This window comes from Papaver somniferum, unplaced genomic scaffold (assembly GCF_003573695.1).
Source record: "Papaver somniferum cultivar HN1 unplaced genomic scaffold, ASM357369v1 unplaced-scaffold_128, whole genome shotgun sequence".
Taxonomy (NCBI): Eukaryota; Viridiplantae; Streptophyta; class Magnoliopsida; order Ranunculales; family Papaveraceae; genus Papaver; species Papaver somniferum.
Genome location: NW_020621936.1, coordinates 9,747,697 through 9,819,785, shown reverse-complemented (window position 1 = coordinate 9,819,785; position 72,089 = coordinate 9,747,697). Strand labels below are relative to the sequence as shown.

Genomic DNA, 72,089 nt, shown 5'->3' with positions numbered 1-72,089 from the left:
AGAGTTGTTTCTTCAGAACGGCAGAGAGAAAATACAGAATGCACAATGACTTCGAGTGATTCTCATTCATTTAGACCCATATTGCCATGGATAAATGGTGATGGAACAACTAACCATATTGTCTACAAGGGACTTATACGGCGGGTCCTTGGAATAGTGATGCAAAATCCTGGTATTCTAGAGGTATGTAATGTGTCATATTTAATTCAATATTTACCAAAACACAGAACCAGATTAATTAGGCTGCTCGTCACTCACTGTTGTAATTATCTATGCATATAGTTTCTTATGCATGTTAATTCAGATAGATGGTAAAAGTCTTCAGTAGATTTTTTTTTTTTGATTGATAAAGTTTACAGTAATAAATATTTAACTTCCATGTAGAATTAAGATACAATAAATCAAGCACGGTTTACTTTTCTTCTTTGGTTCTTATTCCTCTGCTCTCTTAGTTAACATCATAATTAGCCTTGGCTTTTATTTAAATCAGATTTTAGGATTACCTAGTTAAATAAGGAGTTTTTTTGTAGTATTTTGCTGTTTTTTGTTCTGCGGGGCCTGCAACATTTCAATATTCTGCAATTTTGCCAACATATAACTTAAGAAAATCCTCTGGATTCTGTTGAAATTACAAATCTAATGCCACCATCACACTGTGTAGTTGTCTTAGTCAAGGAGAGTGGGGCTTCTTTTTTAGAAGGATGGATGGTAAATTTAGTATTAGTTGGCGGTTGGATTTTAATGTTTGCTTTATAATTGTGGCAGTATGACGTTATCCAGCAGATGAACACATTGAATCCTCAGGTATGTTATATATACATGAGATCTATTCGCCTTTCTGCCTTCGACTCCTGGTATATAACCAAAAACTAACACACGTACTTGACTTTGAAATCATTGACAGAACTGTAGAAAGCTGTTGGGGCTGATGGTTCTTGATAACCACCTTATTGTGAAGAAAATGTACCAAACTACTTCGGCTGGGCCTCCTGGATTACTGAGCCTCTTCTGTAAGAGTTTCAAGAAATCGGAGTCGATATATAGAGAGCATTACTTTGCAAATCCCATGAGTTCCTCCCTCTTATAGGAAATGCTCTTTCCATGTATCTGAATTTATGTTTCTATTCAAAAAGAATCTTTCGGCTGTTCATATTAGTTTCTGTGCCATCATAGTTTCGTAAAATCTTTTGTTCTTGTGCATCATGATTAAAACTCGCTGCTTCGAATAGTTGCTGGTTAAGTGTAAGTTGCACAACTGGAACTCTGCTTCGTAATGTTGTACTTATACATGAAGGTCAACCTTGTAGTATGCTCAAGGAGCAAAAGTGCACCCCATTCTTTAGATATCAACGAAGGAGAGTCGGGCTTTAAGACTAACTTTTACATCTTATGAAGGCTTGGATAGTCGTGACTTTCCTCCCTTGCAGAGAAGTGAGTGAAGTTGTTTTTTCTTCCTAGGGGTTTCCAGTTTGGTATTTGATGAAAGTAAATAGAATCAAATGTTAGCGAAAAGTTGGCACTCAAGCATGCCTAAAACCAAATTAAATTCGACACGAAATTGGTTTTACAGTAAACTCAAACAGATTTTCTGTCTCAAATCAAAATTGGTTGATGATCGAATTCCTTGTATTTGTTTAGTTTCTAAATGGAAGTAGATCGAGTGAGTTTGGCATCTTGTTTCGTAAAGTTACCTGAACATTTTATGCATCAGCTATCAAATATCCTGGATAGGAGAGCTATCAAATATCCAGGAGAAAAATACCTGCGGTGACCCTATTGCTTTCCAGGCTTCTAAAATTTAAACCCACTTGTGGATGCTAGAATTTCTACCTGGTTCTGTATGTTGTCACATGCTTCTAGAACTACTAATATAGAACAATAAAGAAAGAATGTAATACGAAGATTGCTAGGGATGGGAAAAGCAGAAAGAGATGCGAACAGACGATAATAGTCAAGAGAAAGAAAATATAAAAAAGAATTCGTATTAAACGAATAATAGTAAGATTGATAATAATGTATTTGATAAAAGATTGCATCTAGAGATAATCTCTATGCCTGTTTATATAGAATTCTACTAGATACCTAATATACTAGGATTCTAAATACATGAAATACTAAACAAGGAAATAATAATAATTCTAAATATATGTTAGATGTCATACATCAGAAAAACTCGTCCTCGAGTTATCATCACAGAACAAAAGTTTGTTTCCTTCATAGAACGTGTAGATTCCATGTTCAACGACTGACCACGATCAAACACAAAAGTCATAACTCTAGAGATAATAAACCGAAGTAGCCAAGAAATGTTGCTCAAAGCATTATGAGTTATGTTTTTAAATTCCCTTCAATCAAACACAAAATTCACGTCATTAGTGGTGGTAGTGTAAAGCACGCCAGCAACGACCACCACTAGTACAACATGTGTATCTTTTAAATTCTGAATTACACTTTTGAATGTGCATTCAAATGATTCATCCTTCGGCTGATGCAAGAGTTGAAGTAGCCCGTTGAGTTCAGTATCTACATTTCTGATTTGGAACAAAATCCACCAACCAAGTCTTTGATTTTCGACGTAACGTCTTGTTTCAATTGTGTTATTTCCTAATATCCCAATAAATAATGTAGCAGCAGGCAGTGCAAAGATTATCGTATTAAAAATGTCATTGAACTTTTTGCCGCATGTATTAAATTGGCTAAAACCACTTATATTGTATCCATCAGTCTCTGAAACACAGTTGAGAACAAGATAATTTGGTAGTTCGGGTCTTGAAAGACCAAACTCATCAATCGTAGCAAATCTTCCGAAGGCACCAATTATAAAATCATAAGTGACAACATAAAAATTTGGTTGTAAAACAATCAACCGAAGACACAACAAATTCCACCAGGTTTGACACCTTAAGAACAAAATAGAGGAAGGTATCCTCCTTATCGTTTTTGGCGAAGGTCGATAGGTGTATTGCATCTCTAAAAAGATTTACATTATCTAAAAGGTTGATGTTCTCATTTTGGTGGCTGCCAATGAATCCTTTAGGAGAAGATATAAGAGTTGAAGTCTGGTGCAACTTGTTGACGTGCAACATGAGTCCTCTTTCTTTTCATAAAGTGGTGAGAGTAGCTCTTTCAAAATAAGTCTCGAGGCTCGCATCATGATAAGCATCGAGGTTGGAGATAGTTGTAGCTTCCTTATTGTTAGTGTTACTTAGAACCTCAACTTCTGCAAAACATGTCTTTGGAAGCAGAGGTTGCATGGTTGTAGACATGATGAATGAATTTCTCAGTTGAATAAAGTCTTGACAAAATCATAGTGACAACAATGTGGATCGACTAGCGCCTTACTAAATTCAGTATCTTTGAGACAAGTAGTGGTGATAAGTCCCCAATCACATGTTTTGTTGCTTTTACCATCTGAGCAGGTTCAAGTTGTATTCTATTTCCATTTGGAAAAATCATTTTCCTCTTGACATAACACAGTTAAAAGAGATGAGGATAACTTTGCATCGTGCCTTTGAGAAGTAGGGAAGTTCTTATATGCGAACGAATTAATTGACATGTTGTGAAAATATGATGAAGCTACAGACATAGAGAGAGTCCATGTGCACCCCTTAAGTCCCCATGTGAAATCTCCTCTAGCAATTCAACTACGTCTTCCATGAGAGAGGAAATTTTGAAAGCGTCTCTCTTGTTGACGTTGTTGTCGTCAAGCCAAGTATGGTGTAGCTTAGACGTGGTTTTCTCATTGCGGCAGTCGCGCTTGTGGTAATGGAATTGAAGCTGGCGGGTTTGGACGCGCATGGTATTGCATCTCTGAGACGATGGCTTTCCTTTTGTTCTTTCAGTGAAACTGCTTACAGAAGGTCGAAGGTTGTATTTCTTGGTTATCCTTTGATGAAAAATGATCAACGATATGCAGAATAAGAGCTTTGAAGGTTCCGGGATAATAAGTTGATTATTGAAGCATTTTGGCTTGCTGTTTTGGGCATTGCTCGGTCAGAGGATTGCAAAAATTGAGTAACTACGGTGACTATACCTCATTGATTCTTAAAAAGGATCTTTTGCATCAGATCGGCTATGGTAGGGATTGTTTCTGGCTTCTTCATCATCGTGTCCAGAGGGAGGTGAATTGATAGCATCAGGTTCTAGTGTTGGCCTCAGTGCTGAAAGGGGTATCACCTACATTGTTGGTATTGGCATCATTGTTGATAGAAGAATTGATACCTGAAGTACCAATGTTGGAGAAAGTAGCAGCGGCATCAGGAGTACCACCGTTGTTGATTTTGAGATTAGGGTTGGTAGCTAACCTAACCTAAGACAGACCACTTTATGAAATTGGGAAATTGAAAAGATTTGGGAATTAATTTTGAAACCGAGAGATTAATCTCCCACTGTGGTCGCCAATTTGTAGTAGGGTAAAAACTGATTCTATAGAAAAGGCTAAAAGTGGGTAGTTTGATGAGAAACGAGTCTAGACCCTAAACAAATGTACTACACAAGAGTATTTTAGATTCGAGAGATCAATATGTACAATTCTGGCCTAAACCAAATAACGACCGTTCCAGTCTTGCTTCGGTCAAAAAATGAATGAGAAGGGTTGATCTTAGGGAGGGAAGCAGAGAAGGTGTTGAGATCAGAGAGACATGCTCTATAAAGTGTAGTTGTTTTATGACTTGTATCAGAATATGGAACTTGCTTGTAAAATATAAGTTGAGTGTTCTTTGTATTCTCTGGATACTTGCATAAATCCCTGATTGAATAGATCGAAAATCTATTTATATCAAGTCATAGTCGAACACCCTGATCTCATAGAAAGTGGAAGTATTTGAGTGGTGAAGAGGTGGAGATCGTGTAAAAGTGGTAAGAACCATTTCCCTATTGTAAAGGGAAGACTGGTCGGTTTTACATCCACTACTCCTCTACTTTTATCAACTGTCCGCCTTTCTTGAAACTTTCTCATAATGGGCGTGTTGCACGCCTGGTAGGTTTTTAAGAAAGCCTACAAGTACACCTGCAAGTATACAGGGTCGAATGTAGCTAGTGATGGGAAGAAAGGGAAAGTACTCAGGGACTTGGAGGGTGCAAATGTTGTTTCTACTTTTCTAGTGACAGTGGGAATGAATTTTGTGTTGTGTTGAAACACAACTGAGCTGTTTTGGTATGTGACTGAAATAGTGACAGAAAGTAAAGGTAACAGTGGCAGGGTACTAAGGCTTCAAATCCACCATTTTACCTATGCTAAGGCAATCTCAGTTCAATACTGCTCTTGTCCCTTGTTAGTTATCAGTCAGCTTCTAGGCTTTCTGACTAACTAGATGGCAGTGGAGGTTCTATGCCTGCTGCTCATCAAAGGGTTGGGTTAGAAAGGAGGCTAAAGGCACTAAAATAATTCTAAACCTTGTGATAGTTGGGGCTCTCACACTGCAACTACCCGCAGAGAAGCCACTTAGGTGTTTTAACAACCTAAAGGATGTTCTTTGATTAAGACTATCCTAAACATTTCAGCACAACAAGCACAATATCTAGCTTGGGTTGAATTAGCAGAAGCATCATGATTTCATCTCCCCCTTAGCAATTAAACTAGAACATGATGAATTGAACAACTGAAATTTAAAATGAACTGATATTGAAAACAAAATTAACAGTTGAGGTCCTGGCTATTCCAGGCCTCTTGGTGGTGCTCTGGCTAGTCCAGGCATGATTTCTAACACACACCCATCATCCCTATTTATACAACAATCAAAAACCCCAAAAATTCCAAATTCAATGAAATTAGGGTTTGCATAGCAAAATGAAATTAGCTTTTACCTAATCACTGATAGCACTCAATAGCTTCGACCCAATCTTCCTTGTCATCTTCTCTTGCTTCCCATACCTCCAATTTGTGTCTAGCTCGACCCCCAAAAATCCCCAATTCATAAAACTAGGGTTTCGAATAAAGTGAAATTAGGTTTACCTAATCTCTGAAAACGAATGATAACTCTCACCTATGCTTCCAATTCTTCTCCTAATGCTTCCCACGCCTCCAATTGCTCTCATAACTCACCTAATTTACCAATTTTTCACACGTTAGGGTTTTGAGAAAAACGTGTATAAAAATGGGAAATTAGGTGGCTAGATAGGTTGTAATGATGGTAGTGGAGATGGGTTATGGTGTTTGGTTGATTTGAGAGGAGATGGTGGTGGTTGAGGTGGTGGTTGAGCGGGGCAGTGGAGTTGGTGGCGCTGGACATGGAGTTGCAGAGGGATGTGGGAGAAGATGGAGTAGAAGGTGGTCGATGGAAAATTGGGTAAGGTCTGTTTGGCTGACGGGTATAGGTGTTAGGTGCTCGGGTGTTGATCGGGGACAACAAGTTGGATGTACAGCGAGGATGAGACGTTGGATGTGGAGGTGATGGATCGATCTAACGGCGAGATGGAAGGAAGCGGTAAGCGACCGTTGGATGCCCGATACAACGAAACTGACGGCGCAAGATGGAGTTAGGTGCTGTAGTGTTTGACAAGAGCTTCAGACTTCGATGCACGACGATGAAGCGACCGTAGGATGCTGAGATGATCCAATCTGACGGCTAGAAAGGGAAACGGGTATGGATATAGGAATTGGATTTGGGTGAGGGTTTTGGGCCTTGGGTATGCCAATCCCATATCTTCTTTAAGAATAATTCTTCCTCTTCAAGCCCACTTCTAGTTTATCCGGCTCTTGAAAACATCATTCTTCGCTGCCTTCCTGCGGGAGTCTTGACCGTTTCTTTGCTCTTTTTGCTCAACAATTCATCAAAGCTTTATTTAGTACCTAAAAATACAAAATTAATTAATAAAAATATTTATTCTTGAAAACAATGAAAATACAGAATATGGGATAAAATGTAGAATTAATGCACAAAAGATGAGTTAAATGCCAAGAAAAATATATAGAAATATGCACTTTTTAGCACTCATCAAATACCCCCAAAGCTGAATTTTACTTGTCCTCAAGTAAAACAAAACTAAGGAAATCCTACCTATACCACTGTCGCTGGTCTCTCGAATGCATTTAGCGTATGCACTAAGCCTTTTAAACCACTAAGTGTCCCTAGTGGACGAGTGAAGTCTCGTGAAGGTTTGCTTAGAACGTACCTACAAAGTTCTAGGTCAAAATATAAGCTCAGATTCCATCAAATGTGACATGTGCAAGTCAGTTTAAGCTCACAGCAAAATGGAGATGTCAATCTAGCTATCAAAGGCACAATCCTAGCACTGATAACAAATAAAGACATGTGATAAGAGTGTAAAGTGTATCTACACATGTGTAAAGAAAGATCGGATGTTATGACTACTAATCACCAAGAGATAGTTTCTCAGGCTAAGAACCAAGGTCGAAATCTAGCTAGCTGTCCGGACTTTACGAGAATTGTGAATGAGTAGGAGGTATTTCACAATTACTCGCGTTGTACATCAATGGCATGCACCCTTCCTTGCTTATTACAAAAAAAACACAAAAGTTACATTGACTACTCTCTTTTATTTTTGGAACAAGAGAGGATGGAATTGATAAATACTTGATATTTTTTTTTTTTTTTTTTTTTTCTGAATATATACATCGTTTTTTTTTTTTTTTTTTTTTTTTTTTTTTTTAACACTTGGAACACTTTTGATACATAACAAAAGAAAAAAAAATTACATGACACTTTGCAAGAGGTAGCCCTTTTTGATGCACCCAGTTAAATTCGATGGTTGTTTTTCTTAATGTAACCTCCACCTTCTATCCCAACCAACCAAAGAACAAGCTAGTCAAGTTTCGTTCAGTATTCTAAAGTGATTGGCAACTAAAACTTCCGATAGAACACCTCAAGGATGAGGCTATACATGTATTGGTAGATCGTGCGCGTGCAAGTTTCTTATCACTATGTGAATTGTGCTAGAATCAGGGTGCCTAAATATCTAGACTAAGACTCCTAATAATTACATATTTGCACAAGAGTCAACATTTCAAGGTAAATGAGCTCCATTTTTATGTTTTTTTAATTTTTAATTTTTTTTGATTTTTAATTTTTTCAAAAAGAAGAGTTCTTTTTTCAATTATGGCATATTATCAAATATCTACTTTACCCCCAAACCTAAACTAAACATTGTCCTCAATGTTTCAAAATATGAAAAATTATAATACAACATATGAAGAGGATCATGCTGAGTAGAGAAAAAGGAAAGAGAATACCCGATTTCGGCGAAAGCAAGATTAGAACTCCGTTATTCAAGGCAAGAATCCAACATATGTCAGCCGAGATCATATTGGATTAGCAAAATATATACAAAAGGAACAAAAGTTTTTTTTTTTTTTTTTTTTTTTTTTAAAATTTATCTACTGGATTATGTACAAAAAATTCACCATACACCAATAATCTAAAGAGTTGAGGATCAACCCAAAAGACGAAGTGTAGAGGTTTCAACAGCTTCACACAAATATAACAGGAAAGAAACGCAAGTGAAACTGTGAAACAAAATGAGCTACCCCCAAACCTGGATTTTTCAACGGAAAATTTTGGAAAAAAATCTCGCAGTTTTGGGGGTTCATCATGCACAAGGTCTACTAGTGAATCTGTGCTAGGGACGGGCAAACATGCTAATTCCAACTGTGGCTCAAAGTATTATACTTAGAGCAAAATAGTCCAAAGGACTTGGGAAGCACACAGTTCCAAACCTAGATTAGGGACTCTCAGAAAAGTCGGTTTGACAATATGGGTACAAACCAAATCTAGGTTGGGTGGAAGGCCATCAGATTGTGACTTATGTAGGACGATAGGCACATCATTATTAATCACATCAACATCTCCTAAGTCTTCTACACGTGTCACAACATGCTCACAATCATCAAACAAATTGGCAAGATCACAATCAGAGTCATCAACATCATCAACAGATTTATTCTCATGCATCGGCAAATCAGGAGAAATATCACAATGTGACCTAGGGTAGAGAATCAGACACATCAAATATATTTTCATGCATATTAACATTAGTGTCTATAGAAGATTCAACTATTCCTATGTCATGCTCATCTTCACAGAATAATTGTACGAATCCCATGTCAATATCAAAATCATATGAATTACAATGAGTATTAGAAAGAACAACATTCATGAAGGTCGAGGGCGAGAAGCCATATGTTTTTGAACCAACAGGTTCCACAATATTTTCATGTTCTTCTAACATATCATCATAATCATCATAATGGTAGCATGCATATTGGTCCTCATTAACAGTGGTGGTGTCATTAGTCGATTCATGTTCCTCTAAATTAGGTTCATATTCAACATCATTTACAGAATGGGACTAGACACTTCATTAGGGACAACATACATTTCCTCATGAATTTCCTCCTTTTGTAGGTGAAGCAAAATCTGATCTAAACATGCCTGAATTCGTGATGTAGATCTATCAAAGTTTTGCTCACTGAGTCTGAAAGCTTCTGTGGTGGAGTCTAAATTCATGGGAGTACAAAATTCTTCATGTTCAAATTGTGGTGAATGGTACATGTGTGCATGGTCATTAGGGTTTACAAAATATTGATCGCAACCCTCAAAGGATTGATTATGGTCCCAATGACTACCATTCTCACAATTTATGGGCATTTCATACCTTGGATTTTCTCTAGATTGCCTAAAATTATGCAAAATATGACAATTCTCAACAGGGTGGTCTAAACTACCACATGCGGGACATGCATAGATTTCAGGTTGCCTAAGAAAATTAGATGTGACAGATTCCTCATGTGATTGCATTTCTAAAGCTGCGATTCGAGCTTCTAATTGATCGATCAGTGATGATTGTGTGAGTGAGGCACTAGCAAAATGTTCATTTTCACGTTGTGATGAATGATGCATGTGTGAATAGTTATTAGGGTTCATGGATTGAGGCTCGGGACTTTGAAAATGTCCATAATAATTCCTATAACTATTGACATCATGGTCTATGGGAGGTTCATAACGTGGAGTATGTCCATACGCAAGTTCTCTAAGGGATTTGTTGTATTCCCCAACTGTAGACCAAGATCTAGACATGATTTGCTCAAAAGCTAAGTAACTATGTTACAAAGCCCAAAATTTGGTTTTTAATGGGTTTGGATTTTTGGGAAAAATTTGGTTTTTTTAATTGGGAGCAAAAATTTTGGTTTTAGTATTGGGAGCAAGCCCACATTGGTGGGAGAAATTGCTTTGCCAAGGGAAGGTGAACAAGCCCACAATGTGTATGCAAACTGAAGCCCAATGTAGATTTTGAGATAGCCCAATTGTTGCTTGTTTGGTCTGCGGCCCAGTTGGGCTTTTAAAAGTTCAGTTTTTCTAATTTAAAATTACAGGCCCAAATCAATCTAACACCACAAGCCCACAAGCAATTAAACAAACAAGCCCACAAGAAATTAATTACAAACCCAACAGAAAAATGGAAAAAATTATTACAAGCCCACAAATTAAAAATGGAAGCCCACAGGTTGGGTTCTCTTAATTGGTTTAGGCTTACTTGCTTAAGCACAGCCCAGCTGCTCAGTTTGGTTGCAAAAGCCCAGTTGGGCTTTGGATCATCCTTCTTCAACTCCTTAACAGAGGCCCAGTTGGGGTCACAACTTCTACTCCAACAGCACCAGCCCAGCCCAGCTCAACAGATCAGCAGCTCATCAAGGCAGGTTCAGGCTTCAGGCAACAGTTCTGGCACCAACAGTGTTTTGTTTAACTCAAGCCCACAGAACTGACTGTGTATCAACTTCAACAGCTGCAGTCTTTGGTTCTCAGTGCTGCTAGCAACAGCTTCTCAAGTCCATTAACAGCTCCTCAGGTACCTGCAACAGATAGAGTTAATTAGTTCTTGCAACAACTCAAAATTGGCTCAACAGAGATAGCCAACATAGCACAGAAACAATGGTTCAGTGCACAACAATGGGAATGAACATAGAAATTGCAGAGATTGCAGTTCTTAGGAACCAATTTGAACTGGTGCAAAGTGACTATTGCATAGCCATGAAGAACAAGATTCAGGTGCAGTGCAGCTACGTTACACTATGATACAATCTGAGTTGTAACTGAGATGCTGCTGTAAGCAAGAAAAGAAATGGAGAACAGGACAAGATGCAGTGATGCAGTGATGAAAAGTATGCAAGTTATGCAGTGAGAGCAATGAACAAGAGGATGACAATAATGCTTATGACAGTTAGGTAACAGTAATGCAAACTAAGCTAAGATGAAGTACAATAAACTAGCAAACTAACAACAATTAATGATAATGCAGTTACAGCTACAGGCTTACACTAAGTTACACCAAGAATGCAAGATGCAATGATGCTATGAATATGCAGTATATGCAAGAAGATGCACTAGCTAACAATGCAATATATGCAAGATGACAGTGCAAGAAGGGAATGATGGTTATGGACAGCAAGCAAGAATGCAAGAAAAACAAAGAGACAACACAGCGCCGCTACCGAGTCCCCGGCAGCGGCGCCAAAAACTTGGTAGGTTTTTAAGAAAGCCTACAACTACACCTGCAAGTATACAGGGTCGAATGTAGCTAGTGATGGGAAGAAAGGGAAAGTCCTCAGGGACTTGGAGGGTGCAAATGTTGTTTCTACTTTTCTAGTGACAGTGGGAATGAATTTTGTGTTGTGTTGAAACACAACTGAGCTGTTTTGGTATGTGACTGAAATAGTGACAGAAATTAAAGGTAACAGTGGCAGGGTACTAAGGCTTCAAATCCACCATTTTACCTATGCTAAGGCAATCTCAGTTCAATACTGCTCTTGTCCCTTGTTAGTTATCAGTCAGCTTCTAGGCTTTCTGACTAACTAGATGGCAGTGGAGGTTCTATGCCTGCTGCTCATCAAAGGGTTGGGTTAGAAAGGAGGCTAAAGGCACTAAGATAATTCTAAACCTTGTGATAGTTGGGGCTCTCACACTGCAACTACCCGCAGAGAAGCCACTTAGGTGTTTTAACAACCTAAAGGATGTTCTTTGATTAAGACTATCCTAAACATTTCAGCACAACAAGCACAATATCTAGCTTGGGTTGAATTAGCAGAAGCATCATGATTTCATCTCCCCCTTAGCAATTAAACTAGAACATGATGAATTGAACAACTGAAATTTAAAATGAACTGATATTGAAAACAAAATTAACAGTTGAGGTCCTGGCTATTCCAGGCCTCTTGGTGGTGCTCTGGCTAGTCCAGGCATGATTTCTAACACACACCCATCATCCCTATTTATACAACAATCAAAAACCCCAAAAATTCCAAATTCAATGAAATTAGGGTTTGCATAGCAAAATGAAATTAGGTTTTACCTAATCACTGATAGCACTCAATAGCTTCGACCCAATCTTCCTTGTCATCTTCTCTTGCTTCCCATACCTCCAATTTGTGTCTAGCTCGACCCCCAAAAATCCCCAATTCATAAAACTAGGGTTTCGAATAAAGTGAAATTAGGTTTACCTAATCTCTGAAAACGAATGATAACTCTCACCCATGCTTCCAATTCTTCTCCTAATGCTTCCCACGCCTCCAATTTCTCTCATAACTCACCTAATTTACCAATTTTTCACACGTTAGGGTTTTGAGAAAAACGTGTATAAAAATGGGAAATTAGGTGGCTAGATAGGTTGTAATGATGGTAGTGGAGATGGGTTATGGTGTTTGGTTGATTTGAGAGGAGATGGTGGTGGTTGAGGTGGTGGTTGAGCGGGGCAGTGGAGTTGGTGGCGCTGGACATGGAGTTGCAGAGGGATGGGGGAGAAGATGGAGAAGAAGGTGGTCGATGGAAAATTGGGTAAGGTCTGTTTGGCTGACGGGTATAGGTGTTAGGTGCTCGGGTGTTGATCGGGGACAACAATTTGGATGTACAGCGAGGATGAGACGTTGGATGTGGAGGTGATGGATCGATCTAACGGCGAGATGGAAGGAAGCGGTAAGCGACCGTTGGATGCCCGATACAACGAAACTGACGGCTCAAGATGGAGTTAGGTGCTGTAGTGTTTGACAGGAGCTTCAGACTTCGATGCACGACGATGAAGCGACCGTAGGATGCTGAGATGATCCAATCTGACGGCTAGAAAGGGAAACGGGTATGGATATAGGAATTGGATTTGGGTGAGGGTTTTGGGCCTTGGGTATGCCAAGCCCATATCTTCTTTAAGAATAATTCTTCCTCTTCAAGCCCACTTCTAGTTTATCCGGCTCTTGAAAACATCATTCTTCGCTGCCTTCCTGCGGGAGTCTTGACCGTTTCTTTGCTATTTTCGCTCAACAATTCATCCAAGCTTTATTTAGTACCTAAAAATATAAAATTAATTAATAAAAATATTTATTCTTGAAAACAATGAAAATACAGAATATGGGATAAAATGTAGAATTAATGCACAAAAGATGAGTTAAATGCCAAGAAAAATATATAGAAATATGCACTTTTTAGCACTCATCAACGCCGCACGCTGTAAACCGTGATAGGGCACTGCTCGGTCGAACTCGCAAGCGTTGCTATCTTAAGATTGTTTGTCAAGTTTAGTAGCCAAAACTATAAGTCTTGATTTCTAGTATACTTATAGCTAAGTCTCGGATTAGGATAGTAAGTGTAGTTGAGCATTAGACTTCACGACGTTCATCGATTGAAGACGAAGAACTACTAAGGGGAGCTTGTGGAACTTCATCAACAAAAGGTATGTGGAGACTTGAACTCATCTATCACTGAAAAGTCTATCTACTCTATCTCCTATTTGAGACAAAACTCGTATAGCTATATAGACTTCAATTATACACATTTGATATTTTGAGCTGAGTTTTACTCGCTTACATATTTCTCGAAATATGTGTTGGTATGCATTCGCTTTAACCAAGTTCATCTTATATTCTTGATGAAAGTCAAAAGATGATCATGTGAAAATCGCCTTGTAACATCTTACATGATTTGTATGAGACAATCATTTGATGTAGACTCTGAATGTTTCGTATTTGATCATTCAATCACTTGAAAATTGCTTTGAAGCTAATAGTTTGTGTAAGACAGCTATTGTCGTCTTCTAAGAATGTTTCAATGATTTTAATGGGAGTTTAGAACAATTAACCATGATTGGATATAACATAGTATGCATACTTGTATGCTAAACTGTTGCATGATATTCCAAGTCCTGAAACCATATTATGCATACCCGTATGCGCACTGATTGGTTAATGAAAGTCCGGGAACTTAGTATGCATACCGGTATGCCTACTGGCGTGAGTTTCAAGTTCCGGAAATTCAACTGAGTTTGGACGATATGCGTACCCGTTCGCATACTGGCGAACCCAAACTTAGTCCGGCCACTTAGGTACGCGTACCCGTTTGCATACTTGAGTAGGTTATGTTCTAAAATTGATTTGTTCATGAACTAATACATTTATATAATAAGGAATGCAATCTTTTGCAAACCGTGGCTATAATGTTCATGAATTGATTCGAGTGAATCGAAATCGATTTTGCTTCAATTGTGTCTTGTATACTTCTATGAGAATATAAACAATTGAACAACTCTAGAACTAGTTTCATTTGAGTCATTTGAACTAGTTGTGGTTAAGATGAATAAACATTGATACGAAAGCGTTCATATGGCTAACTTCTGTTAACTATTGTTGAGCCAACAAGGTGCACACGTTTAGGTACGGTTACTCATATCTAAATGAAGTCACTTTTCATTTGTGTGTAACAAGATAAGTTCGATCTAACGGTTGAAAGATATTAACTTGAGTCTAATCAGGTTTTCATCTAACGGTGAATATTGAATGCTTTGTTACCAAGGTAGCATTGATTGCAAACCCTGATTTAAAGACTATATAAGGGAGAACTCTAGCAACTGGGAAACCCAATCCCCACACTTCCTCTGTGATACTAGTTGCGACTAGAGTCGATTCTCCTTTAACCTTAGGTTTTTCCAAAACCCTGTATGTTAACGACTTGAAGACTTCATTGGGATTGTGAAGCCAGGACCAACTATTTTCTATGTAGTTGCGTGTTACGATCTTGTTGTTTTCTATCGTGATTGAGTACTATCTTCTCTAAGATTTGCTCGAGATTTAATCTCCGATAGGCAAGATAAAAAGTAGTCACAAACATCTTCGTCTCATCATTTGTGATTCCACAATGTCTTGTTTCACTACTGTTTTGGGGTAAAAAATGATTCTGCTATTTTTGGTAATTTGGGGTGTGTTGATGAGAAACGAGTTCAAACCCTAAACAAATGCACTGCACAAGAATGCTTTTAGGTTCGAGAAATCAATCTGTAAGACTCTGTCCTAAACCAAGAAATGGTCGTTCCAGATTCAATTCGGTCACAAGGTGAAGGAGAAAGGTTGATCTTAGGGAGGGAAGCGCAGAAGGTGTTTGAAATCAGAGTGTTGAAGGTGTGGCTGTTTATGACTTGCGTATCAGAAAATGGTTTCTGGATACTTGTGTTGATAACACTTGTGCTCTTCTCTTCGAAGTAGATTGAAAATCTATTTATACAAGTCATTGAACCGCACCCTGATCTCTTAGGAAGTGGAGGAAGTGAAGTAATGGAGAAGTGGATTCGAGAAGAAGGTAGTGATCATCGTGTTTCTGTTATGAGGGAAGACTGATCACACGTTCTCCCACCACTTTCATCACTATTAACCGCCCGTCTTTCCTGACATGTTCTCGTAATGGACGCGTTGTACACCGCACGCTGTAAACCGCCAGACCAATACCCCAATAAGTATCCCCCAGTTTGTGACATGTTTGATGTCTCGAATGAGTGGGTCAAGTCATGGGACTTTCCGCGGAGAATAGCACATGATGTTATTAGGTGAAACAACTAAGTTGTTTATGAGGCCGACATAAAATATCGTATGTATTTGATGCATGTGAAGCATCACATTTAAGCAGCTCAATTTAATCGATGTGTACGAAGCATCATTGTTTTAGAGCCTGATTGAATAAGTCACGGATAATCGTCTTAAAAGGATAGCGGGGTCGACCACTTTGGGTGACCGTTCGAGTGTATTATGGGCAAACTACCAGCTGGTCGATCACTCCCTGTGGTGGAGTGATAGCCGGTGTTCACAACGCCACTTTGTAAATTTTCTGAGAATAAATCTACACCGTCCGACTAAGCTGGAGAAGTTGGATGGTCGTGATTGATTTGCGACAGTTGTTCAATGCCGTTGACGCGATTTTAGGGTTTGGAGGCCGATCGACCAACTCCCCTTTGAGCGAGCGATTCGAGGTGTTGCGTTTGGGTTTGAGTAGGTCGATCGACCATGTACAAAGGTGGGTTGCCAGCGTTCTGAGTCACCTAAAATTAAATCTAAGCCACTCGATTCGGATGGCGAAGTTGGATGGTTGTGATCGATTTGCGGCAGTAGTGTGTTGCCGCAAACATAATTTAGGGTTTCTAAAGCAGCGCGTTCACCCTACTTTGGGCGAACGATTCTATACGTTATCGGCTTGCCATGAGCAAGTCGATAAACCATGGGTGTAGCTGGGTAGCTGGTGGATACACCAACACATTTTTGATCGCTCAAGATGCTATCTAAGCTGTCCAACTAGGCTGGCTAAGTTGGACGGACGTGATGCGTTTTGAGACCATCTTTGCCGGTCTCAATTCGTTTGAGCTATTTCACGCAAAGTGAACGTCCATGTTTGGGTAAGAGATTGAGCATTCTATAGGTTTACCGCATGCAAGTCGATCGACTAGGGCACTAGTGGGCTCGCTGATGATCATGCTTGCGCTTCCTTAACTGTTCGTAGGAGGATCCAAACCGTCCAACCAGACCGGAAAAGTTGGACGTTCGTGATGCTTCTAAGACCGTTTTGAACAGTCTAGCTCGTTTGAACTTTCTTTCGATAGCGTGATCATTCACGCTCGGGGTTGGCTTTTGACAACGCTGGGATGCGTTTATGCATGGTCCGATCGGTTGGAGAGTTGGTGGGCCCGCAAACGGTCATCATAATAGTTTCCTATTTCCATCAGGGCTTGGCTAGGCTTGTTGAATTGCGCGGCCAAATTGCGTGGCCGTGATCGTTTCTGAGACTGGTATGAACAGTCTAGATTTTCATTTAAGGAATAAATATGTGTTCGATCACGCTAACTTTAAAGTGCGCTGATACAAGACTCTCTTTGTCAGAGAGTGATGTAGCCCGTGTGGGTATTTTCATGCAGATCTCAATAGCGGCATTTCGGGAGATTCATGCTACTCTGCTGAGAGTGAACACTTCATCGTCATGTCATGTTAATAATGAGAGTTCGGCTGAGAACATAGCATAAGAAAATATCAGTCAGGTCAATGCATTAGTAACTAATGCGATATGTTGAATTTTATAGAATATCTGGGATTGATGCACCATTCTAATAAAATTTCATAAATATGTCGAATTACTCGATACATATATAAGTAAAGAGGTTTGAACACTCATCACTTTTAAATAGCTTTTATTCCTTTGCAGGATGACAACGCATTAAATACAGGGTTTTATAATTTTGACCCTGCACTAAAAACCACCATCAACAGCTACCATACGATTAAGATTACTGTGAGGTGATTGATTTTATTAGGCTGTTCTTCGGGAATATAAGTCCGGCTTATCAATTGGTTCTTGTTCACCCTGATTTATCAAAAGACGGAACAAAACTCATATGTATATCTGTGGGAGACAAATTTATCTATTCAATAGACTTTTCTGTGTGAGACGGATTGGTTTATCAAGTCTTCGACTTTGGGTTGTAGCAACTCTTAGTTTTGGGTGAGATCAGCTAAGGGAATCAAGTGCGCAGAATCCGACGTGGTTCTAGAGGCGTAAGGAACACGACTGTACCTTGATCAGTGTGATATTGGTTAGAGCTCAATTACATTCCAGTCCGAAGTTAACTTGGAGTAGGCTAGTGTCTGTAGGGGCTTAATACAGTGTGGTGTTCAAATCTGGACTAGGTCACGGGAAAATTTCCGGTGTCTGTGTTATTTCTTTTCCGCATTATGTTTTTTATATAATTGAAATATCACAGGTTGTGCGAAAGTTCAATCAATTGTGAATTCAACCTTTGGTTGTTGATTAAATTGATTGACACTTGGATATTGGTTTTTGATGCCGTCCAAGTTATTTCTTATATTCAATTGGGCTCGTAAATTCCTATTTGTTTGATTGCAGATTGAATTGAAAAATTGAGATATAACTCTTAGATATACTTTTCATAAGATTGAGTCTGACTGTCTAGTTGATTCTCTTGAAAGTATATTGAAGTTGGTCCATACAGATTTCTAAGCGAAATATTGGGTGTGGTTGTTAGACCCCTGCTTTTCAAACCTCCAAACCAATACCCTGATGAACATCTCCCAGTTTGTGACATGTTTGATGTATCGAGTATTTTGGTAGGAAATGCTACCTTAGTTGTGACTTGCTTAGTAAAATCCACATGATATGAAGCAAGTTACACACAACTAATAAAAAGTGGACCAAGTCTTGTACGGTAGTTACTGAATGGACCCACCAATATGACATGTGAGGTGGTCATGAATATATCATTATTCCAGCAACTAATCATATATCATGGTCTTGTTTGTAAAACCTAAACATTTCGACCAATCACGCGCAAGCTAGGCAACAAGTGGCTAAAAATCGCAAGCTAAGTCATGAAACTGAGACTTGCGCGTGAGTAGTACTCGAGAATAGCATATGATGCTTTTAGGTTAAATAATTAAATTATTTATGAAATCGATATTCTAAAAATATCATTTGTAAACGATGCATGTAAAACATCGTTTTCAAGCAAGCAACTCAAAAATAATTGATGCATGTAAAGCATCGTTGTATAGAGCCTACTCGAGTTAGTCGCTGATTTTGCGGTTTTGGAAGGAACGTGACCAACTATCTTTGAGCATCTGCTGGGGATGTACAGGAAAGTTGGGGAATGAGGTGATCAGTCCATCGAGGAGAGGGATGACCGGTAGTACTCATGGCACCTCGTTGGTTGGCTCAAATCAAATCTAAGCCAGTCAAATCAGCTAGCCAAGTTGGATGGTTGAGATGATTTGCGACAATTTTTGATTATCGTTTAACCTAATTAAGACCCTTATGGGTAGCGTGACTATCATACTTTGGGAGATGATTCAGAGCAAAGCAGGTAGGCTAAGAGCGACCTGATTGGATGAAATAGCAGAGGGCCCGTAGATAGCTGTCATGGAGCTTGCTCGATGTTAGAGCATAGCTCGGTTGAACTCACCAAGCTTTGGTATGTCAAGTTTAGTTGTCATATTTTAGTTTGTCAAAACTCATCTAAAATCGCTTGATTATATACTAGAGTCAACTTCGTTTAGGTTAGACTGGAAAATCTAGGAATATTGAGACATACAAGTATTACTCCGAAGACCTGAAGAATGTGAAGAAGAAGCGAACTACAACGACGACATCATCCTTCCTCTTAAGGTTAGTAATATTGACCTGAACTGTTTCATTCCTAACGTATCTTTCAAGTCGTGTTATATTGAAAACATAATTGCAAAGATGTATATACTGTACATATTGTATAATACTCTAGTGATGTGACATGGTCATATTTGTATGATCATAGTATTAGGGAATTGAAATATAGTTTTAATTAAATCCTCTCTCTTCTCTGCATAACCGCATTTTCCAAATAATTCTCTGAAACTTCTTTTCTTCCATCTTCTCCATCTCCAAACCTAGATTTGCTCGGATTTATCTGAGGTATCATATTTCCGAGTAGATTTGGGTTTGTGTAATTAGTTTTTAATGTTTTTCAATAAAAAAAATCACGTTATTTGTGATTTTAGGTTTTAGGGTTTGTTTTATTTTTTTAGTTTTACTGTTGATATCTCATGGATGTTCAATGTCATGCAGTACTCGCTATTAATGCGATTTCCTATAGCCTTCGGGCATTTCAATTGGAACCCGATGATATATTCAAGTATATTTTCGAAGAAATCAGTTTCGATGTGACAATGATCAAAATTCAATCAAACGAGATCAATGGCTACTGAAATTGGTTATGGTAATGATGTTTATTGCAAAGTACCCTTTTTACAAAGGATTTTCTCTTAATGAAGAAGAAGGATTTTCCAAATGGAGGATGCAGAATCAAAACACCATCCCTCCGATTACATCGATTACTTCTATGATCAACAATTATGTACTTTTGTTATATTACAATTCCAATGTTGTTGTAGTATTTTGATTTTGTACTTTTTTGCTGTATCTATTCGATGTACTTGGATTAGCCTGTTCATGGCTTCCAATTAATATAATCTAAAGAGGTTCTTCCTTTTTTTCCTTCAAAAAAAGTATTAGGGAATTAGACTATGAAGTATAACGCTTATCTTTTGAACTTTGTAGATATGACATTGACATATTCCTGTATATATTGTTATGATTATGTGAATGGGTTACAGTGAAGATTTCATTCTAGGAAACAATGTGTTACATTCGTTTAAAGAAAGTACATTCATGAACTTGTTTTATGAATCGAAAGGGAAATCATCAGGCTTATTGGTAAGGGTATTCATTACAAACATTTGGATTACCAATATGTGTGAGATTGTAGAACCGATCGTGACTTTGTTATGTATCTTGGTATAACTAATTACAATGCCTTCTTATGATTTGGTATGACTAGTTTTTATTAATTGGTGTAACCGGTCCTAAGTAATCACCATGAGATGGTATGACCGATATTTGTAATTGGTGTGACCGATCCTAGTAATTGGTGTAACCGATCCTAGTAATTAGTGTGACCGATCACAGAGTATTGTGTAATCGATCCTTGTAATTGGTAACCGGTCCTGGTAATTGGTATAACCGATCATGGTAACTGGTGTGACCGATCACAAACAATACCATGAGAATATGGTAACCGGTCCTGGTAACTTGTGTGATCGATCACAAGTAGATACCATATATAGATGTAACCGATCCTACCTAATTATTTTTATAAGGTAGTATTGGTCCCTACCTGATTACTTTTATAAGGTAATTGGTGTAACCGGTCCTGGTAACTGGTGTAACCGGTCCTGATAACTGGTATGACCGATCATAAGAGGGCGTGTGACTGATCCTTGTAATTGGTATTAATCGATCCTACCTGATTATTTTTATTTGGTTATATCAAATCCTACCTGATTACTTTTGTAAGGTAGAACCGATACCCTTAAACTTCAAGATGTCAACATACTACGAACATGAGTATTAATTCTTATCATTTATTGTTAAAAGATATTCCTTAGTACTCAAGGAGATCCTGTGCCGAAATAAATTGAGAATCTTTTAATTAAGGTTTTTGGTTTTATATGCTTTAATTACCAACAATGCATATCTCTAGAGAATAAAAATTAGTAATGTGCATTTACTAATTGGAGATTTTCTATTGAGAGATTTCGGAAATTTTGGACAAGCATTTATTGGAATTAGGAAAAGCGAATTTTGCTATTCATTGCATATCTTGAGAATATTTTCGGTTTTGGAAATTCCTTGGTGTCCAAACATCCTTGGTCTATAAATACCTAAGTTTGCATTTCTAGCAAACTATCCTAAGAGCCAGGCAAGCTTCAATTTTTGTTGTTTCTAGTGGAGCCGTCTATTCGGAGAGTAAAGTATCCTAATTAGGTGAAATCTCTTACGACCGCTCTTTTAAAGACTTTTGTGGGATCAAGAAGCTCTACGAGTACCGTTGGTGGGAAACTAGATAATTGCAGTATTATTCATTTTCGATTGATTTGATTGACTAACGGTTGTTGAAACTTTAATTGCACCTAGTTTGTTTATTCTTGAGAATCCTCTCTTCTAATATAAGATTCACTCAAACTAGATCGAAATATCAACGGGATCTTTAGAACTGTTTGTAGATCTAAAGACATCTTGTGATAATTTATTATTAATAAACTCCATTCTGTGTGTGATTGATCACAAGAGATTCAAATGGTGTTGTGCAGGTGTTTATTGAAGATTAAACACGATTTGAAGACGAAGAAGAATTCATATTAGTTCTCATATCTTTGTGTGTGCACAAACCTTGATCGGCTGGGATCCAACTAGAATCAGATTTATTCGATTGATTAGTTGCGTGAGATCGGTATCACTTTATATCTTCTCGTTGAGATCTATACTGATTGATTGCATATCTAAACTTAACTACTTTTTTAGTTATTGGATAGATTGATCTAACCAGGCAAAGGAGTTTATTAGATTAAACGGAAGAGACTTTGCGTATGACTTGAGATATCTTTATCTTGAAAGAACCAATAGAGTTGTTATCAAACAGATTTGTTGCTCCTTTACTGTTTGGAAAGCGATCCAATGGAATTGTACCAGTGCGTGACCTTCGAAGTTGGAAGCGCAGGGATACTGAGGAAACTAAGTGAACTAGGGGTAATTGCTTGGTCTCAACTATACGAAGTTGGTTTAGAATTTGTATAACGGCTTAATTCTGAGAGTATTCAATTCTGGACTAGGTCGTGAGGTTTTTCTGCACTTGCAGTATTCCTCATTAACAAAATCTTGTTGTGTGATTTACTTTTGTTTTCTGCAATTATATTTGATGAAATATTTTAAAGTAAATTACACAAACGTTAACTCCGATGTACTTAATAGTGATCCGATAATGTTTGGTTAAGTCCGAACCTATTATCAAGTATCGCACTTTGGTTGTCATATTGTCTCGATCTCGTATCCATAGACAATCACACAAAGTGTGAATACCGATTTTTTGTATTGTATCGACTCTGTCCATAGACGACCACTTTCGGTAAGAGGACTTATAGGTTGAAAACAAAAAGATTGTGGTGTATTTGAGTACGCTCATCTTTTCACTCGATCATGCTAGGAGAGGGCCAGGATTGTTAAATTGACCGGCCAAGTCGTGTGGTTGTGATCATTTCGCGACTGGTCAACAGTTTGGAGTGGAGCAGGTAGGCTAGGAGCTTGGAGATTGGTCGAGGAAATATATGGGTGTCCGGTCATCATAACGACACCTTATTTGCCGAGTTTGCAAGAGTTACAGTTAGCTAATTGAGACGGCCAAGTTTTGTGGTCGTGATCAATTTGCGACTGACTTGGGCAGCCAAGATCTGTTTTCTATTAAACGCGCCGTCCAACCTATTTCCATCTTCAATTAAAATTGGAGCTTGTAGATTCTAAGAAATATGATTGGCCGAGAGGAAAGAGGAGTGCGTGGGGCAAACATGGAGAAAGTCCGGTCGTCCGTTGGTGGCGCGAGCTAGGGAAATCCGGCCATCCATGTGGCGCGGTCATGCCCCATTTGTGACTGACCTAATCAGTCATAGGCTCCCCTTTTGTTTATTCTTCCAATTTCCGTTAGGATTTTAATCCTACTAGATCCATGATGGGCCAATTTCCTAGCTTGCCTAGGTTTAATCTCGACCAATAATAGGGATCAAGATATCGTGTAGGCTCCGCATTAGTGAATAATGCAACTAGGAGCTTAACTGCGCAGCGGGCTCCGCATTAGTGAATAATGCAACTAGGAGCTTAAATGCGCAGCAGGATCTGCATTAGTGAATAATGCAACTAGGAGCTTAATTGTGCAGCAGGCTCCGCATTAGTGAATAATGCAACTAGGAGCTTAATCGCGCAACATACTCCGCAAGTCATTTTAACATTTTAGTAAAATGACCATTTTTCCCCTGGTGCAAAACTTGATGAATATGACTTTTTAGTTCGAATTACAAAATAACCATTTTGCCTCTGGTATGTAAAATTACTATTTTACCACTGGTTTGAAAATTCACCCAAAATGACTTTTTTGCCCTTTGTCAAAAATCCACCATCAACATTAAGTCCCCTGCTTAGCGTGGAACAGTAACATTGTTGCGTGGTAAGCAGCATTAGGTGGTGATTTTATAAATAGGAGCAAGGCAAGTAATTTTAACTTAGTCGTGAGATTTATACCAGAGGCCTTGTAGTTGACTTGCCTTGATACTCTCGGCGTAGTGATGTCAAGTAGTCGTCCAAGGAGCAATGATCGGTAGACAAAGACGAGAAAAACATCGTCTGAAGAGCATGAATCAGGATAACTGTCGGGACAACAATGCGTGAGAACACTAGAGTGAGTGTTGAGGCGATTGTACTGTGACAAGTGTTGAGGAAGTAGTACGTCTCAACGTTGGGATGATGTGTTAAGGCAGTCAAGCTTGACAATACATGTGATGCATGTTGAGGCAGTTGGTCCGTTAATACCATGATGTATGTTGAGGCAGTGGAGTCTGACCATGAGTGTTGAGGAAGTTGAGTCGTCAACAATATGATGATGTGTTGAGGCAGTCAAGACTGAAAACACATGTGAGTGTTGAGGAGGTTGTGCGTCTCAAACTGATGAACATGTGTTGGGGAAGTAAAGCCTGTCAACACAGGTGAGTATTGAGGAGGTTGTGCTTCTTAACACTGATGAAGATGTGTTGAGGAAGTGAAGCCTGTCAACACAGGTGAGTCTTGAGGAGGTTGTGCGTCTCAAAACTAATGAAGATGTATTGAGGCAGTGAAGCCTGTCAATATAGGTGAGTGTTGAGGAGGTTGTGTATGTCAACACTAGGATGAAGATGTGTTGAGGAAATGAAGCCTGTCAACACAGGTGAGTGTTGAGGAGGTTGTGCATCTCAACACTAGGGTGGAAATATGTTGAGGAAGTGAAACCTTTCAACACAGGTGAGTGTTGAGGAGGTTGTGCGTCTCAATACTAATGAAGATGTGTTGAGGCAGTGAAGCTTGTCAACACAGGTAAGTGTTGAGGAGGTTGTGCATCTCAACACTAGGATGCATATGTGTTGAGGAAGTGAAGTCTGTCAACACATGTAGATGTTGAGGAGGTTGTATATACTGTATATATTGTGCATCTCAACACTAGAGATGTCTGTGAATAATGTCACATTTACAGAATAAAACATGATGGCGGAAGAAGGTCATAACCGGGTCCTACACATTACTGCACACATCAAGGTTTCAGAGTTCAAGAGGGCCCTCATCGACACGGGAGCGTCTTCGAATGTGATTACTCTCAAGACACTCAGGACGGCCAAGGTTCTCCCAAACAAGATCGTGCGACAGCCTACCAGTTATGAAGGAAACCAAACCAACACGTACGGGTATGTCAATCTGAATTTATCTGCAGGGCCAGTCCAATCAAAGGTAAAATTCGAAGTCATAGAAAAGGAGCCGGACTACCATATGATACTGGGGAGACCATGGCTTCATGACAATAGGATCGTCCCCTCGACGTATCACCAGTGCCTGAAGACTATGCTGAATAAAGAAGTCATTCGTATTCCTGCATCATTGTCACTTTACGCATCAATATGTGGAGTGGAATTGTTTGAACCAAGAGAAGCTCCGCGGGAAGGATTAGAAAAAGTTCATTGCATCCCACTCCCCACGTGGGCGTCAATCCAGGAGGAGGACCGACTTGCATCATTGAAGGCTAAGCCCCATGATGCATCCTTGCTGACAAGGCGTCTCAATTCTTCCTCATCATGTGAAGCCGCGACCCACGCTCACACTAAGAGAGAATGAACTTTTGTGGCAATCCGTGACCAGAAAGGGAAAACCGTGTACCGACGCCGCTGTTAGAAATTAACAGGGGAGACTGTTACCCAGTCTCTCCGCCCAACGGAATGCTGCAACAATGACGAGCCACAATAAGAAGTGCTAGATGATCCACGACATCTGCAAGATGGCACCAATTCCACAACTGATGAGCTCGAAATCGTTAACATCGGGAATGAGGAATCTCCTAGGCCTATCTCCACCAGCTCAACCTTGTGTACGGATGAACGCACGAAGCTCGTAGAACTTCTCAAAGAGTACCAAGACATATTCGATTGGACGTATGAAGAAATGCCCTGTTTAGATGAAAAATTGGTCACCCATCATCTACATGTCATACCTGGATCCAAGCCGGTTAAACAGTCTCCGAGGCAGTTCAGACACGAGGTAGAAGAGAAAATCAAGACTGAGATTCAGATGTTTCTAGCTACTGGCTTCATCAAACCCATTCAGGGCTAAAATTGTAAAACCAAATGTAATGTGCTGACATCCTGCAAAGGATAAAGCCGTGTGATGACATCCTGCAAAGGATAAAGCCATTTGATAAGCGATGAGCGCAGAAAACCTCTCGCTTTATTTATTCGAAGCAATTCAATAAATATACAAAATTCACCCAAAATGGTGCATGTAGCAACAATCCCAAATATTATGTGAATTTATAGTATTATTAATTAATGCATGATTTGCCTAGTATTTCCTGTGCTGTTCTTAGCAGAACTCTCATTATTGGTGCGGCATGATGACTGAGTGATACTCTAGCAAAGTAACATGAATCTCCAAGTGTCAATAGTGAGGTATGCACGAAATACCCGTACAGGCTACACCATTCTCTAACGAAGAAAATCTCGTATCGGCGTGCTTATATTAGCCCGATCGAGCATATTTAATTTCCTAAGGTAAACCTGGACTGTCCGTATCAGTCTCAGAAACGATCACGGCCACGCAAGTTGACCGCATGATTTAACCATCCTAGACGAACCCTAGCAGAAGCAGGCGATCACCGTGATGACCACCGGTGGGCCCGCTTATTCCCTAGCCGGTCGAACACCACGCTATACTCCCAACGCCAGCCCTAAAATAGGGTGGCCATGTTGTTTTGGGAAAGGATCGAACGATCGAGACTGATCAGCTAAGTCTTAAACATGTCACAACCGTCCAACTTCGCCAGCCTGGTTGGACGACTTAGATCGTCCCGCGAATGATCAGGGAAGCGCTAACGCACACGTTGGCGGACCCACTCCTCACCTACCCCATCGGTTTTCTCACGTCAAAGCCATGGAGCAATGAACGTTTGCTCGAAACATGGCTGACGTGATGCTTTAAAGGGTCTCAGAAATTCCACTAGCGTCTTAAAACGATCACAACCATCCAACTTAGCCAACATATTTGGATGGATTAGATCGCGCCTACGACCATCAGGAAGGTGCACAGATGTTCACCCTCAGCCCAACATGGTCCCCACACGATCGGTCTCTCCAAAGGAGAAGCATAGATCTCCAATCCGTTTGGCCAAAGTCACGCGTACGTGACTATTTAAAAACCCTAATTAGGGTTTGCGTCAATGCATATCTGTCGTAGTTCGATGACGTCCATCCATTTTCGCCAACCTAAACGGAGGGTGTAGATGTAGACTCAAGAGGTCCCAAGGATGTTGACGTGATCATCGCGGGCCCACCTGTGCGTGTGACCGACCGGCCTAGGCGAACTATGTCCAAGCGCCTAGAAACGCACGTCCGAAGGTGGCATGCCACGCGGCCTTCAATCCTTTGCGGCAATGGATTTCTGTCGTAAATCGATCACGACCACTCATCTTTGCCGGTCAAATTGAGCGGCCTAGATCGAATCTTTGTGAAACCGAGAGGCGTAGACATGCTCGTTGGTAAGCCATCTACACGCATGCCCGGTCGGTCCCACAAAAATTCACGCCCACGCTTGAGTTCGATCAAGCCAAAGAGGTATGCTTGCGCACCTTTTAAAAACCCTGAAATTCCATAAACGGTCGCAAATATATGCCGTAAACCATCTCGTCCGTCCAACTTTGCCAACTTGGTCGGACAACCTAGGTTAAAAGTCAGGCGACTAATGAAGAACCTCGATGAACACCGTCTGCCACTATTCCACAGGGAGTGATCGACCAGGGGATGGCTCGCCCATGCGGCCTCCAAACGATCACTCGAAGATGGTTGGACGTGATGCTATTTTAAGACGCTTAATCCGCGACTTATTCGGTTAAGCTTTAAAATAGCAATGCTTCATACATATTGATTGTTTTCGATGCATTACATGCATCGAGCATACACGATATTTCATGAATATCAATTTCTTAAATAACTTAGTTATTTAACTTAGCACCGTATGCTATATCCTGCAGTGGGTCCCACGATCCACTCATTCGAGACATCAAGCATGTAACAAACTGAGGGATACTTACTGGGGTATTAGTCTGGCGGTTACGCCATTACGAGAACGTGTCAGGAAAAGGTGGACGGTTAACTGTGATGAGGGAAGTGGGCAAAGGTGTGATCTGTGACAATCACCACTCCTACACGACCCCACTACTCCATCACTTCACCTCCTCCACTTCCTACGAGATGAGGGTTGCACTCAATGACTTGTATAAATAGGTCCTTCACCTATTTCCAAACAACACACAAACACAGAGTAAACCAAGTTTTGTCATCAGTATCCAGAAAACACCCAGAACTGATAGCTTACATTATTGCAATCCAGTTCGATATTCTGATACAAGTCATAAACAGCCAACACCTTCACAATCTCAACACCTTCTTCACTTCCCTCCCTAAGGTCAACCCCATCTCCTTCACTTTGTGACCGAAGCAAGTATGGAACAACCATTTCTTGGTTTAGGCCATAATTTTATAGATTGATCTCTCGAATCAAAAGAACTCCCGTGCAGGGCATTTGTTTAGGGTTTAGGTTCGTTTCTCATCTACACACACCCAAAATTACCAAAACCAGTAGAAACAGTTTTCACCCATAAATAATTGGCGACCACAGTGGGGGTTAATCTCTCGGTTGTGAAGTCAATTTATTCAATACCCAATCCCATTTGGCTGATTTCAAAATGGTTGGTCTTAGGACTGCCCCAACAGCTTCAAATCCCGGTCGAAGTTCCTCCAATGAAGATACCCCTCTTCCGAACGGTATATCTGATTGTGTGACCATAAGAATCCCAATATTGATCGAGTTAGCACGGGTACAAGAGATTCACACGAAGAACATGAACCTGATCAAAGAAACAATAAACGACATACTCGATCTCCTCATCAAGATGACATCAAATATGAGCGGTTCTCCTGTTACGGAGACTTCTACACTGGGGACTGATCCTCGCAACGATCCTCCTCAAGTCAATAGTTTCACTATCAACCAGAGGACGGTGGATCAGGAAGCGACTTCTCGAGTGGAAAGTTTATGCGAACTTTTACACCTCTCGAAGAATCAGCGGGTGGAGACGTTTTCTGCAATCAACCAGATATCCCTGGACGTGCATTTAAATCCTTTGCGTCTAGAAGCCTCGAAAACACCAGAGATGTCTGTGAATAATGTCACATTTACAGAAGAAGACATGATGGCGGAAGAAGGTCATAACCGGGCCCTACACATTACTGCACGCATCAAGGATTCAGAGTTCAAGAGGGCCCTCATCGACACGGGAGCGTCTTCGAATGTGATTACTCTCAAGACACTCAGGACGGCCAAGGTTCTCCCAAGCAAGATCGTGCGACAACCTACCACGACGACAAACTATGAAGGAAACCAAACCAACACGTACGGGTATGTCAATCTGAATTTATCTGTAGGGCAAGTCCAATCGAAGGTAAAATTCGAAGTCATAGAAAAGGAGCCGTACTACCATATGATACTGGGGAGACCATGGATTCATGACAATAGGATCGTCCCCTCGACGTATCACCAGTGCCTGAAGACTATGCTGAATAAAGAAGTCATTCGTATTCCTGCATCATTGTCACCTTACTGATCGAATTTTAATAGTAGTAAGAAAGGTAATCGTTCACTCTGACTTGTCGGATGATTTTAAGTTTTAATAAAAGAAAATACTAAAAATACTAAAATATATATATACAAAATAAAGTCACAGGATGAAGAGGGACCGGGACTCGGGATTCCACTGCTGTTCATGTTCATGGGATTCATAAATTTATCATAGACATTTATAGATAAAAAAAAAAGAAGAAACAATGACTCTATTCTTTGCCAAAGTAGATTTCGTAAAACATCAATTGTAAATTACAAGCATAGTGTATCTAAAACACCTAAGACTAAGCATACACTATCTAACAAGATAACAATTGATTAATATAAATCATAAATCATTTAAAATCGGTGCAAAAAGTAAATAAGGAATTAATTAAATTACCCCAAGGATGAAATACAACTTCCTCCGTTGTCCCAGTGATGGGTTCTAACTCATCACGTCGAAAACACATTCAAAGGAATTTTTCATTGCTCAAAAGGTGCTTACAAGGATGAAAATATATGAAAACAGAGATTCGTAACACTTATAATTGTTACAAGTGATACTGTTACAGAACGATAAAAGGTAACTGTTGCTGATACTGTAGCTCTGCGACCCTCTGCTAATTGTCGTTGTCACTGTTGATGAACGACTGTTGTCTGCGGTCTTATGTTTTTCGTTCTTCCTTCAATGGCAACAGCAGAGACAAGCTCTGGAACTCCCTATTCTCTTCTCTATTTTTCCCCCTAACACTCCATCCCACTTCTATGAACCCCGTAATACCTTTTTATACTCCTCAGCACCAAGAATAGCTCCTCATTACTCCCCAAAATTCTCCCAATACTCGGCAGTAAAAGAATATATTATGGAGATATTTTGTTTCCAAATTTGTCTTCTCACGCTGTTTTATCGTGTTTAAACACTCCAAACTTGCTTAGTCAACATCCAAGAAGTGGTTACACATGTTGTAGGTATACGCAAACCTCTGTTATACACACAAATGACTCGGGAAGAATAACAGAAACCCGTGTCGCTGTGTTTACTTCAATCCTAATGTTCAGCTAATTTCGACCAATTCCAACAACCCTGCCACGCCTGTTAACCTTAATAGAGTCTTCCCCAACAATCTGAGCCATTGAGTCTCTCTAAAATTCCCCCAAATCTCAAACGAAAATTCTGCAGGTGAGAACTAAGTTTTTCCCGCCAAAACTCGAATTTGGAAAGTAGAGAATGAAGTGCCCCGATCCAAAACATGGGCGCCTTTAACATCTGGGATGCCTGAGGCGCCCTTATCCAAAATGGAGGTGCCTTTAGTAAGTTTCTCCGGGGATCCAAATAGCACTTTTCGAGCAACTTTTTCCACACAAGTGTATTTCTCCAAAAACACCTACACAAACATAAAAACACCATAATAAGTACAAAATCAAGCACTAACAATAGAGACATTGATGACAAATCAGACACAAAAATGTGTCTATCAAATACCCCCAAACTTATTATTTGCTAGTCCTCGAGCAAAACTAACCAATAAAAAACAAAACCGAGTTAATCTCGGGAGGGTTTACCAGAGGTGTACCCACTAAACCATGACTTCTAATTGGTCACAAGTATCCAAAGATATATGAGGACATACATATTCTCAACCTATCTCCAAGTAACTAGAATGTCAGAGAAATTAAAGGTGTCAGCTCTAAAGCTGACTAAAGCAAATGGGAGACACATCCGCAACACTGCTAGATAAATAGATATCCACTACACATCTAGATAAACATTGTAAGATGCGTCCGCTGATTTACATCTGGATAAGATTAGGAGAGAGATAAAGATGAGAGGGACATCTGCTACACAGCTGGACTAATTACGTGTGATGAGTTGAACCAGTGCTAGAAAGATCTTGTGCCAGATTGAAAGCGGACTAACAAAGCAACCAAATGTATCTTTCTTCAACTCTCTCATAGTGCTCAGTAGAAACAACGTCTTCTTCGGTCTTCAAATGTTGATGATAAACTATCGAACCTCATAGAACCTTGACAATTAACTCTTCTCTTCGATTTCTTGCTTGACTTAAAAATTTCTACTTCCCTATGGCCTTATTAAACAAGAAACAAATTAGAACAAAAACAACGTAATGATGATGATTTTTTTTTTGTTGACACAAAAATTACAAGACAAAAATTTACATAGCCATGAGAGAAGGACTTTAAAAACTTGGATCTTCGCAACTTGTGATGTCTTGGTATCATGAATTCCTATAACTTATATCACTTGCTCTTATAACTTCTTGTAACTAAGTCTTCAACTTTGATTTTTGAATTATTCTTTTCTATTGTTGCTTCTAAACCTTAAACTTCTTCAACTTTCTTCATATATTTTGATGTCGCTCTGCTTGTTGATGATGATAAGTTTCTACTGAGAGAGAGTCGTAATCCAGTAACTAAGACTACATTGTGAGGTTGTTTTGTCTTTCTGGCATTTCCTGACCTACTTGCCTTTCCATCATGGATGGTTAGGTCCATCACGGTTACCCTCTAAAAGGAATAAGTTCTCTCCTGAATTTCAAGGATCTCAATGTCTTTTTCTCTAATGTCTCAATAGGTTGTTATCCCTAGCATTCCAATTTCTTTCTTTTCGGTGAGAAACAATATGTAAACTTAGCTAACCGGATACTATGTAACGCTAGAAGTTTCAAAAATGCGACTAAAAAGTTTCTCCACACCCCCAAAGTTAAATCTAACATTGTCCTCAATGTTCTAAAGATGAAATTAAAAGCATGAACAAGGAGAAACTGTTACCAATTGAAGCAAAAGAGATAAGGAAAGATATTACCGTGTCGCATGAATATTGGGTTACCTCCCAAGAAGTGCTAAGTTTAAAGTCTTCAGCAAGACTAAGAAAGGATTAGTCACCTTATATAATCATAAAGTAATAGACGGAATAACTGCGGATCACCAAAACCAAATAGAGCTGTCACAAGTAAAAGGAATCTGCAACATGCCAAGAAAATTAACGGATAAAGCATGCCCTTGTCTAGTTTCCTGTTTAAGACAACTACATCTAGCTGTGGTTCAGGTTCAGGTTCTATAACTGGGTCTAGATAAAATATTTTCATGGACTGCATTTCCTCGTAGCTAAGGTCCGATTCAGGTATTAGAGTCTGTAAAAACTCAAGTAAAAACTTGGAAGCACATAATAATAACCTAAATAATTGCGGATCCTTTAAGTCAATCAGTTGACCACGATTGAAAGTAGTGGTCTTCCTTAAAAAATATGTCGACCCTAATTCCTAAAGTAATTAGGTTTAGTCTCAAAACTTAATAATTGACACATCTGAAACTTATACGTTCCACAATTGGTTGAAAAATATTTGGTGGAAAAACAAAGTCATTTGGGGTACTATCCGCCTGGGTAAACCACATCAACCAGAGGTGGGTTTCTAACAACTGAACTTCTTCCTGGACATTATTAGGTTCGGGGATCTAGTATGAAGGTATCTAGCACAATGTTGAGGCACATATATCAAGTCCCAAGTGAGGGACCTTTCTAAGAGTTAAAGTACATGGAATGCTAATCACCCCCCAACTTAGAGTTTTCAGTGTCTCTAGAAAGATAGTCACAACTTCCCTAATTTCTAGGTCATCAGATTCCTGAAATGGTCAATTTATTCTTCTAAGTCAGATCATCCTCCCTCATCTCACAGTTTCACTTTCTTTGTCTAAACTATTGTTTCTAAATCGCTAGACTCAAAATAAATTGTTCCTCTAAACCTTCGTTGGATTCGTGAAAAGTACTACATCTCTCTAAAAACAGGGGTATTTCTAATCAAATCCTCATCCTTTGAATAGGTGAATATTATTAAAATTATTTGGATTTGTACTAGAAAACACTTCATTAAAAGCTCAATCGAGAACAACAATCCTGATCACTATGCCTACATTTATGTTCTTCCAACTATCCTCATCATAATCTCATTATAATAATGAAAATGATCGAACTTCATCTAAAAAAGTGTACAATTCTAACCTCGTCATCTTGATTATGTGAATAAAAACTATCCTTATTTCAAGAGTGGTATTGGGAACGCTATATTGGAAAATTAAGACTATCCTGAGCAAGTTTTTCCACCAATCCATTTGCACCTCCGTAAATTGCTTGAGGGACGCTTTAGAGAAATCTTAGTTGACTGCTCTACGGACTCTTCTGGGAGAAGACTATTATAAGTCTCTTTCATAAATAACTTCATGTTGACTCATTGAAACTCTTGAGAGACTCTTCTAGAGAAAAAAGGAGTATTTTGCTCGTATGACCTGTGGTATGTGGATAGTAATTGGGCTCACAATGGTATGGACCATAACCTTCAAAAGTTTCGCGTTCCCAATCCATTCACACTATGTCTAAAAAAGAATGTCCAAGCTGCTCAGTAGATACCATTGTATTGGTCTATATACCAGTTTGACATCCTACTGCAAGGGAATTCTAAACAAGAACCAAAGAAGGTTGACTCGACCACAACAAGCCTATTTTATCTAGCAAACAAAAAGCATGATGGCTCCACTTAGATTGTTTCTATACCAGCTTCTATTCTTCGAAAAGGAATTCGTTACAATCTGAGAAAACAACTCTCTGGAATCAATCCGAGTCAAAGTAAGTTGAATAGAGGTAGGGAGGCTCGGTGGAGATTTGATACCCAAGGCCTCACCGGTATTACAAGGCGGCGCAGTCACGCATTCAACTCACAGAAACCATCATGAACTTCGAAGTATGCTTAACAGAGTAATCAATATTTTTCGAATGACTTTCCTATTAAGCTCGTTACCATATCGGTCTCGTTCTAGTCAGTATTTTAAGCTTAGCTTCACGTAGGTTACGTGTTCCTAAGGCGGGCAAGAAGGAAACAGTGATGAAATCCGAGTCCTTATCTTGATTTGGCCAGGCCTTGCCCTTTACTAGAAAATTAAATCCGATTTCAGGTCCTCAACATATATGCATACAAAGTCATCCAGTAAACCCGCTGACAGGGGATTCGCGGGTGTTTAGAATTCTTACCTCCCGTTCCAGACGGGGGATGAACTGTTGAAGTCGACTCGGGCCACGACTCCTATGTCATGTACGAACCCGAGGGGCCGAGGCGATATTGTAATCGCCGTCCTTCTCTGCACACAATTTATATTTTAAAACTACCCTTCCGTAGGGTTTAAAAAAAACTAAAGTCCCAAAGTTCAATGTCCGAAAGGAAAGAAAAAATAAATATCCAAAAATAAAATATTACAAAAATAAAAACCTTAATTACAGTTTCTAAAAAAAATAAAATAAAATAATATACAAAATCTTCTTCTTCACTCCTTTTGGATTCCTCTTTTCTTTCCTTCTTTGGCTTCTCTTTTGTTTTCAACACTTTCTCCCTTTTTCTTTAGCTCAGCTCCAAATCTGAAAACAAATAAGAAATACCAAAAGGCGTAAAAAAGAACAAAAATAATAAAAATAAAAATAAAACCTAAAAACAAATCTATACACAAGTCCGCGTCAGCGGCGCCAAAAATTGATGTTATCTCAAAGTTGTTGTAGTAATAAGTTCGTTGGGGCTTGTGAAAGCAAAAGATTCTAGACTTAATAAAAACTTAAAAATAAAGAAAGCTTAACACAAGATTTGATTTCAAGATATTAGGAACAACCAAGACACTGATTCCACTATTACACATGAATAAATTATGGTAAATAATCCAGAACTCTAATTATCTTTTAAATCCCTTATTTCTAAATTCACATATAATCAGGCAAATTCCCAAATATTAATTGTATCCCCTAAGCATAGATTATCTAAAAAAAAAGTATAACCTATCTAATTGAATCACAACTAATGAAGAAAATTATGCAAACAATTAAAAACTCTACAAAAGCAGTGATTGAGTGAATTATAAATTATAAATTAGAGAAAATAAATAATTACCAATTATTAATGCGTAAATAACTTCCTCATTGCCTTGGTTGTGGGAGAATTAGCTCATCATCATGTTGGAAACACGCTCAAAATTCATTTTTATTGCTCAAAGGAGGTGTACAAATGATGAAATGGAGAAAAACTATTAAAAATCGGATTTGCAACAGTTATATTTGTTACAAACCGAACTGTTACAAAGTACGATATGAATGAACTGTCGTTGTCACTGTAGCAAATACGACTGTCTGTTGTGCGTCTTATGTTCTTCACAACATCAGAAAATGGCGATTCTCTGCAGCTTGATTTTCTCCCTCTGTAATGCTCTGAAATCTCCCTAATGCGGCGCCAAAAATTGATCGAATTTTCATAGTGGTAAGAAAGGTAGTCGTTCACTTGGACTTGTCGGATTGATTTTAAGTTTTAATAAAAGAAAATACTAAAAATACTAAAATATATATATATAAAATAAAGTCACAGGATGAAGAGGGACCGGGACTCGGGATTCCACTGCTTTTCATGTTCATGGGATTCATAAATTTATCCTAGACATTTATAGCTCAAAACAAAAGAAACAATGACTCTATTCTTTGCCAAAGTAGATTTCGTAAAACATCAATTGTAAATTACAAGCATAGTATATCTGAATCACCTAAGACTAAGCATACACTATCTAACAAGATAACAATTGATTAATAGAAATCATAAATCATTTAAATTCGGTGCAAAAAGTAAATAAGGAATTAATTAAATTACCCCCAAGGATGAAATCCAGCTTCCTCCGTTGTCCCAGTGATGGGTTCTAGCTCATCACGTCGAAAACACACTCAAAGGAATTTTTCATTGCTCAAAAGGTGCTTACAAAGATGAAAATATATGAAAACAGAGATTCGTAACACTTATAATTGTTACAAGTGATACTGTTACAGAACGATAAAAGGTAACTGTTGCTGATACTGTAGCTCTGCGACCCTCTGCTAATTGTCGTTGTCACTGTTGATGAACGACTGTTGTCTGCGGTCTTATGTTCTTCGTTCTTCCTTCAATGGCAGCAGCAGAGACAAGCTCTGCAACTCCCTATTCTCTGCTCTATTATTCCCCCTAACACTCCATCCCACTTCTATGAACCCCGTAATACCTTTTTATACTCCTCAACACCAAGAATAGCTCCTCATTACTCCCCAAAATTCTCCCAATACTCGGCAGTAAAAGAATATATTATGGAGATATTTTATTTCCAAATTTGTCTTCTCACGCTGTTTTATCGTGTTTAAACACTCCAAACTTGCTTAGTCAACATCCAAGAAGTGGTTACACACGCTGTAGGCATACGCAAACCTCTGTTACACACACAAATGACTCGGGAAGAATAACAGAAACCCGTGTCGCTCTGTTTACTTCAATCCTAATGTTCAGCCAATTTCGATCAATTCCAACAATCCTGCCACGCTTGTTAACCTTAATAGAGTCTTCCCCAACAATCTGAGCCATTGAGTCTCTCTGAAATGCCCCCAAATCTCGAACGAAAATTCTGCAGGTGAGAACTAAGTTTTCCCGCCAAAAATCGAATTTGGAAAGTAGAGGATGAAGTGCCCCGATCCAAAACATGGGCGCTTTTTGTAGGATCAGAATCTCGCAACAATAATATCTTAGCGAAATTATCAACAACACAACACAACAGCGTCGCAGAACAATTTCAGAAATGATATAATAAACGACGTCAGCTAAAATCATGAGAAAGATGTGATGGTCCTGCGAAAATTAGAGAGTTTTCGAGATTAAGATTTGTAAGGTTGCGAGAATGTCGCAAGTCATATTCGAAAATAAAGGACAGATTAGCTGTCATCCACTATGTATTTCCTTATAAATAGTCGTTCAGTTGTAAAGGAGATAGAGAAAGATCTTTTTTGAGTAAGAAACAAGTAAATAGGAGAGAGAAAGTCTAGAGCAGAGGTCATTCTTGATTCCTTTATCTTTTCTTGTAAGAATATTCAAAGATTGATCAATAAAATTAAGAGTGTAAATCTAAAAAATGAGTTGAGTAATAATGAAATCATATGAGGGGTGTAGTGTAGGATTTCCTGCAACTACATAATGGCGCTAGAAACAGGGAATTGAAGATCGAAAGTTGAAGATTGTTGTTGAGAATGTTCAAATCAAGAAAGTGATTAAATAAATCAGTGAACCAGTTAAAAGAAAGATGATTAGAATTAATGAAGATGACAAAAGATTGGAGTGTAATATGATAACAAAAACGATGGTTAATGAATTCCATGAAAACATCAAAGGAAGAATACATAAACGAAATTTTGAAGGAAGGAAGGTTATGGCGGTAGAAAAGACATCACCCTTGAAAGATTGGGAAAAGCAAAAAATTACATTCATGGCGGCGAGAAATACCAAAAGAAAATTTGAACCACACATCTCCATTGGTTATTAGTGCCTATCTGCGGAAAGAGAAAGAGAAGGGACAACAACAAAATCCAGGGAGAATGGATATTGAACAAACTTTAATCGATACAGGAAGTTCAGTGGATATAATATTTTATCATGCATTCCGGGGAATGGGATTTAAAGATGAAGAAATGTCCAGTTCAACATATTTGTTCACGGCTTTGGAAAATCCACAACAAAACCTAAAGGAGAAATAGTGGTACGAATTCCACTTGGGAGATCGAAACACACGTAACACTGTGCGTGGTGGATATGGAATCGCCATATAATATGTTATTAGGAAGACCATGGATACATGCGATAAAAGCTGTAGTATCAACGTTGCATCAATGTATTAAATTCCCCACACCAAATGGAATAGGTGAAATCAGAGGAGATGTTGACAATGCGAAATTATGTCATCAAATTGAAGTAAAGCATTATGAAGGACAAGCAAAAAAGAAACAATTTCGCAGAAAGTTGGCAAAGGAAGCAAAGAAAGAAGAAGAATTTAGAGTATATGATAAGGGCAAAAGAAGGCAAAGGAATACCCAGCGAAATTTCGGAAGAAGGAGAAGGACCTGTGAAAACAATAAAAGAACCAACACCAATGGGAGAACCTAAACCCAGTTACACTGCCGCAGAACCAACAAAAGAAATAAACGTTGGGACTATAGAAGAACCTCTAATATTGAGAATTGGAACCAAAATGATGTGGAAGAAGAAGAAAGAACTGTTAACCTTTTGCGAGAATATAAAGATGTTTTCGCAGGAAGCATGGATGAGATACCGGGAATAGATCCATCAATTGCATGCCACAAGTTGGAGATTAACAAAAATGTGAGACCATTTAAACAGAGAATAAGAAAAATTGCAACAACTTACCATTCCCAAATAGAAGAAGAACTACAGAAAATGCTTGATGCGGGAATCATAAGAGAAGCTAAATACCCAGAATGGATAGCGAATATGGTCATTGTCCCAAAGAAAAACAAAGGAATCAGGATTTGCATAGATTTCACTGATTTAAACAAAGCTTCCCAAAGATAGTTTTCCGTTACCAGATATTCCTCAAATGGTGGAATCCGCAGCAGGGAAATGATAGGTATCGTCTTTAGATGGGTACAAAGGGTATAACCAAATCCCTCTCGCTGAAGAAGATCAAGAACATACTGCTTTCTTCGCCCCTAGAGGTTTATATTGTTACACGAAAATGCCATTTGGTTTGCGAAATGCGGGAGCGACATACCAAAGAATGGTAGAGAAGGTGTTCGCAAAATGGATACACAAAACATTAGAAGTATACGTGGATGACATGTTAGTAAAGAGTAAAGAAGCTAAAGACCATGTACAAGACCTGAGGGAGATTTTTGAACAAATGCGGCAGTATAACATTAAATTGAATCCTGAGAAGTGTACTATTGGAGTTGCATCGGGAAAATTTTTAGGCTACATTGTATCAAAGGAAGGAATACAGGTTGATCCAGAAAAAGTGCAAGCAGTTCGTGACATGCCAACACCAGCAACAATAAAAGATGTACAGAAGTTGAATGGGCTTCTAGCTTCGCTGGGGAGATTCATTTCGCGATCATCAGACAAATGCAAATATTTTTTCGATATACTCAAGAAGGGTGCGAAATTTAAATGGACTGATGAATGTGAAAAAGCTTTTCAAGGGATCAAAGAACATCTTATGAATACAACTATTTTACAAAAAGCAGAATCAGGAGAAGAATTATTGATCTATCTTGCGACGACGTCGCATGCATTAAGTGTGTGTTATTGCGAGTAGACGCAGGAGTGGAGAAACCCATTTATTACATTAGCAAAACTTTTAATACTGCCGAGAAGAATTACTCAAAGATTGAGAAGTTAATCTTAGCATTAGTTTATGCATCATTTAAGCTCCGCATATATTTTCAAGCGCACAAGATAAAGGTATTAACAAAAGTACCAATTGAATCAGTGATGAAGAATTCTAAAAGATCAGGAAGAGTGGAGAGATGGAATGCACAAGTAGGCCACTTTGATATTAAATATGAAATTTTGTCTTCACCAAAATCACAAGTTGTTGCAGATTTCTTGGCAGAATTTCCTTTAGAAGAAGATGAAGCAGTAGAAGAAATGATGGATATAGAAGAAGAACACGGAGATCCAAAAGATTTATTAACAGAACCAAATAGATGGGAGATATTGGTAGATGGATCATCAAATGGAGAAGGAAATGGAGTTGGAATTGTTTTAATTTCGCCAGAAGGAATAAAGATGGCTTTTTCATTCAGATTGGAATTCGCATAATAATGAAAAGAATATGAAGCTGTGATACATGCCTTAAAATTCGCAATAGAAATGAAACTAGAAAATGCCAGGATCACTAGTGATTCGCAGCTAGTTATTCGCCAAATAAAGGGAGAGTATACTACAAATGAACCATCCTTGAAGAAATACAAGAAGCTCGTTGAAGAATTGTCAGCGAAAATCCCAAAAATAAAATGGAGGCACATTTCAAGAAAGGATAACAGACTCGCAGACGCTTTTGCTTTCATCTCAAGCATGATGACAGATCCAACTGCGAGATGCATAAAAATACAAACACTTCTGTCACCATCAATCAATAAAGAAGAAGAAGAAGTGGATGTGATGATAATAGACAATGAAGAAGAAGAACAAACGAACAATATCGCAGACTGGAGAGAATGGAACTTCATGCATATTTGGCGAAAGGAGAAACACCAAGAAATAGATTGGAAACACACAAGTTAAAAAGCCGCAACGAATTATGAATTAAGAGATGGGTTGCTATACCGAAAATCCTTTAATGGACCATCACTCAGATGTTTGACACGAGAGGAAGGAGAAAAAGTGCTAAAAATGTTACATAGTGGGGATGCTGGCAATCATAGCGGGGGAAGATCTTTGGCACATAGAGCAAAAATGCAAGGCTATTACTGGCCATACATGCACGAAGATGCAAAACAAATATCAAGACGTTGCGAAGATTGTCAGCGGCATGGAAAGAAAATACATGCACCTGGAGCACCATTATCATCTTCAACCAGTGTGTGGCCTTTTGGAAAGTGGGGCTTAGATATTGTGGGGCCATTTTTACCAGGTTCTGGACAAAGAAGATATTTAATAGTCGCAACAGATTATTTCACAAAATGGACAGAAGTGAAGGCAGTACACATATTCGCGACAAAGATATCTTTACATTCATATTCGAAAATATCATTTGCAGATTGGAATTCCTGCGCAGTTGGTATCTGATAATGGGAAACAATTTGAAGGACAGAATATAGAAATGCTACTTAATGCATTCAAGATAAAATGTGGAAAGTCTACTCCTTTGTATCCACAAGCTAATGGGAAGGTAGAAGCAACAAAAAAACAATTGCAGATATATTAAAGAAGAAATTGGAAGGACATCACAGAGCATGGTGCGAACAAGTACATAATGCAGTATGGGCTTATAATACAACTAGAAGAGAAGCTACTGGAATGTCACCTTTTGTTTAACATACGGAGTTGAAGCGGTGTTACCAACAGAAGTTGTTATTCCGACAACAAAAAGAGAAGCTTGGGAGAAAAATCTTAGTGCGGGTTTGATCTTAAATAAACTTGATGAATTAGAAGAAAGAAGAGAAAAAGCTTTACAACATATGGAGAATTATCAGCGAAGATTAGCCCGAGAATATAATAAACGTGTCAAAGTACGCGATTTCCAACCAGGAGATTTAGTTCTGCGAGAGACACCAATATATCAGCGAGAAAATGGTGGAAAATTAGCGAAAAAATGGGATGAACCTTACATCATTAAGGAGATAGTTGGAACAAGAGCTTATAGATTAATGGATCCAGAAGGTAGAGATGTTGGTCATAGACTTGACAGACCATGGAACAAGTTGTACTTAAAAAGATATTATCCGTAAGAAGCTTTGAGAAGTTATGGATTCTGAAAGAATAGTTGCAAGATTATTCATATCAAAACAAGATCATGATGTGCGGAATTTTCGCAGAGATAATCACAGAACAATGACATAAAAGAAAGGGGCGAACCTTTATGGCGTACACCCTAGTTCGCGAATAAAATTTCGCAAGAGGAAAATGTAAGACCTAAAGTACGTCATATTAGGGGGTACCTGTTGCATGGCTCAGGGAAAGGCTACACCGCCACTGGAACCTGAGTCATGGAGACTTGGGGTCAATAAAGCCCATTCGGGAGAGGCACCTTGGATTCCCAGCTTAAGCATATGACTTAGGTTGGGCGACTAAGGTAATAAGGACTCTCCCAAGGAGTGCAGATCTGATCAAGGCGCCGTGGTACACGGTTGAGTCAAGAGTTCCAGGGACGTTTGAAGCGTACTTTGCCATTCTTGACAAGTCTTGGCTTATACTGCACTCGACCTGAAGAAAACCCCACTTAGGGTGCAGTCTCGTAACCATAAGCCCTATAGGTAAAAGGGATAAGAGGCTGCGAAAACAACTGGTTGCTGTTAATACTGGATGGGAGGAGCTAGCCTTGTATGGTAGAAGTACGCCTCCTTGAATGGGAAACCAGGGGGAGATAAGGGCGGCACCCTCCATTAGGGAGCTGATAAGTGTCGTAAGACGCAAATGTCATGAGGCTTTTTATTTGCAAGGGTATTAAGGCTTGTCATATTTGTGCAACAATCCTGAAGAGGCAATAATACAAAAGAAAAAGATACGACGAGATCAATGGGTTTTCGCATGAAAGTGCAAAGACGTCCTGCGATTTCGTTGCAAGACGACAATGTCATGGGGCTTTATTTTCGCAAGAATATTTAGGCCTGTCATATTGTCGCAACGTTCCTGAAGAGGCCATAATACAAAAGAAAAATTTAAGGCAAGATCAATGGGTTTTTGCATGAAAGTGCAAGGACGTCCTGCTATTTTGTCGCAATGACAAGAAGTGGCATAATAAGACCTTTAATTAGGAAGGAAAAATAAGACCACATGATAAAACAAAATATTTATAAGTATTCGTAACAAATTATTTTTTGCAAGAAAGATAATGAGAGGCCAGTATGGGAATCAATAAACAAGAAGCATTATCTTTCTCATCAGCAAAATACTAAAAGGAAAAATTGATTCCAAAGTTGGTTGAAGAATATTATTCGCAAAAGTGATAAAAGTAAGACAATTCAAGAAGATAAAACTAGATAAGAAGCTCAAGCTTCAGTATTAATTCCAGTAGCAGGAGACACTAGTGGAAAATGGAAGTTAAACCACTGTCAGAACAAGAGGTTATATCACAAAAAACGACTGTGTTCATCAGCTCTAATTTTGAAGTGGTTTTTTCCAAAACGACTGTGTATCACACAAGTTGATTTTGTTCAAAGAACCACTGGTTTTCAACAGTAATATCAATATCACTGATAGACATAGTGGTTCATATCGATTTTATTTATAAAAAAAGTTCAGACTTGATTCAGTTAAATCTAAAGTTGATTCAGCTGAATCAAAAGATACAACCAACAACACAGTATAGGAATTCATAATTATAAATGAGATCAAAATTATGATCATAATGAATTTACTCCCGAATGAGCATTTTATTGCAATCTTCATTACAACTGAAATCACCCCTATTTCATATCTGACAACTTTCAACCCTAATAGTACTCAACTTCAATTCCTTTCACCTACTTAACTAGAAAAACTTCAAAACACCCCCATAAAATTTAGTAGCATTTTACTGGCATCACTTCACCATTCGTGTCTTCATTTGCTGATTGACAGCTTAATTCAAATTATTAGGTCTTCAAAACAGGAGAGGTGGCGACAAGATGTGAATCATACACAATACCTGCATGATATAAGAATATTTAGATGATAGCACCCTCACAAAGAGTATGTGGGATGAAACATAGTGGTGGAGCTACACGACTATGAGTAGAGATAAATGTCAACCTGCACAGATAATTTCAACCTTGTAAATGATTCTTATGTAACCGAAAAACTCAATTGGATGAGTTCACTCAAGACAAAAGTACGTTAATTTACCTTGATGAGTCCAATTCTTTTTTGTCGAGTTCATGTTTCACCTTGCCCCCTCTTGGTTCTACCACCTGAAATTATTAGGAAGGTTATCAGTACAAGTTCATTTACCCTAAACTTTATTTATTGCAAATAAGAAGTTCCATAGCATCTTACGAAAAGCCAAAGGATTCAAATCAAGTTACTTGAGCAATATGTGTAAACACTAATGTAATATCAATTTATCCCTTACCTGCAATATGAGCATTGTCTTGTTATGAATCAGCAATGTTGATTACATTTTGTAAACACGCGCGAGTATTCATTCGCATACAGGAGCACCAGAGGGTATGAAGTCTCAACTTCTTACTCCCCATGCTTTACTTGCCGTATGGAAAACCTATCAAGATAGACATAAATCCATACATTACATCTGGGTTCTTATGGATACAAATGTTATCAGCAAAATAAACAGATATGCAACCTATAATCGATACTTTACCCCATGATGTAATGATTTGTTTTCACAACCATCACCGCAACCACACAACAAACCACGTTCATATAGAATTGATATTGGTACAACAAGTCTGCAAAATTGAAGGTAAGATTACTTTTAGAGAATAAATAAACATAAGATGAAACTAAGAAGCACCACAAAAAAAATGCATATGATATAATGATGGTTCATATGGCACATTCAATCGACAAATTACAGACGGTGCGTACCTGCCCCCGTCTCTGCTAACATATGGAAAATCAACTCCACTTAATTTTTCACAATCACAAATTCTTGTATTAGTGCAAGTCCCTTCACATCTGCATCCAGAGGCTCTTACAGGGAGATTCACATTATTTGCAAGTTTCGTAGACTTGCAGTATTTGAGTCCTTCATGCATTTTCAACAACTCATCAACTATGTCTAAACTTTGATTATCTTTTTACACAAAAAGAGAACTTGACTTGATAATGTATATGATGAGGTAATATGGTTGCAAAATTTTGAACTTGCCTTAGGTGGAAGAGGAGGATCAATTAAATTGGTGACAGGAATCAGACTGGCTTCTTGTCCTCCACTTATGTCATGGCACACCAACCTACAATAATTAGATATGTAGGTGGTCAGATACATGCTTATGAAAATGGAAAAGAACTTGGCCTGCCGACTGCTTACACCGCGTCCTCGACCACCATCCCTGCCACCACGCCCACCACCATCCCTACCTCCACCACTACCCTTAGAGTTATGAGAAAGCTCAACCCGCCAACCATTCTTCCCTGATTAAAAAAAACATTTATGTTAGATTACCTCTAATAAGGATAAGTAAGACATGAGAAATAACTTCCATCTAGTCCAAAATACAATGTCAACAATAGAATACCAAATGAATAAGAAACAAGCTACCATAGAAGAGGGTAATCATATGACAATAGCATCACTATAGATTCTGAGAGCAGAGGCCAACTGTGACCCATACTGCAAGTGAATTTCAATAACAATGTGTAGCCAAGATACTTTTTGGTGTATACTTGAATAGCATAAAGGCCAAAGCAAGTAATGAAGACACATAAAAGATCAAGCTTGTATGACGTTTAATAAAATAGGAATATCTAATTGTAACATGAATATAATTAATACAAATAGTTCAGTGCAGATCATGCTGCAATTACAGATGCCAAATCATGACTTTCACAAACTACAAATAATATTATACATCATGTGAAATAGCAGATATATATCCAATTAAGGCAGAGAAGTCATTTTTCTATAGAAGGTTATTGGCGCATAAAACAAGGAACATATTACAAAAGATTCAAAAAGGCATGGAGAAGAAATTTGATTTACAAAATCATGTCATTGATATACTTAACAACCAACTTGTTGACCAAATGCATATTGCATACTTACCATCCAAATCTTTGATCGCATCTAAAGCATCTCTACAGTCATCAAATTCAACAAAAGCATAACCGGTGGCTTCCGTGCAACCCAAACACTGCAATTTATCATGAGAACATTCAAGACAAACTACAAAAATTGGAATCCTTGAATAAAACAATATGAAGATAGTGCACTGATCTGCAGTTCAATTAGAATTAAGTATCTGATGGAAAGGAAACAACTACTTTTCAGAAGATTCTTTCTACTCACAAACCATATGATCAAGTTCACAAGCATATACTGCGACAGACCTCCCAAAGCTAAATGCATTTAAATACACCCCTTAACTCATACTTCACTTGGTTGTTAGGAAGGTATATGCTTCAAAATATTTCACCTATAAATTTGTTGCAGAACGTAGGGCGAAGAACCAGAAGTGTGACTATTAAGCCCCAGCGGAAAGCACAAAGTAAGAAAAAGCTATCTAAGAAGTGAGAATGCTGGCACGAGTGTTGCTCTTCTGCAATCCTGTTAAGAACATACCCATGCGTGACCTATTAACATAAAATTTAAGCAATTGGATCAGAAAAATGAATCCAAGCAAAGCTCAACAAACTTTTTTTATGCTAATCAAACACCATACCTATTTAGTTGTCAATGGAGGATGGCCTTAGAGTCGTTTAAGGTGAAACTTAAAAACTGTAAATTTGGAAACATCTATCTCTGCCCAGTACTTAATCACTTCTGATATATGCCCACGAATGAGTCTCACAGAGACATCTTGGTTATAGTTGTTCTACATATGGGAAGTGAATTTCAGAACAAAAAAAAAAAAAAAAAAAAACAGTGAATGTGCCAACCAACCACGAAATCGCAAAATCCATCAATACAAAATCAAATTTTGCAAAAAATGTCAATGAATCAGGTATTAAGTAATATATATATATATATATATATGACCCAGCACAGGAAAAAAATTAGGGGTTTTGTTTCATATTTCTTACCCTTCCATTTGTAGATGTGATACTTTGAATTACCCAACACAAAGAATCCACTAATAATTCCTAGTGGAAGAACTGCTTCAAACCAAATCCTCTTCATCACTGATTTCTTTGGTACTCTTCTTCAATGATTTCTTCTTTGATTATAAAACGAAATAGAAGAATGGTTTATTAGAACAGATCGAAGAAATAGAAGAAAGAATAAAATGTTACAGATCGAAGAAATAGATGCAAATCCAGAGATCAAATCATAGTTCTGGGAGAATCAATTCAACTTGTGGGACAAAGACTAGGGTTTTGTGGTAGAACGAATTACAATGAAACAAGGGATTCAGGGTTAGGGTTTTGGTGGAAAAGATGAAGAAGATGGAAGAGAGAGCGAATCTAGGCTAGATTAGAAAGAGAGAGAGAGATAAAGTTCTAGGATAAATCTGAATCTGTGAAACCATTTTCTCCCACAGTAGTTCTTCAAAATCAGTATTTTTACAAAAATACCCCCTAAAAGAACAACTGTGTGTGAGACAAGCTTTCGTTTTCCATGTTTTTTTTCAAAAAAACCACTGGGGCTCACAGCTCCTATAGTTACGTCAGGCTGACACCAGTAGTTTTCGTAAAACCCAGAAAGTGGTAAAAAATCAATTTTCCACTAGTGAGATAATAAACATTCTTCGCCAATGTTCTCATTATCGCAAGTCTCTCCTTCATTTCGGTTCTGATCTTCGCCTTGACTAGCACCTTGATTATCGCCAGTAATTACTTCTTCAGGAGAGATTTCTTTCTCATTTTGATTAACACCAACAGATGCTTCCTTAGAAGGAATTTCTTCTTCACCTTCCAATAAATCATCCTCTGCACCACTTTCATAATCATAATCACTATCAGCAGGACGAGGAACTTCATCATCATCTACTTCCAAAGGTTCAATTTATGTAGGAGGAAGAGATTTGGACATTAAAATATCATTTACAAGGACTTCAGCCTGGAGATGAACTTGACGAAGAAGTGCTCTCTGATGATTACTATCTTGAATATCCTTAAAATAAGCAAGATAATCAAGTCTTCTTTCTGCTTGGTCGCGAGAACCAGTAAGGGCAGAGACGAGCAATGCATTTTCTTTGCGAATTTTGGCATATTTAGCCTCCAAAACAGAAATGGAGGAATGAAGATTCTTCTCAGACTCTGCGAAAGGTAGAATACAAAATTTCAATTATATGAAGAACTCAGAAAAATATGACAAAGAAAAGATAGTTAAGGCAGTCAAACTATTATGACTACCTTCCTTTTGCGAAATAAGGTGTTGAATCAAGGACATACAACTATTTTCCCAACAGTCAAAAATATCCTTAAAATAAGCAAGATAATCAAGTCTTCTTTATGCTCGGTCGCGAGAACCAGTAAGGGCAGAGACGAGCAATGCATTTTCTTTGCGAATTTTGGCATATTTAGCCTCCAAAACAGAAATGGAGGAATGAAGATTCTTCTCAGACTCTGCGAAAGGTAGAATACAAAATTTCAATAAGATGAAGAACTCAGAAAAATATGACAAAGAAAAGATAGTTAAGGCAGTCAAACTATTATGACTACCTTCCTTTTTTCGAAATAAGGTGTTGAATCAAGGACAGACAACTATTCTCCCAACGGTCCATTGCGTCATCAAATTTATCTCCAACTAAACCTTTAAGTCGAGACTGAAGATTTTTCTCTTTAGAAATAAGAAAGGCATTTTTCTTCGCTAGAGAAGAATAAGGTTCTTCTAATTTGGAATATTGTTCTTTAAGTTGATTCGCCTTTACACTTAAAGCTATTCTACCTTGAATAAGTGTATCTCTTTCAGCGATAGATGACTCTGTTACTTCTTTAAGTTCATTTCTCAAAGAGCGAAGAGATTGCTCTTGGTCATCACATACTTTCTGAAGAATGCTAAGTTGTTGCGAAGATATCGCCATCTTGTTTAAACAAGTTCGCTTATCTTAAGATAAGGTTTTATTCTCATCTGTTAAAGTTTCCATCCCTAAATTAGGTTTAGTTAAAGAATAAGAAAGGCGAGATACTTCATTACTTAATAAATCTTGTCTATGAACTAATTGGGTATTTTCATTGGTAAGATTATTTATATGATCAAGAGAATATGAATATAGGTTGTCTAATTGGTTATATTGATCCATCAAAATTTATTTATCAACAAGGGCTTCTTCAAAAACAGATTCAAATTGATATCTCTCCATTATTCGTTTCTGGTTTAAGGCTTAACATGCGAAAGAGGGATTTCAAGGATAATTAAATATGGGAAGGATAAAACCATTAAAAAGGCAAATTGAAGACACATATAAGAAAATCATACCTCTCAATTCATCATTCTTCTTGCTAAGATTGTCACGATCCAACAAAACATTCTGAAGCTTTTGATTTTCGAGACGAAGGGCATTACACTCTTTTTCCAAAGTTGTCTGCGAAGCAGCTCTGTCAGAACCTAAATGCTTGCTCAGAATTTCGCAAACATTAGACTTGACAGGATGAATGGAGGACTTGTTTCCATCATCCAGGACTTCAGATAAAACTTTGAAAGCAATATCTATTCCTTCCACGGTTTCTTTCGAAAGGGGAAGAGACTCAGGTAGAGAATTGTCAATGATAGAAGGTTGAGAAACATTCTCAATAGGAAGAGAAGAAGTTTCATTCACAGAAGGATCAACAAAGGAGGTTTCAATCATTGAAAGATCAGTTGAAGAAATGAAGTTTGAGGCAGCTTTTTCGCGAATTGGAGATAAGGGTTTATCTTGCGAAGATGTCGCAGGAGATTTAGAAGAGATAAGTAAGTGGAATGGAACAGAAGTTTGAACAGTTTTAAGGTGGCAGGATTTCTTGAAAGGTTTATTGACATCCTTATCACCCTGCGAATTACAATCCAGATAAGAAACAGAGGCAACAATATTGTTATTAGAAAAGGATAATGTTTCTTACTACCTTCTCATTCGCAGACTTTCTTTTATGCGTAACAACTTTATGCTGCGGTTTGGGAATGTTCTGAACCGTAAACTTAGTGTTGGAGGCGCTTTTGCTGAAATAACAACAGTATGGGAATCACATAAACAACATCAAATAAGGCAGTAAATAAGATCAATTTCAGCAAAACCCATAAAGAAGAAAAAAGAAAACTAACCTTGATGAATCCATGGAAAACACTAGCAGGAATATTATTTCGAAGAAAATTACGAATGATGAAGATCTGCAGAAAAAATAGTATGAAGATGAAGAAGAACTTAAAAAGATTGAAGAAGAAAGAAGAAAAGTTGCAATAACGGAATTTGCAGAAGAACGATGAAGTTGCAGAGAAAATAAAAAGAAAGAAAAAGAGAGTGAGAAAGAATATATATAGAGGGAATTTTTCCTCGAGAAGATAAACGCCATTAATACGGGAAGATATAAACGGTTAAAAAGCAGCGGTTACAAAAGACGTGTCAAGAAACGGATGGAACAAAGAATACGTGTGATAAATGCAAAATATGAAGAGAGGAACAGCTGCGGCATTTCTCACATCATTCTCTACTTCGCAGAAAATATATGAGAAGAGGCAAGATGTAGGATCAGAATCTCGCAACAATAATATCTTAGTGAAATTATCAACAACACAACACAACAACGTCGCAGAACAATTTCAGAAATGATATAATAAACGACGTCAGCTAAAATCATGAGAAAGATGTGATGGTCCTGCGAAAATTAGAGGGTTTGCGAGATTAACATTTGTAAGGTTGCGAGAATATCGCAAGTCATATTCGAAAATAAAGGACAGATTAGTTGTCATCCACTATGTATTTCTCTATAAATAGTCGTTCAGTTGTAAAGGAGAGAGATAGATCTTTTTTGAGTAAGAAACAAGTAAATAGGAGAGAGAAAGTCTAAAGCAGAGGTCATTCTTGATTCCTTTATCTTTTCTTGTAAGAATATTCAAAGATTGATCAATAAAATTAAGAGTGTAAATCTAAAAAAATGAGTTGAGTAATAATGAAATCATATGAGGGGTGTAATGTAGGATTTCCTGCAACTACACTTTTAACATCTGGGATGCCTGAGGTGCCCTTATCCAAAATGGAGGTGCTTTTAGTAAGTTTCTTCGGGGATCCAAATAGCACTTTTCGAGCAAATTTTTCCACACAAGTGTATTTTTCCAGAAACACCTACGCAAACATAAAAACACCATAATAAGTACAAAATCAAGGACTAACAATAGAGACATTGAGGACAATCAGACACAAAAATGTGTCTATCACTTACGCGCCAATATGTGGAGTGGAATTGTTTGAACTAAGAGAAGCTCCGCGGGAAGGATCAGACAAAGTTCATTGCATACCATTCCCCACGTGGGCGTCAATCTAGGAGGAGGACCGACTTGCATCATTGAAGGCTAAGCCCCATGATGCATCCTTGCTGAAAAGGCGTCTCAATTATTCCTCATCATGTGAAGCCGCGACCCACGCTCACACTAACAGAGAATGAACTTTTGTGGCAAGCCGTGACCAGAAAGGGAAAACCGTGTACCGACGCCGCTGTTAGCAATTAACATGGGAGACTGTTACCCAGTCTCTCCGCCCAACGGAATGCTACAACAACGACGAGCCATAATAAGAAGTGCTAGATGCTCCACGACAGCTGCAAGATGGAACCAATTCCACAACTGATGAGCTCGAAATCATTAAAATCGGGAATGAGGAATCTTTTAGGCCTATCTCCACCAGCTCAACCTTGTGTACGGATGAACGCACGAAGCTCGTGAAATTTCTCAAAGAGTACCAGGACATATTCGCTTGGACGTATGAAGAAATGCTCGGTTTAGATGAAAAATTGGTCACCCATCATCTACATGTCATACCTGGATCCAAGCAGGTTAAACAGTCTCCAAGGTAGTTCAGACACGAGGTAGAAGAGCAAATCAAGACTGAGATTTAGAAGTTGCTAGCTGCTGGCTTCATCAAACCCATTCATCATCCAACCTGGTTGGCTAATGTGGTTCCGGTAAAAAAGAAAAATGGACAGATCAGGTGTTGAGTGGATTTCAGAGACTTGAACATATGCTGCCCCAAAGATGATTTTCCTCTACCTACCATCGACATGTTAGTGGATGCCACCAGCGGACACCGCGTGTTCTCCTTCATGGATGGATATAATGGCTACAATCAGATAAGGATGTATGAGCATGACGCGAGTAAGACAGCTTTTCGAACTCCTCTCGGAAATTTTTATTATACTGTAATGCCATTTGGTTTAAAGAATACTGGTACAACGTATCAACGCTATGACCGCAATCTTCCACGACATGATGCATAAGCAATTTGAAGACTACGTGGATGATATAGTAGTCAAATCAAGAGCTCGGGAGGATCACACAGGAGTCCTACAACAAGTGTTCGAAAGGTGCCGTGAATACAAATTGAAGGTGGATCCTTTGAAATGCGCTTCCGGCGTTTCTTCAGGAAAATTTCTGGGATTCCAAGTAACTGCTGAGGGGATCAAGGTGGACCCATCCAATACCCAAGCTATCCTCATGATGCCGCCTCCGCGAACTGTGAAGGAACTCCAAAGCTTCATGAGAAAGGAAGCATTTCGGAAGATTCAACGAATATTTTCATCTCCAAATCATCATAAAGGGTTCTCATATTATGTCAGAACTGACGAGAGCAAACCCGGGACATCTTCAGATCTAATGGAGCCGACACCTCAAGGGAGCAGCCTCAAGAAGATAGCGATGTCCGAAGCATCAATGAGAGACGCTTTCAGAATTTCGTATCGCGTAGAAGAAGTAGTTGTGTTACCAAAGGAGATTGCACCTGGGACTTAAGAGGTACATACAGATTCTCCATGAAAAGAGCTTCATCATATTTGAAGATCCTATTAGTTAAGTCATTCGCATGAAAGAACTTCCCTACTCCTCAAAGACACGATGAAAAAATGATAATGACAAAGGAGTGTGACTGGGGACTGCTTAGCACTGCCCATATCAAAGATGCTGAATTTAGAGAGATGCAAACATACAATCAATATGATTCCAAGATGTCCAAAGACGAGGATATACTCAAGAGAGAAGACGTATTGTTAAATACCAGTGATATTCCTGGACGTCTATGAAATGCAACACAGACGTAAAGACATCCTCATGAACCCAGCGTGACAACGTCTATCAAGTCGAAGGCTCAGTGGATACTCGTTGGCAGGGGACTGTCTCCCTCTTTTTCATCCCATGAGGCAACATCAAGGAAGCTATCGGTTGTATCATTAGCTTCTCCCTCTAATAACGAGACAAGCTCTACCACTATATGAAGACTGCCAAGTTCGTGCCCGTAGATATCACGCCTCTTCCTGTCAGTCTCTTCTGATCACAACTGCTGTTAGGAACCGTTGTTCGTTTGTTGATACCAGTGACCGAGCTTCACCATAGAAACAACCACTACAGACAGAGTCAAGAACTTCTTCAATAAAAGAGAGATGGTCAATCAAGGAGCATATAATACGCAAGTGGAAGTCAAACTGAAGAAGAAGCCGCTTCAACGCTCCCTCCAGCAGAAGCTGCTTCAACACTCTCTCCAGAAGAAGGCGCTTCAACTCTCTCCAGAAGAAGAAGGCGCTTCAACTCTCTCCAGAAGAAGGCGCTTCAACTCTCTCTCCATAAGAAGCTGCTTCAACGCTCTCTCCGGGACCCGCTTCGACGTTCACTCTAGAAGCTTATTCAATGCTCTCTTCATAGGAAGAAGCCTCTTCAATGCTCTCTTCATATGAAGAAGCCTCTTCAACGCTCTCTTAAAAGGAAGAAGCCTCTTCAATGCTCTCTTCAGAGGAAGAGGATTCAACGCTCACCAGGAGAAGCCTCTTCAATGCTCTCTTCAGAGGAAGCCGCTTCAACGCTCTCTCCAGGGTCCGCCTTGACGTTCGCTTCAGAATCTCCTTAAACTCTCTCTCCAGGGTCCGCCTCGACGTTCGCTTAATAAAAAGCTCTCTCTCCAGGGTCCGCCTCGACGTTCGCTTTAGAAGCTGCTTCAACACTCTCTCCAGGATCCGGTTCGATGTTCGTTCCAGAAGCCGCTTGAACGCTCTCTCCAGAAGCCGCTTCAACACGCCTTCCATAAGCTACATCAACTTTCTATTTTGGAGATTTTTCAACATCTTTTCAGAAATTGCATCAACATTCTTTTAAGGATATTCCTCATGATAGGGCTCGTCCACATCAGAGTCGAGGATTATGACATAAACCGACATCATGCTAGGGGAACGCTTACCTGAACGCCTCTTGAACATGACATGTTCCAAAGACAGGACGACCCATCTCTCCTGGTAACATCTAACTTTGTCTCATAAGTTTTATCTTTATTTGTCACCATCTCATGCCTACCCCACAATAATGCAACCATTATGTGCTAGGTAGAGGACTTAATGTTGATGGTGGATTTTAGTTCAGGGCTAAAATTGTAAAACCAAATTTAATGTGCTGACATCCTGCAAAGGAGAAAGCCATTTGATAAGCGATGAGCGCAGAAAACCTCTCGCTTTATTTATTCGAAGCAATTCAATAAATATACAAAATTCACCTAGAATGATGCATGTAGCAACAATCCCAAATATTCTGTGAATTTATAGCATTATTAATTAATGCATGATTTGCCTAGTATTTCCTGTGTTGTTCTCAGCAGAACTCTCATTATTGGTGCGACATGATGACTGAGTGTTACTCTCAGCAGAGTAACATGAATCTCCAAATGGCAATAGTGAGGTATGCACGAAATACCCGTACAGGATCCACCATTCTCTAATGAAGAGAATCTCGTATCGCATGCTTATATTAGCCCGATCGAGCATATTTAATTTCCTAAGGGAAATCTGGACTGTCCGTATCAGTCTCAGAAACGATCACGGCCACGCAAGTTGACCGCATGATTTAACCAGCCTAGACGAACCCTAGCAGGAGCAGGCGATCACCATGATGACCACCGGCGGGCCCGCTTATGCCCTAGCCGGTCGAACACCACGCTGTACTCCCAACGCCCGCCGAACGCCAGCCCTAAAATAGGGTGGCCATGTTGTTTTGGGAAAGGCTCGAACGAGAAAGACTGATCAGGTCAGTCTTAAAAATGTCACAACCGTCCAACTTCGCCAGCCTGGTTGAACGACTTAGATCGTCCCGCGAATGATCAGGGAAGCGCTAACGCACACGTTGGCGGACCCACTCCTCACCTACCCGATCGGTTTTCTCACGGCAAAACCATGGAGTAATGAACGTTTGCTCGAAATATGGCTGGCGTGATGCTTTAAAGGGTCGCGGATTCCACTAGCGTCTTAAAACGATCACAACCATCCAACTTAACCAGCATATTTGGATGGCTTAGATCGCGCCTAGGACCATCAGGAAGGTGCACACACGTTCACCGTCATCCCAACATGGGCCCACACGATTGGACTCTCCAAAGGAGAAGTATAGCTCGCCAAACCGTTTGGCCAAAGTCACGCGTGCGTGACTATTTAAAAACCCTAATTAGGGTTTGTGGCAATACAATTCTATCGTAGTTCGATCGCGTCCATCCATTTTCGCCAGCCTAAACGAAGGGTGTAGATATAGATTCAAGAGGTCCCAAGGATGTTGACGTGATCACCGCGGGCCCACCTGTGCGTGTGACTGACCGGCATAGGCGAACTATGGCCAAACGCCTCGAAACGCACTCCCAAAGGTGGCATGCCACACGACCTTCAATCCTTTGCGGTAATGGATTTCTGTCGCAAATCGATCACGACCACTCATCTTTTCCGGTCAAATTGAGCGTCCTAGATCGAATCTTTGTGAAACCGAGAGGCGTAGACATGCTCGTCGGCAGGCCGTCTACACGCATGCCCGGTCGGTCCCACCAAAATTAACGCCCATGCTTGAGTTCGATCAAGCCAAAGAGGTATGCTTGCGCTCCTCTTAAAAACCCTGAAATTCCATCAACGGTCGCAAATATATGCCGTAAACCATCTCATCCGTCCAACTTTGCCAACTTGGTTGGACAGCCCAGGTTAAAAGTTAGGCGACTAATGAAGCACCTCGATGATCACCATCTGCCACTCTTCCACATGGAGTGATCGACCAGGGGGTGGCTCTCCCATGCGGCCTCCAAACGATCACTCGAACATGGTTGGAGGTGATGCTATTTTAAGACGCTTAATCCGCGACTTATTCGGTTAAGATTTAAAACAGTAATGCTTCATACATATTGATTGTTTTCGATGCATTACATGCATCGAGCATATACGATATTTCATGAATATCAATTTCTTAAATAACTTAGTTATTTAACTTAGCACCGTATGATATTTCCTGCAGTGGGTCCCACGATCCACTCATTCGAGACATCAAGCATCTCACAAACTTTGGGATACTTACTAGGGTATTAGTCTGGCGGTTTACAACGTGCAGCGTGCTACGCGCCATTGCGAGAACATGTCAGGAAAAGATGGACGGTTAACAGTGATGAGGGAAGTGGGCAAAGGTGTGATCGTGTGACAATCACCACTCCTACACGACCCCACTACTCCATCACTTCACCTCCTCCACTTCCTACGAGCACTCAATGACTTGTATAAATAGGTTCTTCACCTATTTCCAAACAACACACAAACACATAGAAAACCAAGTGTTGTCATCAGTATCCAGAAAACACCCAGAACTGATAGCTTACATTATTGCAAGCCAGTTCTATATTCTGATACAAGTCATAAACAACCAACACCTTCACAATCTCAACACCTTCTTCGCTTCCCTCCCTAAGATAAACCCAATCTCCTTCACTTTGTGACCGAAGCAAGTATGGAACGACCATTTCTTGGTTTAGGCCAGAATTGTATAGGTTGATATCTCGAATCAAAAACACTCCCGTGCAGTGCATTTGTTTAGGGTTTATATTCGTTTCTCATCCACACACACCCAAAATTACCAAAACCAGTAGAAACAATTTTCACCCCTAAACAATTGGCGACCACAGTGGGAGGTTAATCTCTCAGTTGTGAAGTCAATTTATTCAATACGCAATCCCATTTGGCTGATTTCAAAATGGTTGGTGTTAGGACTGTCCCAACAGCTTCAAATCCCGGTCAAAGTTCCTCCAATGAAGATACCCCTCTTCCCAACGGTATATATGATGGTGTGACCAGAAGAATCCCAACAATGATCGAGTTAGCACGGGTACAGGAGATTCACACGAAGAACATGGACCTGATCAAAGAAGCAATAAACGGGATATTCGATCTCCTCATCAAGATGACATCAGATATGAGAGGTTCTCCTGTCACGGAGACTTCTACACTGGGGACTGATCCTCGCAACGATCCTCCTCAATTCAATAGTTTCACTATGAACCATAGGCAGGTGGATCAGGAAGCGGCTTCTCTAATGGAAACTTTATGCGAACTTTTACACCACTCGAAGAATCAGCGGGCGGAGACGTTTGCTGCAATCAACCAGATATCCCTGGATGTGCATTTAACTCATTTGCGTCTAGAAGCCTCGAAAACACCAGAGATGTCTGTGAATAATGTCACATTTATAGAAGAAGACATGATGGCGGAAGAAGGTCGCAATCGGCCCTACACATTACTGCACGCATCAAGGATTCATAGTTCAAGAGGGACCTCATCGACACGGGAGCGTCTTCGAATGTGATTACTCTCAAGACACTCAGGACGGCCAAGGTTCACCCAAACAAGATCGTGTGTCAGCCTACCCGATGACAGACTATGAAAGAAACCAAACCAACACGTACGGGTATGTCAATCTGAATTTATCTGTAGGGCCAGTCCAATCAAAGGTAAAATTTGAAGTCAGTCGGACTACCATATGATACTGGGGATACCATGGCTTCATGACAATAGGATCATCCCCTCGACGTATCACCAGTACCTGAAGACTATGCTGAATAAAAAAGTCATTCGTATTCCTACATCATTGTCTCCTTACGCACCAATATGTGGAGTGGAATTTTTTGAACCAAGAGAAGCTCCGTGGGAAGGATCAGACAAAGTTCATTGCATCTCACTCCCCACGTGGGCGTCAATCCAGGAGGAGGACCGATTTGCATCATTGAAGGCTAAGCCTCATGATGCATACTTGCTGACAAGGCGTCTCAATTCTTCCTCATCATGTGAAGCCGCGACCCACGCTCACACTAAGAGAAAATGAACTTTTGTGGCAAGCCGTGACCAGAAAGGGAAAACCGTGTACCGACGCCGCTGTTAGCAATTAACAGGGGAGACTGTTACCCAGTCTCTCCGCCCAACGGAATGCTACAACAACGATGAGCCACAATAAGAAGTGCTAGATGCTCCACGATAGCTGCAAGATGGCACCAATTCCACAACTGATGAGCTCGAAATCGTTAACCCATCATCTACATGTCATACCTGGATCCAAGCCGGTTAAACAGACTCCGAGGCAGTTCAGACACGAGGTAGAAGAGCAAATCAAGTCTGAGATTCATAAGTTGCTAGATGCTGGCTTCATCAAACCCATTCATCATCCAACCTGGTTGGCTAATGTGGTTCCGGTAAAAAATAAAAATGGACATATCAGGTGTTGTGTGGACTTCAGAGACTTGAACAGATGCTACCCCAAAGATGATTTTCCTCTACCTAAAATCGACATGTTAGTGGATGCCACCAGCGGACACGACGTGTTCTCCTTCATGGATGGATATAGCGGCTACAATCAGATAAGGATGTATGAGCATGACGCGAGTAGGACATCTTTTCGAACTCCTCTCGGAAATTTTTATTATACTGTAATGCCATTTAGTTTAATGAATGCTGGTGCAACGTATCAACGCGCTATGACGGCAATCTTCCACGACATGATGATGTAGATGGGGTAAAACGATTTGATGGTTTTTACGGAATTGAGGAGACGACCGTATAGAGGAGGTTCCTTGAACCGAGCGAAATGTTCAATCTCACACAGATGCACTACAAGAAGGGAGTGCTTTGAATTCGAGAGATCAATCTGTAGTACTCCGGCCTAAACCAAGACAATGGCCATTCCAGAGTAAATTCGGTCACAAGAGAGGATGGGTCGATCTGCAGGAGGGAAGCTGAGAAATGTGTGGAATCAATGGTAATCAAAGATTGTAGGTGTGTTGTGTATTCTGAATAAGATAAGTTCTGAATGATTGAATTTGCTCAATTGTTGAGTTGTTAATCTCGTGTTGTCTGTGAGACGTGAGATTCTTGTTCTTGCATATTCAATCATTATTTCAGAGACTTATTTATATTGCTGGAATTGTAGACACCATTATACCATGAAGTGTGACAGTTGATGGAATCAAAGAGTGGGGAGGTGGAAATCGTGTTTGAAACCAGTTGCTCATCGTGCGGAGACTTGGTCGATTTTCCATCCACTACTTTGTTAACTCCTTCAACTGATTACACGACTTGCTCGCATTCCATCGTGTGTATGAACACACGTGCCGTAGACCGCCAGACCAAAACCCTAGTTAATATCCCCCATGTGACACGATTGACGTCTCGTGGTTAATTAGTCAGTTGTTGACTTAATGACTTAATGGGACGATGAGTCCATGTATTTGCTGAATTGAACATGATTCTATAAAATGTTCTGAGACTCATGAATTGAACGTGCCTATTGAGACAAAGGTATAATCACGTTGAGGTGAGCAAGTATTGCTCATCTGATGAATTTCTGAATATTGATAGTTGAACCAATATTCCTTGGTTTGAGCAAATATTGCTCATCTGAGCAAGTGTTGCTCGTCTGATGAATTATTGGTAGCGTGACCAAAATAAAACATTAATTAGTATACTGGTAGTTGAACCGAGCATAATAAATAAGAATACTGATCATGAGATCATCGTAAAGTTATTAGTCTTCGAGTCGAGAATTATGATCCTTGGACTCAGAAACCCTAATTTGATCAATTAATGACCAATTGATGGTTTATTTGAGAATTAACCATGGAATGAAGGAGGAACGTCTACATGAGACCGTGGGTCGATTATGTAGCGTCCATATGCCCACGTGAGAAAAATACCAAGATCTCTTGAAGAGTTGGTGATTTGTTGATGAAAGAATGATTAAATGCTGGTTTAACCATTTATTCGAAAAATGCTCGTCTGAGCCTTAGGTGATAAAACCTAATTAATTATGAAGAGGTGAGGGACTGACCAAGGGGTCATGAAACCGGCCCTGGGTGGTCACGGGATCGACTGACGATCACACTATGAAATTCCAAAATTATTTGGAAGAGTTTTGGACCTAATACGTGCAATCGCGCAAATTAGGTCAAATCGTGAAAATACGTGGGACCGGATTCTTACAAGCCAAAGAGCCAACCTTGGTCGGTTAGGGTAACATGCTCACGTCGCCAACACGTCCGTGTCTCAGTCCTGGGAATTTTGATATTTTCTGGCGTGCGTTTGAGCAACCATTCGAGAAAATATGACAAAATCAGGGTTTTCCTGAAACTGAGGAAACTTTATGAGATGAAGGAAAATAATTATAAAATGAAGGAATGTTGAAGCATGGGATCGCTGAGGCCAAGGAAAGGCCGGCCGTCCAGTCACCACGGTCCCGTGGTGCTTTTCCTAATTTTATATTATTTTTCATGAATTTTTGAAAATATCATGAAATAAAGGAATTTGTTGAAATTAAGGAGTTTCCTTGAAGTGAAAGAGTTTCCATGGGATCAAGGAAGCAAATAATATTAAAAAATAATAAATAACGGCGTGTTGGACCGGATGAGGCATGGCCGGCCGGCTTGGGCCCGGTCCCGTGCGTTTTCCCTAATTTTATGTATTTTTATGTATTTTTCATGATTAGAAGGAATTTTCATGATTTGAGAGAAATACCATGAAATCAAGGAATTTCATGGGATCAAGGAAACCTTAAAATAATAATAATAAAATAAAGGGAGTGTGGGACCGGCTAGGGCATGGCCAGCCGGCTTGGGCCCGGTCCCACGGGTTTCCCTGATTTTATATTATATTTTTCATGGATTTATGAAAATACCATGAGATTAAGGAGTTTTCATGAGATTAGGAAAATAATAACAAAATAATGAGGAACCATGAGGTGTGGGCCCGGCCGGGATCAAGGCATGGCCGGTTGGCCAATAATCACGACCCACAATGTTTTTTCCAATTTTATATTATTTCCTTGGTGCGAAGGAAACACCATGAAACTGAGGAGTTTCCTCAAAACGAAGGATATTTGTTCAAATGAAAGGATTTTCATAAGACAAGGAAAATAACAAAAAATATGATAAAATATAAAAATGGCGTGGGATTGGCAACAACACGGCCGGCCGGTCGGTGAGCCCAATCCCTTGGCGCCTTGGTCAATATTTTAATTATTTATTATTTTCTTTCCTATTTTGCATAGGTTCATCGTTTCGTCGTATTTTGAAATACTCGTTCGTGCGGTGATTGTTAGTGTATCATCGTTGAGTACACTTGCACCTTTTGAGACGGGTCTTACTCAGAGATAGTTCAGATGCCAGTGCATTAAATATTTATTACTAACCCATGGAATTCTGCTGGGAAAAACCATAGATTGAAGTAATGAAATATTGCGAAAATATTTGAATATTTTCGGAAATTCAGTGGATGAATCCAAGATTTTAAGAATAATTAACTGATTGCTCTATACTAGCAGAGCAAGTTGTCTAGGAGCATTAATTATTCTGACATGATCTTGCTGGAGATTCATATCCTTTATATAGTCAAGGAAAACTTGTTGTTTGTATCTTGAAGACGTTATCGCTCTATACTAGCAGCGCAAGCTATCTAGGAGCCGTCAATCTCGTGATTCTATATAGAAATAATTACTGAAGTGTTCAGTATTCATTGAGATATGTCGTTGTCCAGCTGACAGACTACATATCCGCATGTACTCTGAGAGAAAGTATTCTCAGTCAGAGATTCGATGAGAGACTCGTGTCTCAATACTCACATCTGATTGCTGGATCAGGAGTTCATATAATTATGGGTTTACGATTTTAGCCTTTGTCGAAAATCCACCATCTACATTAAGTCCCCTGCTTAGTGAGGAAATCCGTGTTCCTCATTCAACATTGAATGGTGATTTTCCGGTCATAAACAATATAAGTAATTGAACTTAGTCGTAAGTTAAGACGTTACCGGATTTTGATAGTGCGAGCATACCATGACTTGAATGAAGATATCAGTGGCATGATGGAGCATCGTTTGATGAGCATAAAGTGGCGTTGAACCGCTGGTTCGGACGATGGAACCTTGGTCGTTTAGGATTCGCGGGTCGGGCCCAAATAAGGAAATCCTTGTAAAATTAGGTTTTGGAAATAAAAATTGATATAAAAGGGAATTAATCCCTTTATTTTTTTATTTCTCCTTCACACGACCAGCACCTTAATCCCTCCAACTCCTTCACGCCCGAGGAAAGAAAGTAATTTTTTTTCCCGGAGCTTCGCCGCCGTCCGGCCAATTCCGGCCACCGCCCAGGTAAGCCCGTTTATTTTTTTTTGTTTGCTGATGTTTATGATTTTCATGAGTTGCTCATGCCTTGATCATAATAAAATTATATACATCTGCATATATGAGTGTGAGTTTCGTTGAAAACCCTCGTTTTTTTAAAAACGTATGTTCGTTTGATCGTTAGTTTGAGAAACTAATAATAATCCCTGATTTAGAAGAGATTTTTTTTTGTATAGACTTAGGTCCAGTGATAAAACTTATTTTATGAGCTTTCATGAGAACCAAGGTTTTATCGTAAAAGGAGTGAATTCTCACAAAACCGAAATAAACCCTCGTTATAAAGAATGACGATAATACGAAGGAGAAATTTTTTTTTTTTTTATATGTGGACTTGTGTCCAGTGATAAAATTTTGTTTATGAGATTTCATGTAAATCAAAACTTTATCTTATAAGGTGTGAGCTTTCACAAAATTGAAATAAACCTTCGTTTTAAAGACAAATGAAAATACGAAGGAAAAGAGATTTTTTTTTATGTAAGATCGTGGTCTGTCCACGAAAAATATTTTTGTAAACAAAACCGTGACATGCTCCACGGAAAAGAATTTTTTATTTTTCTTTTCCTGAGTTGTGACTCACAAAACGAAAACGTGAGTTATTGTTCCCGTCTTCGTAAATATGTATTTTCAAAACCAAGTTTGATTTCGAGTAATGTTCAAAGTAAGAAATTATTTATGATGAAATACTGTTTTAGTTTTCATAATTCCATGGTAAATGTTCACGCAATGGAGATGTTCATGATTTTATGAAAATCTGAGTTTCGTTCGTCTTTTGTAGGTTTCGAAGAAACGAACGATTTCTGAGGTGTTAACTCTAGAATTACTATCACTATCGTTAGTGGAAGCGTAAAAGGTAAGAGTTAAGAGTTACCATTAGATGCTTATACTTCCTTGATTTATATCTGGGCGACATACTGAAGTAGAATGTAGTGTGAGTTTTACAGCTACTCCGCAAAATGTCCAACTCCCAGGCGAATGATGCTTCGAGAGATGAAATGTGCATTGATGATGATATCTCCAGAGACGAGACATGTATGGATGAGACTTCCATTGGCGAAGAAGATATGAAACCCCTGGAATTAATAATGTCCCGAATATAGATGATGCTTTTTTTGCGGAGGTTGAGCAGGAAACTGAGAATCATCTCAAATCTCCAGTGTATCGTTTTATGATAAATCTCAGAAATGTTACTCAGAAGAAATTGGTGACTCCTAAGACAGTGATCCGGTTTTGTCTTGAACGAGGGATCTTCCTTGCATCAATCATAGAGTTTAAGCTTCCTCGACGACCTTTGGAAAAGTTCTCTGGATGGGCGAGACATATGATGGGTTTCCCTCATGTCAGGGCCATGCTCGTTCAGGCGCAAGTGACGAGAGCTATTCAGTCTTCTGGAGACTTATTCATTTTCCATGATGCGAGAGGTATTGTGGCTCTACTTGCTCGTTGGTGTATTCCCACTCACACCTTTATATGCAGTGGAGGAATATAATATTGACAGAACAGCTCGACAAATGGATATGGATCAGTGTATTCCAACTTTTCGAAGGAGGAAGCCATCAGTTGAACAGCTTAGAACCCACTTAGACCATACTCATGTGGAAGGAAGTAATTACTGGTTCCCTTGCTCCGAGAGATTTGCATATGTAACTCCAGGTTATATATACTTTTGGGATCAACAACTTCAGCGATTGCGTGATTACATGATGGCTGGTCAGCCTCCAGTGAAGGATCCTCCTTCTACTGAGATGATTTCTGGTCGACCAAGATTGAAGTATATCTCTGGTGATAAACGAAAATCGTCTCCAGGGTCTTCTCAGGTATGTTTCTTCGTATAATCTTCATGAAGTTATGAGAACTGTATTCTAATCATGTTACTGAATTTTAACACAGGACGGTCTTAATGTAAAACCTCGAATCCGTGTAGATTTCTCAGAAACTGAAGCAATTGTTCACGGTGGATAAGGAAGGAACTAAAGTTATAAGCTGTTACCTAATACCATAAAGTCCCCAGTTGGTTCTTTGGTGAGTTATCGGTATTCTCCTTGTTGTGACTTTTTCTTGCCCACGTTATTAGGATCATGAAACCAATGTTGTTATTCTGTTGCATAATTTTACTCCATCAAGTATCGATGGTCTTCGGTTTCCTGCAACAATTCCTGATCTGAGCGATGAAGAAGAAGCCGTAAGTATCCCTTCTCATATTCAATTATGATGCTTTTTAGATAAAATGTTGATTATTGAGGATGTGTACAGGAGGATGTTTTCATGGAGACGGAGAGTGCTGATGCTGGACCATCCTCTGAGAATAGAGACGAAGGAACTTCCAAAGAATCAGCGCCGAATAGAAGTAATGAGCCCCTTGTCGTTAACACGGATAATCCCAATTCCTGGAACACTTCGGAGACTCCCCAAGTAAGTACATTTCTTGAATACTCTTCATAGAAGTATGAAAGTGCTGATTTGTGAATGAATGAATGAGAATCCATGTTTATACACGAAAAACTTAGTCGAAATTCGTCGTCAGAAAATTCAGAACTCAGTCATTTAGCAAAAACGCCGTAAAACCTTCATCGGGAGTCGGATTTTCATGATCTGCATATGCATATTTAAGACCGGAAAATTTCCAAGCTTTATTAAAGAAGCTTTTCAAGTTTTGAGCACGTTCAGGGCCTGATAAAGGCGAAACAGTAAACTTCCAGGAGACTTTCAGAACTTTTTCTGATGGTATGTTGCTCAATGTTTTGACCACATCTCCTAGCTTGTTCATCGGATTGTCATGAAATTTTGACACTTCGTAGAGGACATCCATACTAAGAGAATGATATATAACCCATTTTTAGATTCCTTGTATATTGCTCCCAGTTTGTCTTCTAGTACAGGGAAGAGTACAGTTTCTTCAGACGAGGTTACCGTAAAACGTATCTTCATGACTTTCATGCTATTTGCTCGCGTCTTGGGTGCATAATGATGAACTTTGATGATGTTTCATTGCTTGTATACTATATTTTATAATATCACTTGGTTTCATGCTTAAATGACTCTAACCTCATGTAATCTTCGTATTAGGTATCAAATACCGAAATTGAGGATATTGAAACCAATGAGGATAACTCGAACTGCCCTGGAGTTATTGATGAAGAGACAACCATCCCTGAACTTCAAGGCCATGAGAAGGTTGTCACTAAAGTTGTGGAAACACAGATTGTTGCTGCTTCAGTGATAGAAGAAACTGAAACACCGGTAAAGAATATTGTTGCCCTGATTGTAGAAGCTGCCCCAGTAATTGAGAACCGCATAGTGGTGCATGAATATCAAAGTACAGGAGTTGATCTTGATCCTCCATTTGATGCTTCACTCCCGTATCATGAACTAGTTGGTGGATTCAACGTTCCCATTGGATATGCAGGCTTGTATGAGAAAATATGGAAGAAGTTTGGTCGCATGATCATTGATAAGAACCCTGGACGTGCTTATTCCTTAATAATGCAAGTAGGTATTATCTTGCGTGTCATGAGTGATATATGCACTACGGCCATAAATACTGGGACTCCAGATATACTCTTTGATTGGGAGTTTAATTTGTAGAATTCAGAAAGTTGGCTTTAATGTGAAGTGGCTTCGTAAGCAAATGAACGCTATCAAGGAATCATGTGAGAACAACATACCCTTTCCCAATGATGTTGTGATGGATAAATAAGACAATATTGCCAGGCTGACTGAAGAGTTGAACAAGGAAAAGGCGGCTTTGCAGGCCTTGAAGGATGCAGAGGAGCGAAAATCCTTTTTTGCTGATTTTCTTTGATTTCCTTTTTCATGATCTCTTGAACTTATAAACTTCTGGGAGATGTGAGGTTTTTGTTTGGGTTTTGATATTAGCTGATTTTGGATTGGTAGATGGTTAAGGATTTTCTTTTGGATTTGATAGAGATTTTCCTTTAAGAAATATGAATTGAATTTTGATAAATGGCTGAATTCAAATACTGATTGCAAGTATTGCAAACATTTTGGAGGAATTGAAATACAATGAAAGAAAATCCTAAATGTCAAATCCAGACGTCATGAATGCTTTAAACGCCCAGTACCTCAAATGTTTGATAATTTCAGACAAACGCCTTAAGCCAATTCTCATGAATTACTGGTAGGGTTCTGCCATCTGTGTTGATCAGTTTGTAGTATCCTCCGGTTATGGACTTAGCAACCATAAATGGTCCTTACCAATTGGAGTTCCTTGTAGAATGAAAGCCACGCTGAGCTGCTTTGAGAACCAGGTCCCCGTCATGAAATTTGTTAGGTTTGGTCGACCGCGCTTTGAATATCTTCTGTTGATTTAGAATTCCTCGTGTGGCGAAATTCCGTGGTTGTGGCATATATGGAAATTCGTGCAGAAAGGAGTATCCTTCATAATGTATGTCATGCTTAGCCACATCCTCCACAATGAATTTCTTGATTGGATGATCAACTTGAAGAAGTTCTGAATCCAACCATTGGGTGTAATATTGCTGAGGAGAGAAATTATCCACTCATAGCATTTTATAATTGCTAAATTGTTTACGGAGTGAATCCCTTGAACCAAATAAGAATATTTGAAAACTGACGATATGGGCACATGAGAAGGAATAAGACTTGCCTGAGTGCAAAATCTCTTGAAGAAAGCGTTTGGATGTTCCTCAGGCTTTCGTGTAAGTTCTGTCAAGGCTTTGACCTCATCCAGATACTCGAATGGTGAGATATCTTTTTTTTCTTCCTCTGAGTCAGAGGTTTCTTCAGCGGAGAGATGTGTAATTGAAGGTGTCAGTGTCACCTTCCCATCATGAATCCATGTGCGTCCAAGAATCATGTCATATCCTGGATCTTCTCGGATTATGTAAAACTTGGTCTCAGTGCAGACCAAATTTTCTTTGACTTTGAGCATGACGTAGCCGTACGCGTCTTTGGAAACTCCTTCGTGATCTCTGATTGCCATGGGGGCATGAGTAGCTTCCTGCCGAGTAATGCCAGCGGCTCTGAGAGTTTTCAGAGGGATGATGTTGACGGCAGTGCCGACATCAACAAATGCTCTCTTGAACTCGTTTCCTTTGATGTGCACTGTGGTGAGTAGTCCCCAGTCATACATTTATTTGTCCTTCGCTATAGGCTCAGTAAATGTCTCTTGAATCAGTAGACGCTTGCCTGACACGATGTGGTTTAATGCAACAAACATGTCTTTCCCTTGAGCTTTTGATAAGTACAGCAATTCGCAGATGTGCTCAATTGAGGATTGAACTGCCTCTTTGACGGGAGGTTCAGAAAGAGTGAAGGTTCTGACGGGAAGGGGATCTCTGTATACTCCTTCAGTCCCCAAATTGAGTTCTCCCGATTCGACCCTTTCCTTAAATATACGCTTCAAAGTTTTGCAATCACTTGCGGGATGGATGACAAATCTATGAAAGCGACAATAGCGAGGATTTTCCATGGCCTCTTCAGTTGGTTCCTTCTTGACATATGGCAACTTGATTGCACCATCTTGAATCCAGGCGTCCAGTAATTCGATAACTTCTTCAATGGAGCAGGGGAAATCAGGTGCTTCTAGATCTTCCATGTGTTGAGGAGGAGCTTGCACATTATCCTTCTTTTGCGCCTTTGAAGGGGTTGAGGAAGTATGCTTACGTTGTGGTTCAGATTTCCGTTTTCTTCCTTCCGCAACAACATTTGTGGAAGTTTGAAGGTTGTATTATTTGTTGATCAAACGTCTGCTGCCTCTGGTCTCTCGTGGTTCTTCAGCTTTTGCAGTCTTAGTCCTTTCTAGCAGAGCAGGTGCAGTAGTTGCCGACCTCTTGGATGCTTCATGGAGTTCTGAGAAAGTCTGGAACCTGAGATTCTCCAATAAGGCTATGTAGACTGGAATCATTCCATTGATGCATAGGTCCACAAGTTGCTCTTCTGTGACATTCGGATCATGGAAACCCAACGCTTGAACTCTGAACTTCTTCACATAGTCGTTAGGATGTTCGGTGTTCTTTTGAAACATCCTTCCGAGATCAGAGAGGGTGACTTGATCTGAAACAAAGAAATACTTTCTAGGTGTATGCCCTTCCTTTCAAGGATTTTGAAAATTCTTTGAGACGAACAACATGGTTATGCTCATGTTCACTCAAAGCTTCCAGGAACCGAGAAACATGTTCTCGATCATTGCCGGTTCCATCGTACAAAGTAAAGGTTGGAGAGATGTAACCTTTGGGAAGAGGAATCCTTTGAGTAGCAACAGGGTATGGAGGTTGGTGACGATGGACATGTGGGGTCTTGACCTTCCCACTGTTCTCCAGAAGGCGTTCCAAATCCTCCCGAGTGATGAAGTTTGATGACTCCTTCGCTGATGGATCGTCTGCAGCTTTGCGGACTTCATCATCATCCACTGTATGAGTCGGAATTACCTCAGGATCAGCGTCTGAGGATTTTTCCTTCTCTTTTCCTTTTTATTGAGTTTTCTCTGACATCTTGGCAGTGAGAATCTTCAAATAATTAAACAACGCTTTCTGTGTAGTAGCCATATCGGTTTGATTCTGTGCAAGGGTCTCTTGCACTTTGATGAGATCAACAATGGTAGGTGGTGGGTTTCCTCTGACTTCCTCAGGGTGTTGGCCGAACAGAGGATGACCTTCCGTGTTAGCATGAGGAGAGGTAATATCATCACCGTCAGTGTTAGACGCCGAAATAGTTTCCGGGATATCCTCATTGTTGTTGTTGCTGGTGCTACCATCGTTTGTTTTAGGATCTGCGATCGTACGTGACCTAAGATCAACCATCTTGTGAAAGATTGAGATTGCAATCGATAGAATTATCTCCCACTATGGTCGCCAATCTGTGGATAGGATAAAACGATTTGCTGGTTTTTACGGAATTGGGGAGACGATCGTACGGAGGAGACTCCTTGAACCGAGCAAAATGTTCAACCTCACACAGATGCACTGCAAGAAGGGAGTGCTTTGAATTCAGGAGAAAAATCTGTAGTACTCCGGCCTAAACCAAGTCAATGGCCGTTCTAGAGTAAATTCGGTCACAAGAGAGGATGGGTCGATCTGTAGGAGGGTAGCTGAGAAATGTGTGGAATCAATGGTAATCAAAGATTGTGGGTGTGTTATGTATTCTGAATAAGATAAGTTTTGAATGATTGAATTTGCTCAATTGAGAGTAGTTGCTCAATTGTTGAGTTGTTAATCTCGTGTTGTCTATGAGACGTGATATTCTTGTTCTTGTATATTCAATCATGATTTCAGAGACTTATTTATATTGCTGGAATTGTAGACACCATGATCCCATGAAGTGTGACAGTTGATGGAATAGGTGATAAAACCTAATTAATTATGAAGAGGTGAGGGACCAACCAAGGGGTCATGAAACCGGTCCTGGGTGGTCACGGGATCGACTGACGATCACTCCATGAAATTCCAAAATTATTTAGAAGAGTTTTGGACCTAATACATGCAATTGCGCAAATTAGGTCAAATCGTGAAAATACGTGGGACCGGCTTATTACAAGCCAAAGAGCCAACCTTGGTCGGTCAGGGTAACATGCTCACGTCGCCAACACGTCCGTGTCTCAGTCCTGAGAATTTTGATATTTTCTGGCGTGCGTTTGAGCAACCATTCGAGAAAATATGACAAAATCAGGGTATGCTGAAACTGAGGAAACTTCATGAGATGAAGGAAAATAATTATAAAATGAAGAAATGTTGAAGCGTGGGACCGCTGAGGCCAAGGAATGGTCGGCTGGCCAGTGACCACGGTCCCGTGGTGCTTTTCCTAATTTTATATTATTTTTCATGAATTTATGAAAATATCATGAAATAAAGGAATTTGTTGAAATTAAGGAGTTTCCTTGAAGTGAAAGAGTTTCCATGGGATCAAGGAAGCAAATAATATTAAAAAATAATAAAATAAGGGTGTGTGGGACCGGCTGAGGCATGGCTGGCCGGCTGGGGCCCGATCCCGTGCGTTTTCCCTAATTTTATATATTTTTTCCATGATTTGAGAGAAATACCATGAAATCAAGGAATTTCATGGGATAAAGGAAACCTTAAAATAATAATAATAAAATAAAGGGAGTGTGGGACCGGCTAGGGCATGGCCGGCCGACTTGGGCCCGATCCCACGGGTTTTCCTAATTTTATATTATATTTTTCATGGATTTATGAAAATACCATGAGATTAGGAAAATAATAACAAAATAATGAGGAACCATGAGGTGTGGGGCCGGCCGGGATCAAGGCATGGCCGGCTGGCCAATAATCACGGCCCACAATGTTTTTCCCAATTTTATATTATTTCCTTGGTGCGAAGGAAACACCATAAAACTGAGGAGTTTCCTCAAAACGAAGGATATTTGTTAAAATGAAAGGATTTTCATAAGATCAAGGAAAATAACAAAAAATATGATAAAATATAAAACTGGCGTGAGATTAGCCACGACACGGCCGGCCGGTCGGTGAGCCCAATCCCTTGGCGCCTTGGTCAATATTTTAATTATTTATTATTTTCTTTCCTATTTAGCATAGGTTCATCGTTTCGTCATATTTTGAAATACTCGTTCGTGCGGTGATTGTTAGTGTATCATCGTTGAGTACACTTGCACCTTTTTAGTCGGGGCTTACTTAGAGGTAGTTCAGATGCCCGTGCGTTGAATGTTTATTACTAACCCATGGAATTCTGCTGGGAAGAACCATAGATTGAAGTAATGAAATATTGCGAAAATATTTGAATATTTTCGGAAATTCAGTGGATGAATCCAAGAATTTAAGAATAATTAACTCATGGCTCTATACTAGCAGAGCAAGCTGTCTAGGAACATTAATTATTCTGACATGAGCTTGCTGGAGCTTCATATCCTTTATATAGTCAGGGAAAACTTGTTGTTTGTATCCTGAAGATCTACTACTATATAAATACTGCCAAGTTCATGCCCGTAGCTATCATGCCTCTTCCTTCCAGTCTCTTCTGATCACAGCTGCTGCTAGGAACCGTTGTTCGTTTGTTGATACCAGTGCCCGAGCTTCACCATAGAAACAACCACTACAGACAGAGTCAAGGACTTCTTCAACACAAGAGAGATGGTCAATCAAGGAGCATATAGTACGCAAGTGGAAGTCAAAATGAAGAAGAAACCGCTTCAACGTTCCCTCCAGCAGAAGCCGCTTCAACACTCTCTCCAGAAGAAGACGCTTCAACTCTCTCCAGAAGAAGAAGGCGCTTCAACTCTCTCCAGAAGAAGGCGCTTCAGCTCTCTCGCCATAAGAAGCTGCTTCAACGCTCTCCCCGGGACCCACTTCGACGTTCGCTTCAGAAGATTCTTCAACACTTTCTTCATAGGAAGAAGCCTCTTCAACGCTCTCTTCATACGCTCTCTTCATAGGAAGAAGCCTCTCCAATGCTCTCTTCAGAGGAAGACGCTTCAACGCTCTCCAGGAGAAGCCTCTTCAATGATCTCTTCAGAGGAAGCCGCTTCAACGCTCTCTCCAGGGTCCTCCTCGACGTTCGCTTCAGAAGCTGCTTAAAAGCTCTCTCTCCAGGGTCCGCCTTGACGTTCGCTTCAGAAACTGCTTAAACGCTCTCTCTCTCTCCAGGGTCCTCCTCGACGTTCGTTTCAGAAGCTGCTTCAACACTCTCTCCAGGATCCGGTTCGATATTCGCTCCAGAAGCCGCTTCAACGCTCTCTCCAGAAGCCGCTTCAACACACTTTCCGGAAGCTATATCAACGTTCTATTTGGGAGATTCT

General features: G+C 39.4%; 1 protein-coding gene and 2 long non-coding RNA genes across 3 annotated transcripts in view; 1 reads left to right on the top strand and 2 right to left on the bottom strand.

Moving 5' to 3' along the window:
- Positions 1-1,155, top strand: part of LOC113331736 — an 11,372-nt gene extending 10,217 nt beyond the window's left edge. The window contains exons 15-17 of the mRNA XM_026578382.1: positions 1-183; positions 766-804; positions 905-1,155. The exon at positions 1-183 is cut by the window's left edge and continues 300 nt beyond it. Coding sequence (XP_026434167.1) covers positions 1-183; positions 766-804; positions 905-1,087 — 405 coding nt within the window. The 3' untranslated portion in view covers positions 1,088-1,155. The remainder of the gene's footprint in view (positions 184-765; positions 805-904) is intronic.
- A 42,339-nt stretch (positions 1,156-43,494) lies between these two features.
- On the bottom strand, positions 43,495-44,836 carry LOC113331747. The gene is made up of 5 exons (XR_003351136.1): positions 44,657-44,836; positions 44,430-44,517; positions 44,181-44,327; positions 43,955-44,019; positions 43,495-43,757 (listed from the first exon to the last, which is right to left on the bottom strand). It is a non-coding gene; the product is annotated as an uncharacterized LOC113331747 (long non-coding RNA).
- Positions 44,837-44,941: 105 nt separating this feature from the next.
- On the bottom strand, positions 44,942-46,349 carry LOC113331746. The gene is made up of 4 exons (XR_003351135.1): positions 46,207-46,349; positions 45,837-45,924; positions 45,102-45,205; positions 44,942-45,024 (listed from the first exon to the last, which is right to left on the bottom strand). It is a non-coding gene; the product is annotated as an uncharacterized LOC113331746 (long non-coding RNA).
- Positions 46,350-72,089: the final 25,740 nt, after the last annotated feature.